The sequence below is a fragment of the Xenopus laevis genome, chromosome 5L, assembly GCF_017654675.1.
Source record: "Xenopus laevis strain J_2021 chromosome 5L, Xenopus_laevis_v10.1, whole genome shotgun sequence".
NCBI classification, from domain to species: domain Eukaryota; kingdom Metazoa; phylum Chordata; class Amphibia; order Anura; family Pipidae; genus Xenopus; species Xenopus laevis.
Genome location: NC_054379.1, coordinates 87,618,915 through 87,691,003, shown reverse-complemented (window position 1 = coordinate 87,691,003; position 72,089 = coordinate 87,618,915).

The following is a 72,089-nucleotide window of genomic DNA, read 5'->3' as shown; positions in this document are numbered from 1 at the left end:
TAAAAGCAAAGCAAGGCTTTAATTCCTTTGGTTATTTATCTGTAGTCAACCACAAATTTAGTAGTCAACCTAATGTAGGTTGAATTACTTTACAGTCATTATAAACAGCACCACATATTACAGTAATTTATTTTTGGAAAGCATTGGCCACAGTCACATGCATAATGTCTAGTATTTCATGATTCATAGTTTTACAAGACTACAAGACTTTCATTTCTAACTGAATGAATGAATGAATGAATGAATGAGAGGATACTTCCATTCATCATGACACAATTTAGCACAAATACATAAAGAGACATAAATGAAATATAAATACAAAGATAGGACTGGGGAAAAAGTCTGTATTTTGTTATCACACCATGCCTTTGCTTAATTAAGTAACCTCGGACCTCAACACGTATATTGGTGAGTTCTACTACATCTACTGGATTTTATTACCATGTGGTTTTATTCATTAAGGTGACAAATTTTACATTTGAAAGAAAGCATTATCACTGATCTTCCAACTATTAACTTAAAAAAGTCTCAATTTTATTTCCAACACCTTAATATCTTTTAAAGGCTCTATGCAAAATCTATAACAACTTTAATGCAGAAGGAAGCTCTTAGGTTAAAGGAAACAAAATGAAATCAATGCTAAAGATGTATCTCTTCTGTAACCTGAAACTAAGTGCACTAAAGCTGTTGTAGATAGCAACGCAACAATTCATTGTGTAAAGTGCTTTAAAAAGCACTTTTTGGAACCTAATACACACTGAAAGATAATAGCAATTTAATAATATTATCCTGGCTAATTGCTGCTATTAGATAACTTTCCTGAGAACAGCATATAGCTGTTTATGCTTTTCACTCCCTGTAGATTATTTCTGTAACTCATATTAAAATCGCTAGGTTTCTTTTTCAGTTTTAAAATAGAGAGGGATGAATAATTTAATGATGTAATGTCTTATCTGTCTCTTATTTTTTCTGTTATGTTCTTTTCTGAAAAGCTGCTTCCTTTTTTTTATCAGAGATGCATTTCAAATACTGAAAATGGTACAAAGTAGATCATTGGAGTAGGAATGGGTAGTATGTAAGCTGAGACTATTTAAGTACTTAAAGATTATATACAGTTGAGCAAAGTGGTTATATTCTGTTCAAAGTAGAAATAAATGATATTACTTATAAATGAATCAACCTTTTCAGAGCATTTTTGCAGGTCTGATTTACAAAATTTAAGTCTGGTCAGTTATTATTTCATAGAAGATATGTAGCAAAACATTAAGCGGCAAATTCACTAAGATCCGAAGTTGTGTCAGCGTCGCCGCACTTCGCCGCACTTCGCCAGGCGTAGTTTCGCCAGCACTATGCAAATTCACTAAAATGCGAAGTTGCACTCAGGGAGGAGAACAGAAGCTACCGTTACTTTGCCAGGCAAAGCGAAGTTACGCTAGCGATGCCTAATTTGCATACAGCGCGAAGTTCTAATATAATGTACGTATATGCTGCAGCAAATACATTAAATTACACAAGCTCAGGAAACCTTTAAAAAATAAAATAAAGGTGTTATATTGCCATGCACATGTGTCCACTGTATCGTTGAGTTGCCATATGTTAGGAAATGTAGGGGGTAAGGAAGGTACCCCCAAAAAAATTTACGCTATTTTTCATACTAAAAAAAGTAAGACGCCAGCGTATTTTGGGACTTAGAAAAAATTTCAACTATTTTTGGACAAACACCTATCTATTGTATTGAACTTCGCCTGGTCTGACCTGACGAAGTAAAGTCTGGCGCAAGAGGTAACGTTCAGTAAAACGCGCAAGTTAGTGAATTAGCGTAGTTACGTCCCGTTGCCATAGCGCAACTTCGCCTGGCGTAAGGGTGCAAATTATCGCTAGAGTAGGTCCACTTTGCTAGCAAATTTATGCCAGCACCCATTAGTAAATCGGCAAACTAATTAAACAACGTCACACTGGCGAATTTGCGCTACCATTAGCGGCTTCGGCTTTAGTAAATTTGCCCCTAAGAGTAACCTGAAAACAATTAATAGACAGATTACTAATGTTTTAGGAAAGTATTGGTCCAGGCCAAAAACAGGCAGCTTTTGCTTTTAATAATGGGGGTGTCACAGGGCCTGGGAGAACAGTGTGTGCTCTTACCTCCGCCGGGTGATGCGTTGTGATGCGCTGACATTATCAAAATAAAAAGATGCTTCCTAGTTTTTTTATCTGTTTGACTATGCTTTTGCCTGACCCCTTTTTTGTACCTTGTTCTAGATATGTGCTCTGTAGTGTCAGGTTCTCCCTGTTGGCTCCATAGCAGAAAGTTCCAGGTCCTAAAAGGGCGTAGTAAAAACCGGTCCTGGGAGGGCACTCTTGGAACCAAAGAGTGATAACCATCTCACAGTCTCAAGGGTTCCTATCCTACAGATTTAACAGTTGAGAAAGGAAGTAGGAAACAGCAATCCAGATAGCAGGCAATGTTGAATGTAAGTTCCACATGAAAGATGGTTGCCCTCTCCAGTCTTGGGGAATCTGTTCTCAGGCAAGTAGAATGCTCTAAGAGCAGGTGGGCTATGGGTAACATATATCTAGTGCCACAAAATATGTTACGCCTGAACTTCTCCCGGCCAGACTATATATCTGCATGCATCTAAAGGTTTCCAACAAAATTTGTCCATTTATTATGGGCATACTGAACTCTTTTTTGTCTGCATGGCTGAAGTGTATCCTGCTATGCTAAACCTGTGTATGAATAATTTTTTTTCCGCTGTGCAAGTCCTAATGGGACTGGATGGTTAAGTTCCTCTTTCACTTTAATGCTGATGCAACACTCGAATTTCTGTGTATCTATGGAAAGTCCTTCATAATCATAAAAATCGGTCATCGACATCCTCAAAAAATGCTGATAAAATCTGGAAATATAATATATTCTATTGATGAAATGTAAAATGAAAGGGATTTCATTTGAAACAGAGATACCATGGTCATCTGCACAATTTAAAGCTTAATACTTTAGTTTAGAATATCATTGACTGAATTATCTAATCCAAAATCAGAATATTGGTCTATATTAAAAGTAAATACATGTATTGGATCTATTGGATTTGTGGCGAGGCCTGCGCTAGGACTGTGCAGAATAGGGGCGCGGCCTAGGTGCAGCCAAGAGGAAATCCTGCCCTGATTATCCATGATGCTTGGGACCTGGGGTACTCTGGATAAGGGATGTTTCATACAGTAATTCGGATATCCATACCTTAAGTCTGCTAAAAAAAAAACTACTTTAAACTTTAAATAAACCAAAAGGATTGTTTTGCCACCAATATAGATTCATGCAGCTGAATCATCATCAAGTACAAAATACTTTTTTATTATTACAGAGGCAAATTAAATAATTTTTAATAATTAGAATGATTTGCTTGTAATGGACAGTCTTTCTGTTTTCTGGATAATGGGTTTCATGATAAAGGATCCTCTACTTGTACCTACTGTATCATTTTGGCTATTTGAGGTTATGTTATTGAAAGGGGGACATAAACATTTCAAAATAATGTTTCTCTCAAAATTTTGCTGGGCAACAACAGTGTTCTCATGTATAGTATCAACTCCCATGACAGGTCTGTTATTCCCATACTACTTTTGGATGCCTTTGCTGTGAACAGAAACAATATTTTCTGTTTTTCAATCATCTAAAACAAGACTCCTATTTGAGACTTAAAGGCTTAATGTGACATTGTAGCCAAAGGCTAAGTTGTGGAAACATTTTGTAATAAATAATGTTTAAATGTACCATATTGTAATATATTTACAATGCAAGATATGATGAAACCATTGACAAGGAGGTGGCAACTTAATTAGTAGCAGATATTACATTGAAGTGTGTAGGTGGAGAATGGGTCAAGTGATCAGATAAGCAAGCAGCTAACATTAATTTCACATAAGCTCCTCAACATTTCTTTACCTAAAATACTGTATATAAGTAATTTAACATGTCTTATAATTTATACAGAGAATATAAGTTTTGCTAAAATCTGTTGAAAACACATTACAGTTGCTTGATTTTGCTTATGAAAATGTACAATATTTAGTGACGGTTCTTGTCTATAAAATGAACTATTTATGTATTCTTTGCCTACCACTAAATGATGTTCACGAGTCAATTCTGCTATGAGTTCAAGCAGAAGAAATGAGCACTTTTGCAGAGTGCCTTCCCACCATGGCGCTATGTGAAGTCATTATAAAAGCTAATCCATTGAGGCTCAGAAATGCAATTTTCATTCTTCTTTTCACAAATTGCTTTGTTTCCATTTATATCAGTAATTAAATCAATGCATATAATAATTGCATCCCAATACTACTGCTAGTTGCCAGTCAGAAAGTATTTAAATGATTGCTGGTGATAGTCAGCTGCAAAACATTCATCTTTTTACCTGACAAATAGTCCTATAAAAATCACTCACTTTGAACCTTGTTTACAGATCTGTTTAACAATCTAGATTCTCTCATAATGGAAAGTAGAAATAAACTTAAAGTGAAACAAAGATGGACAATACAGCGCAGGCCCTATGCCAGAGGTTGAAAGAGATTTAACTGCAACTTAAAAAGTGAGACAGAAAGTAAAAGAGATTCAAAGGCAGCTTATTTTATAACAATTTTTAAAAGTGGCAAAACTGGGTATATCTCATCCCCCTACATTAAAGTGATGAAACTAATATAACAAACTTGTGTATTAAGGAAATGACAATTTCCTTTATTATTGAAGGAATTTTTAAATGAAATAATGTTTTTCTAATACCATTGCAAAGGTTCAGGTAATCATTAAATTCCAGCTCTGAGCCTTCATTTAGTGGTCCAAAAGCATAATACTGATTGATTTGCTTCCTCATGGAGTTTGATGTTATGAATATTAGGCATCAGGACCTTCTAAGAGGAACATGATGTACCAGAGAATTTAACTTTTGTACTTTTGTTGCGGTTAGTGTAGCTGTGTCCTAAAGAAATGCATTCAGGGAACTGAATTTAAAGATAAATAATAGCATATGCAGGGCCCATAGCATCTATGTCTTTCTTAACTGCCCTCTTCTGTCAGAGATAGAGTGACTGTTCCTCTATTTAACTTCTCATATTTGCTTAAAAGTTCTATGACATCGGACAGACTTCTTCTGTTTACCAGTAGCATTTTGCTGGTTACTGTATGGTAAATATGTCTCAATCTCAATCTTTGCATTTATGTTTTATGAGGAACTTTTTCTTTAAAACATTTCTGGATTTTTCTCACTGGCTTGTTATGTGTTTAAGGTCACTTAAATAATCATTTATCAATCAGTCGATTCCAGTGTTTGAGAACAAAAATAAACTAAATATATATGTCAGGGACCTATCGGCCCAAGCGGCAAAGTCCGGACCAATGACAAAGCTTTAGGACAAGGTTCACGTTTGCGGTAACCAAAGGGATCAAGAATAAACATATTCAGGATACAGCCAATAGTAGTTCAATAGGCTGGCAGCAAAGAATCAAAGTCCAGAGTTCAGGTAAATGCCAAAATCCAGACAAAAATAGAAACTTCAATGATTCTGCTAAAATATTTTGGCTTTTTCTTTTAATTATGGTGAGATCTCAGGAAATGTTTCGTGGACAAGCCCCTTCATCAAGTGCTTCTTACAAAGTGTGTGTAGGGAAGTATTTAAAGGGAAGGTCAACAAATAACCCCACCCTCTGTGATTAAGTGATGACATCATAACAATGATTGGCAGTTATTAGTGAATCTCTCTTAATAATGTCTGCATCCAAAAGGTACCTTAGTGCCAAATGAATCCGTGAGTCATACCAGTCCATAGTGTCAATTCACAGTGTTCCATTAATAATGTCCATATTGTCCGTGTATATGCAGGTATGTGACTGTGGAACAAAATATTTACAAGATAATTACTGTGTAATGTATAGCTGAAGTCTTTGTTCAATCCCATGTGTGCGAAGGTATCTCATTTTTCAATCCATTGGACTTCCTGCTGCAAAAGCAATCTGTCCCTATCCCCACCCCGTCTTGGGAATTTCACAACCTGTAATACTCAAAAATGTCAAAAGTCCAAGAATCAGGAATTTAAGGAATTTAGGAACACCCAGGAATGCAACAAAAAATCCTATAATTGGGCATTGAACCGGTGTCCACGGTGTCTTTTTATTTCAAATTTGGCAGCAAAATGCGTCATCATGACATCACATGTTAGCGCGCCGACGCCAGCGCGCCAGCACTGGAACCCACTCAGCGACCATGGGCGCCGCCATCTTGGTGGAGGGAGCGATGCAGCATGCTCCTGACAATATCCAAGTTTATGGTCAGCCTGAGCCTTGTCGTGTTCTGCTTCTTTATACACCTCTTTTTAATCTTTTTGTTCTTGCACTTCTGTCTGGGATCATCATAAATGACCCTTACAGTCTTTATATAATGGATCATAAAGTGAATACTTACTGTTTCAGATTCTCCACAGAATCCTGGAATGTATAATGCAAGGACAATCTTAAATTATATGAAATAATAACTGCCTGCTGTCAGTATAAAGGTGACCATAATTGATAATTGGTGAAACAGTTTTACCGCTTCCAACAATATTCATCTGGGCATATATGGCCAGTGGCTATGCTCTTAATGGAAAATTCCCATTGATTGGAAGAAAGGAAGGGAGGAGGAGAGGCATCTCTGTCCTCAAATAGTACATTCCAGGGTAGTTACGGAAATTTAACGTTTAAATTTTAATATGTTGTAGTATGAGACCCGGAGAAGCGAAATAGAAAGGATTCTGGATAAATCCACATCAACTGGTCAAGGTCAGCACAGGCATCAGGAAGTTTAAATGAAAGCCAGGCTGGACACAAAACAAGTGACATAGCGGCATCAAGCAGAGTGCCAAAGGAGATTTGACAACTGTAGTCAAATAGCTAAGCCAGTCATGGATAATAATCAGAAAGTATAGTCCCATAAGCCAGAATGATGTCTGAAGTGCGGAATGGAGGGTCACATAACCTTCACTAGATCTAGTTAGCCTTTTAGGGTCACCTTATTGATGCACAAATGTGCCATTGTGCCATGGTGTCAGTGCATAAGATATTGCGCATGCCTAAAGCAAGGATAGGTGCTGGCACTGGAGGGGAGGTAGGAACCTGACAATGAGCTTGGATGGCTTGTTGGCAAGTAGTTGTTCAGCCCCTTGGTATAGTAGATATTTGAAAGGAGGAGTAAAAAGTCCACTAGAATACAGATAATGCTGCTTAAATTGCAAGCACATATCACAGTAATAGTTTCTGTGACAACATGATAGGGCTCATTTACAACCGCAAGTACAATGTGCATTTCCCAAAACAATGTATCTGTTTTTTTACCCACAATGAAAAATTTTGTGCTTATAGAGACCAAAATCAAAGACCATTGATGCAAAAAGACTCATCACTTTTATGCCTCTTGCCCTCATCTTACCTGCAGCCTCACTTAATCCCACTTTATCAGCTTCTTTAGTGTGCACCTCAAGTTCAGCAGCACTGTTCCCTACACTAACTAGGTTCCCAGCATACAGTATACTCTCCTACCAGGCAAACATCCAGCTAATGAGGCAATAGAAGTGATAATTGCCAGTCCTTAAGTAGATAGTACATAAATTCTTAAGAAGTATACTACAGAACTTATCTGTTATCTGCTGTTTATCCTGTGCATTTTTTCCCTTTCAGTTATGAATGGCTGCCTCCATGGCTACACAGCAGCTTATGTATATAAACTATAGTGGAGTTCCTGAAGCAAACACACCAGTTTTAAAAGAGCAGTGCAGCAGTACATTATATTTTCATTATTTTAAACCACTTTCATTTTTCGGTGTTACTGTTCCTTTAATAATGAGTTTGCTATTACTCTTTTACCTTGCCAGTTCTATTGTAAGCCATCCTTTCCAGTTTCCCATAATGTTCTTGCTCTCCACGTAATGTTGGAAACAAACTGTTAATTTTAGATAGCGAGTATCATTATCATTGTATATAAGTATTTCTTCACATAGCAATAGCCCCTACATTTTTTGTAGAAAGGGATTGGTTCAACAAAAGCTAAAGAGAACTATGTGTGACATAAAATGAAACTAAATTACACATGGAAAATAATTCACCAATGAGAATTCAGCTAACAAAAAAGGTAATTCTAAATGCATGATAATTCACCAATGAATATGTTGATTACTAACACTATGTTAATCATATTGCTGTTATCTTACATACAGAGATTATTGCCTTTATTATATCATTATACCATTTTGGCTTTATCACAGTATATTAAACTGCAATCAAACATGTGGATAAATGGCAGAATTGTTCAGTATTGGGAAAATTGTAGGAACAATGTAGATAGAGACAGATTCAGGTGGGATTCTCACTGGAGGATTATTTTGCATTTGAATGCAGCCAATCACCCTGGAAATCTGGGGAAACATTTGTTCTGTGTTGAGTTACATCAACACTTACCGTATATACTCGCGTATAAGCCGAGTTTTTCAGCACCCAAAATGTGCTGAAAAACTCGACCTCGGCTTATACGCGGGTCATACGCCAATCCCTCACCGGATCCCTGTCATATAGACAGCCCTGCTGAGAATAAGGATTGCACTTCCCCAAGCAAACAGCGTATAAGAAATTCAAATCCCGTAATATCGGATCCCTCACCTCCCTCTCCCATAGCGCATCAGGACTCTGTGACTGACGATCGCCGCCCGGAGCAGGTCCAGGAGCTCCGGGCGGCGCATCCTTCCCTGCCGGCGTCGCTCCCAAAATGGCGGCGCCCATGGCCGCCACGTGGGTAGCGGCGCCGGCGCCTCTACCCACGTGGCGGCCATGGGCGCCGCCATTTTGGAAGGACGCCGGCAGGGAAGGACGCGCCGCCCGGAGCTCCTGGACCTGCTCCGGGCGGCGATCGTCAGTCACAGAGTCCTGATGCGCTATGGGAGAGGGAGGTGAGGGATCCGATATTACGGGATTTGAATTTCTTATACGCTGTTTGCTTGGGGAAGTGCAATCCTTATTCTCAGCAGGGCTGTCTATATGACTAGAGGAGCGTTCCTGTACAAAGTACAGATTGATTTTCAATCAGCCCCTAGGCTTATACACGAGTCAATACATTTTTCCAGTTTTCTTAGGTAAATTAGGTACCTCGGCTTATACACGGGTCGGCTTATACACGAGTATATACGGTAAGTGGTGAACAAAATGACATTGAAAGACATCCACCTAAACCAATTAAAGGTATGGGATCCGTTATCCAGAAAAGAAAGTTCAGAAATTATGGAAAGGCTGTTTCTAATAGACCCTATTTTATCCAAATAATCCAAATTTTTAAAAATGATTTCCATAACTGTGTAATAATAAAACAGTACCTTGTACTTGATCCAAACTAAGATATAAGTAATCCTTATTGGAAGTAAAACCGGCCTATTGGGTTTATTTGATAATTACATGATGTTCTAGTAGACTTACAGTATGAAGATCCAAATTACAGGAAGATCTGTTATCCGGAAAACCCCAGGTTCCGAGAATTCTAGATAACAGGTCCCATACCTGTACTTATTTTCCCTTTTTTTGTAATCCTCCTGAAATACTGATTGCTTTACATCTTGCTAAGTATGTCTAATATCCTACCTATTTATACGGTACCTGATGTTTTACATAATGTTTTACAGAGTTTTATGCTAAATAGTATTCATGAAGTTGCCAATATTAAAATAACTCTGTAACACACCGGTTCTGTGATAAGATTAAATAATTTTTTAATAAAAATGCAATTAGGTCTGTCCAGCATGGTGTGCATTTTATCTTGTGAATCAAGATAAACAATGAGTAGAAAGGCAGCCCTGCCATTTCCATACTAATTACACTACTTACAGAGGCCTAAGGCAAATGTATTACTCAGTTCTATATTTCAGACAAAGGCTCGGGGTGAGGTCAAGGGAACAGGCATCAGACAGAGAGTGGCCACATTAACACACTAAACATAAGCGTGTAATCAAACTCAATTTCTTTGCTTCTTTATATTTGCTTAAGGGAATTACCAAAGTTCATACAGTTTTGGCAGATCCCCCACAGCTTTGCTTTTTTTGCCATTCTGTGATGTCTCCCAGAGAGAAATCTATTATCCTGCAAATAATTATTGGCATTTTGTTCACTGTTCAACAATTCTATTCAGTGGCAATAAAAAAACACATTTCGGAATCATTTTGAATTCATCCAGGAAATAAAAATTGCTATAAATAAGCAATGCATTATGAAATCTCTTTATTCAGTCTCCTTGCTTAATGGAACAGTTGTAGGACATTGTGGTAATTAGCACAGCATTTTTATTTCACAGCATAATTGAAATGCTTATGTGGTCAGAACTTCTGCAGTATATAGTTATCAAAAATATATTGCAATTTACATGCAAAGATGACTAGTTTTCCATTCTTTGTTATTTTAAAAGAGCCCCCTGTGGTCCAGATAGTTTGGTATTATAATGGAGCCTATAAATACCACTAACGTTTTTCCATTACCTATTTATAATATGTATCAGACATATTTTTGTACAGTATATTTTTGTACAGTATAGGTAATTTACTGAATATATTGAAAGAGTATTTGTTGCTTGTAATAATTAGCAGGCTAAAACTATTACAAAGTAAAAATACTGAAATATGAATAGAACTTGTTTGCAAAACATTTACAATTACATGTTCAACTTTTAAAAAAATCCTTTCTATTTCGATCCAGAAGAATAAGAGAAAATAAAATGTGAGAGTGCTTCTTCTGCATTAATTGAAGGAACCTATTTTCTAGCTTCTTCAAAAACAATAAATTATAGATAATGACTGGTGGCCATGCCTCTTATATGAGCTCATTGTACAACTACATTGTGGAAAGTGCAAATTGCTGTAATATTTGTTAACAAATACTCAGGGCTGGATTTACATAGCGGGTGCCCCTAGGCCCACTGCTGCCCGTCCCCTCCCTTTTATTTGCACAAACTTTCATCAGTGCAACCTGCGCTATGGGGATAGCTATTCTATCTCCTGCAAATCCTCCATGCTGCCCCCTAAAATCCTGCCACCCTAGGCCCGGGCCTTGGTGGCCTTTCCACAAGTCCAGACCTATATGGCTATAGATTTATTACAGAACAGGGGTTTTTCATGACTTTTGTTGTGAATTCCAGTATTATTGTTCCAAGAATTTGCATACAGCATTTACTTGAGAAATTTAGTAAGAAGTGTGTGTCCTAGGAGTTACAAGATAAAAATTATATAGAATGCAGTTTCTTGCCATTTCAACCTCTTCAATAGTAGGACTAGAGCATACTCCACCTGTTAGGGTACCACAAGCCCCTGTGTGTTAATCATTTCATGCTGGATTCTCTTTATGATTATATATATATATATATATATATATATATATATATATATATATATATATATATATATATATATATATACTGTATTTTTATATGATGGATCCTCAACTGAACACTGTTTTAGCTTTTAAATATTGTACTTTTTTTTGTGTATGTCCTTGTTGAGATGCTTTTTCTATATATTTTTAACTGCACCACCCTGGTTTTCATGGTCTAGTCAATTTAAAGTGGACCTGATACCCAGACACAAAAAGTTGTATAACAAAAGTCCTTTTCAAATTAAACATGAAATCCAATTTCTGTTTTCATTAAAGCATTCATAGCTGTTGTAAGCTCATTTTAACATCTCAGCTGTCAATCAAATATTGTCTGCCCCTCCTCTTTGCCCTGGGCATAGGGGCGGGGCAGACAATTACTTTCCATTCAGCCCTTCCTAAAAATTGCTGGTCTCCCCACGTTCCCCCTCTCTCTTCACCATTTAATTGCGTAGCCAGGGCATGGTCCTCCATTCTGGTGCACAAACAAGATTCTGAGATGATACAAGGCTTACCTTAATAACAGTGTCCACAAAATGGCTCCTGTCTGCTTGCTATAATTATGAATTCTCAGACTGGAGGAAACAAGATTCAAATAATTTATATTGTGTAATATTTTTTGTGGGGATTTCCCACCTTTATTGGGCTGATTTGTTTATTTTTTAAATTTGCTGCAATAGGTGTAAATTGTGGTGCTTTCTTTTCTTCATGATCAGTTTTTTGATGGTGCTGTGCATTACCTAAGTTCTGTGGCTAATTATTGGCATTTTGTTTACTGTTCAACAATTCTATTCAGTGGCAATAAAAAAAAACACATAACAAACACAGGAAATATGATGATATATTTTTCGTCACTGCCATACCTTTTGTGGATGAACAATGATTTATTTTGGGCATTGCTCAGTGATGCACTTGAGGCATTTTGGCATGATGCCTCAAACTATACCCCAGTGCCTATTATCCAAATCCATTGCCAGTATTTTCTTTTTTATGAAGGGAGCACAGGTGTGCAATTTTTCCACAATCAGCACATGTACATTTCCACCTGCCCTGAACCAATGATGATACGCTTGATGTATAATATTGTAAAATATACAAATTTTAAACCTTTGTGCGGTAGGGAGTGCAGAGAAGGGGGCAGATCTTGTTTAATATGAACAGGATTTACGTGAGTGTTTAGCAATTAATGAAGCCCTTTTTTTAAGCATAAACTTGGGGTCAAGGAAGGGGCTTGTTTTTTGTCACTTGAGTGCAGGCCCAAAATGTGTAGTGATCAATATAATAATGCCCGATCATAGGTGGGGCTCTAGAAACAATAAAAAGGTCGCTGAACCATCAAGACTGTGTGACCAGCACACACAAATGCAAGCAAACTTAAATGCAAGTTTAAATGTGCATTTGTTTGGTGTACTGCTTATCTGACCACATTTATATATAACTATAACTTTATATATGCTCAAACAAGACATTATTGAATTAGAGAATGTACAGAGAAGGGCAACTACACTGGTAAAAGGTATGAAAAATCTTAGCTATGAGGAAAGACTGGCCAAGTTGGGGTTGTTCACGCTGGAGAAGAAGGGCTTAAGGGGCGAAATGATAACTATGTATATATATGTATAGAAGGGGATCATATAATAATCTCTCTAATGCTTTATTTACCAGAAGGTCTTTTCAGCTGATAAGAAGAAAAGAGGTTCTGCCTAAGTTTCTTTTTTATTAAAGAAAGTAAATATCCCATTTAAGGTGGCGATTATGATGACTATGTATAAATATTTAAGGGGGATCATACAATAACCTCTGTAATGTTTTATTTACCAGTAGGTCTTTCCAGCTGACAAGTGGGCACCCTTTCCAATTAAAAGAATAAAGGTTCCGCCTAATTATTCAAAAGTGTTTTTTTACAGTGAGAGCTGTGAAGATGTGGAATTCTCTCCCTGAATCAGTTGTACAGGCGGATACATTAAATAGCTTTAAGATGTCTGTGATGTCTTTTAAGAAAGTGAGGGAATACAGGGTTATGGGAGATAGTTTATAGTACAAATTAATCCAGGAACTAGTCCGATTGCCATTTTGGAGTCATGAAGGAATTTTGTGAGGCAAATTGGAGAGGCTTCAGATGGTTTTTTTTGGCAGGTTAAAAAAAGTGAAAAAAGGTTGAACTTGGTGGATGTGTGTCTTTTTTCAACCTAACTTACTATGTTACTATTTATAGTAACATCCCTCACAACTAGGGATGCACCGAATCCAGGATTCGGTTCGGGATTCGGCCTTTTTCAGCAGCATTCGGATTTGGCCGAATCCTTCTGCCTGGCCGAACCAAATCCGAATCCTAATTTGTATATGCATTAAATACAGGGCTACAAATTGCCCACCTATTGCTAATTCATTGGGCATAATAAATGATGCACAAGGAAGGAGTATGCCAGTAGGCAACCATGATTTGTCCATATTGCACCCCTTCTGTATGCTGCAGGTGGTGCTGCCAATGCTTCATAGACTGATGTGGATAAAGTGTGTTGTGCAAAGTGTCTTCTTTTTAATTGGGCACTGCTGTACCTATTGATGCAAACCGTTAGGGAACGCTGGCACTAACCCCTGGTAAAGAAGCCACAACGCAGTCGCACTTAAAGATTGGGCACAGACGTCACTCACATGGCAAGTTACACCAAATTATTTCTATCATCCAACGAGTAAAAAGTTTTGCTCCTGTGAGCAGCCAAAAAAAGGCTCTTTGTGCTTGTTTATTTTTCTTTGCTCTTGAGTCTTGATCACCTATTGTGAATGAGACGATGAGAGATGGGTTTAACGTTCCTTTTTTGAGGTATATGGGTGAACTCGCTTTGTGTTTAAAAGACAAGCTGCACCAGCGTATATTCCGGGACCCACTAGTCCCTAGTGTGAAAGAGTTATAGGGTGTCTGCAGACGGACGTCTCACACAGTGCTGTACTCCCTTCTTGCACCCAGCACGCTTGGATGCAGCACGCTGTCGGCATGCTGGGAGTGCTGGGTGCAAGAAGGGAGTACAGCCCAGTCTAAGACGTCCGTCTGCAGACACCCTATAAGCACGAACACATAATAACAAATGTGGATATTTCTAAGTTGTAAAAACTGGTCTCGGTAGAAGAAGAAGAAGCACATTCTTTTTATTATAGGCAAAAAATGTTCCTTTTTTGCTTGCAGTAATAATTTTGTTATCTTAGGTATCAGTAGACAAATTAAACACTGTGTCATCCAAATAGCATACGTGGGATATCAACCATTATGTGTTTTTGTCACATATTATCTACTCCAAAGTTTAACTATTCACCAACCTCTAATTAATTTGCATGGGTTCTATGCCAGAGTGAATTTCAATCACCATGTACTGTATCTATGGCAAAAGACGGCCTTAGTCAGTAACTGATTAATAGAATTGAGCTTGTAATACTAAACTCCAAAGCTTGGTATATACAAGCATGTTTATATTTTTTCAAATAAAAATAACAATGTACAATTAATGCATAAAACCTGATCTGGATTCAAGATAAGTTTACAGCACATTTATTTACATATATTTTGAAAACTATAGCATACTTTGGCTTTGAAAAAGCACTATAAAATGATTCACATAAATTTTCAAGAGGAATGAAATCACAGAAGCTTTACTGAATAGAAAGCCCAGTCAAGTGTTTTCTTTTCTTTACAATCTCTCTGCCATAATGGATTTGTTTTCTAAAGTTGAACACAAAACTAATAGGCCACGAGCAGCAGGTGGATGCTGACTGATCACATTTTAACATCAGTTTTATTACCTGTCGCATTGATGTTTCTAACATATTTTTAGGATTTGGCTGAAAGAGTTCTAAGAAATTCAATGAGGACATTTTTATGTCGCGTCTGGCTTTTTCATTGGTTTGTAAGTTCATAACATAAAAACTCCTCTCGGTTAAACTTACCTAGACTGTCTAAGGCTCTTGGGAAATACCTAAAAGACAGGTAAGATAAAAGGTAAAATGTTATTGTTGCCAGGTGGTTAAATATACATTGCAAAAGGAAATAATGGGTTGAAAATACAAAAAAATAAAATCCCAAAGGAAAATGCTATTTAATGGTAAATCAACCATAAAGACAGAAAAAAAATCCTCTCTTCTTTTGCACTTTGTAAAGAGTTAAAAGGTTAAAAGGTTAACAGGCTAAACAAATTGAAGACTGTTAGTAATTCTCCTACAGTCTTCTATGCCAGTCAATGGTTGTCTCTGTGCCATCATTTGTATTTATAGGTCTGTTTTCAACTTCCAGACAATATTTACTGTCGTATCTATTCTGTGAATACTTTTGTTCTATTAAAGTTAAAATCTGATTTACTGTACTTGATCACGCAATTAGCATAAGGCTCTTTGACATTCCAGCCTGTAATAATCTAAAGTCCATTTGTAAATGTAGATGTTTTCAAAATCCTGCACTTCATCAGTGCTTTTGCAATACAATTATAATGAAGAATCATTCTGGAGATTTCCCTGCAATATAATGCAGAAGGCAAATGAGTCTAAGGGGCAAATTCACTAAAGAACGAAGCGCCTAACGCTGGTGTTAATTCATTCATTTTTGTTAATTCGCCGATTCACTAGCGGATGCTGGCGTAAATTCACTAGTGTTACTTCGCACCCTTACGCCTGGCGAATTTGCACAACGGACGTAACTACGCAAATTCACTGATGCGCGCATTTTTTTAAATGCTACCTTTTACGCCAGACTTCCTTCGCCACCTCAGACCAGGCGAAGTGCAATAGAGTAGATAGGGATTGCTTCAAAAAAAGTTAAAAAATTTTCTAAGTCCCAAAAAACGCTGGCATTTTTTCTTTTTTTATGGGTGATAGGCTGAAAAAGATCAAAATTTTGGGGCTACCCTCCATCCCCCCTACATTTCCTAACTCATGGCACCTTAACTATACAGTGGGCACATGTGTAGGGCAAAATAAAAATTTTATTTGCTGTTTTGAAGGTTTCCCAGGCTTGTGTAGTGACGCTACATATACCTCCATTGTAACTTGAATTTTGCGCCATATGCAAATTAAGCATCGCTAGCGTAACTTCGCTTTGCCTGGCGAATTAACGCTAGAGCAACTTCGCAACCTTACTCTTCCCCTGAGCGCAACTTCAGATTTTAGTGAATTTGCGTAGCGCTGGTGAAAATACGCCTGCCGAAGTGCGGCGAAGCGGACGCTGGCGCAACTACGAATCTTAGTGAATTTGCCCCTAAAAGAGAAGAACATGTCTGTTAAAGTTGAAATAATGATATAGCTGATTGCCAAGGGAAACGGATGTGTAAATAACAAAATAGAGCTTACAAATATTTGAGCTGATTTTAAAGAAAGGAAAAAAGATATATGTGGGATGTACATTGAAAACGACCCTGAGAACAAATTGCAAAAAAATCAATTTCTACTCAGAAGTTCATTTGAAGGAAGCTGTGATGAGTTACGTGTATCTATCTTTCAAAGAACTAGCAACAATTCTAAACTGGCATTAGGCTCCACGTGCTGCAAGTACATATTTCTTCACGCTGTGTATGGAATGGACATGTTGGCAGTCAAACACCTCGAGTGAACTTGAGTAAGGCTGTCCATGATATGATAGCCAAGACAGTGGGAGTCAAGGAGAGACTGCGAATAACCATCTGGCTTGTGTTCAGAGAAAGAAATAATCCCCATGGCATTATTTAACCAAACAAAACTGTGTATGCTCATATTATATTTTCTCCTTTCAAGTTGAAAGTCACCGTTTGCTGAGATTAACTGATTAATCTTTTTGAGAGTCATTTTGCAGAAATCGTAACAAGAAAATTAAAATTTACTAAAAATAAAAACATAAAATTTTTACTTGTCCACCTCTAATTTCATCATCATTATTTATTTATATAGTGCCAGCAAGTTAGACAGCACTTAATAATAATTCATAGCAACTAGGGAGTCTGTAACTTTATCAAACATACCATTAAAATTAGGTTTCCTGGACTCAAGTTTAAAGGGATTATTTCATAATTTTAATGGTGTGGTTTTTATCACTAAATTACTTTGTGTACATTGCAACTAATTCACTTTAAGATATACAATTTTATTCAGTGGTAATATTGGTGTGTAGGCAGCCATCTCAGTTAATTGTGCTTGACCCTAGTCAAGCACAAAGAGCCAGTACTTCACAATGGAACTACTTTCAGATAAGTTATTGTTTCTACTACTTAATGTAATTGAAGAAGTCATAGGGGCAAATTCCCTAAGCAGTGAAAATTCACCAGCGATGGCTTCACAGCCATCACAATACTTCGGCAGGCGTGAATTCGATAGGACAACGCATATTTGTTGCATCCAGGGCGCCGACCGCTGCCGAATTTTCGCTAGTGTTACTTCGGCAATCAAAGCAAACATGCGCTAGTTTTGCTTAATTTGCATATGGTGGGAAATGATAAAGTTACATGGACGTATATATGTTGCAGCAAATACATTACATTACACAAGTCCAGGGACCCTTAATAAAATTAATAAAATAAAGTTGTTATAATGCCCTACACATGAGCCCAATGTATAGTTTATGTTAGAAAATGTAGGGAGAAACCTCGTTACCCAAACAAAAAAAAAATTTACGGACCTTTGCAGGCTATCACTCAGAAAAAAGGAAAAGACGCCAGCGTTTTTTGGAACTTAGAAAAATTTTGCACTAAAAATTGAGGAACTCCTATGCACTCCATTGCACTTCACCTGGTCTGAGCTGGCAAGTTACGTCCGTTTGCCTGAGCAAAAATTTGACTGTTGTTAGAGTGCGAATCAATGCTAACGTCTATCGCCTTTGCCATATTCAGTACCGTTAGTCACTTAACCCTTTTGGGAATCTGCCGCAAAGCTGGGCTTGGGTGTTTTACTACTGAGTGCTCTTCTTATATCTACCACTAGACGCAGCATGGAAGCATTTTAACAATGCAGGTGTCAGAGAGCTGTTGCCTTGCTACCTGCTTGGGGGGAAGGGAGGGGTGATATCACGCCAACTTGCAGTTCCGCAGTAAAGAATGACTGACGTTGGCTGAGAGCACCTGGGAAACTAAGAACATGTCTTGCCCCACATCAAATTTCAAAATCAAATTTTAAAAAAATTGTTATAGAATTTGGTGGAGGAGGACTGTTAACTAATGCATTTTGTATGTATAATGTGGCAAAGAGTGGGCTTTTTCTAATTTTATAGCTGTCATTTGTATATTTTGAATTATTTTCATGTTTAATATTTGTATATAATAATGTAATAAGTACATTTAAGAAGATTGAATTTGTAGACATGGCTTTTTGTATGGGGAATATCTTTGCATTTACATTATAGGCAGCACTGAAATGTGACTAAAATTGTGTTGCTTTTCTAATATTTTGCTGTTTTTATTAGTTTTCTGAAGTTTTGTTTTGTTTACATTAAGGTTTTTATTTTGAGAAGACCTTTCAATAACTGTTGAACAGTTTTTTCATTAGATTTCACATGAATTTTTTGTTTTGATCCAATCCATCACAACATGGATTTTGACCCAGTATGGGAACACAGAATGCTTTTGATCTCTAACCCCATCATCCAAAAACATACTGTGAATGATCTTAATTCTGACTGTTGAACTGACTGGAGAAGCCATGGTTACCATTTCAGCCTTTTCAGCAGTATTTCTTAAAATAAATAAAACTATCTTTGAATGGGTCAACTGATCTTTTAAAGTTAATTTTCATGTCAAATGTGTGAGCACAATGTCATTTAGACTTAATAAAATGCTAAGACATCTACTCTCATAATTGACCGTGCAACAATATCAGAGAAGGGCAAACTATTTAACAAAACGTATTCACACGCAATAAGAAGAATTTTTGAAAACCGTGCATATTTATGGACATAGGATCTTTTTGTAATGTTATAGCTATTGGTGCCAAAGTGGGTACACTGTGTATATGTTTAACACTTACCTGGGAATAAATGGTGAAATCCAATAAAAATCTTTATGAAAACAAAAATGTTTACATTTAAAAAGGGTTGTCTTTTTTATTAGGCATTTTATTATATTGCAAATGGTGTGTTCACCTTGGACATTTTTTTCAGACAAGCTTGATGGCATAAAAAAATTAATTTTTCACTATGAGGTTTCATTATATACACAATACATAGACATAAAATATAACATTAAAAAAAACACTGGCAAATCTACAGATGCTATATTAAATGCAAATTGTTGCACAGAGTAAACATTCTCTTAGGGGTTTTCCATGATCAAATTGTATTTCCTGCTCTCACTATTCTGTTAATGGATCTGAGATCCTAAAATGATATGGGACCCAATATACTAACCTGCTTGGTGCCAGGTGGGCAAACCTTCAAGAAAATTGCTGATTCAAATGGTTTCCTTAGGGCCCCTAGAGCAGTGGTCCTCAATCAGTAGCTCGTGAGCAACATGTTGCTCACAAACCCCCTGGATGTTGCTCCCATTGGCCTCAAGCAGGTGCTTGTTTTTGAATTCCTGGTTTGGAGGCAAGTTTTGGTTGTCAAAACTTGGTTGTCTGCCAGTCCACATAGGGGCTACCAAATAGCCAATTACGGCCCTTATTTGTCACCCCAGAGACTTTGTGCTTGTGTTGATCCCCAACTCTTTCTACATCTGAATGTTGCTCACAGGAAAAAAAGATTGGGGATCCCTGCCCTAGAGCATGAGGGTGATTGTTCCTGCTTTCCCCTGTGGTTAATCCTTCATGTTCTCAACCATTTGGGATTGCAGGAACAAATGCAGCCCTTGCCAAAAGGGCATACTCATCAAGGTGCATGTAAGTACCAGATGTAGGTGGAATGTAACAATGCATTCCACCCGTGTTTGTCCGTGTGGTCCCCAGAGGCAGAACGCATGAAGGATTAACCGCAGGGGTGCACAGAAACAAACGCCCATTTGTAAAATCCCTAAAAGACTACAAATCAATGGCATATTGATTTATAATTTGAGTTACATTTATTTGCTACTCCATTAAAAAATATCAATGATCACTTTTTAGCAGGAAAACAAATTCGGAAGTCTTACTATTGTTGCATATATACAAAAATCCAAAATGCATAAATACAAAAGTGCTACTTTATTTGTCAGTTGTACTAGAATATTTCTGCAAAGGCATCACAAGCTGCAAAGGAGAAATTGGAAAACAGAAAAATAAATCTCCTTCTCTGTTGAAATCGGTAGTAGAAAGGCTGTATGCTTTGCAATTGCTGTTTATTGTTTTATGTGGAATAATATAACTGCAGCTAAAACAGCTTCATATTTATACAGTATATTAGAAATCACAAGATAAATCTAGATGGAAACAATTCTCAGGTTCCATTGGGAAAAAGCATGAAAATGAACGTGTTAGGTATTATCTGAAAATAACAGCTAATGCATTTGAATGATCCATGATCCCTGACATAAAGAGTCATCCCTCACCTCATGGTTGACTGCTAATCACCTTGTGAGAACAAGAGTCTGAAGCAGATTACACACACAAAAAATATCAATATGTTCACACAGCAAAAACAAACAGTACAACTCAGTCTGAGACCTTTTGCTTAATTATTAGATTCATTTTCTAGCAAATCACTTGCACAAAAGTACAATTGGGCTCTCTTGCAGGTGGTGCAATTCAAAATATTGCAGGCATGTAAACCAGTTAATGTAGTGTTACAAGAATTTGACTACCTTTAATTTGATATAGACTATAAGCAAGGCACCCCTCAAGGATATATTTTATTCCTGGTATTTTTATAGCACTCTTAGAGATTATACATCAGTCCCTGCCCCAGTGGAGCTCTATCCCTATCCCATTCACACACAGTAGGGTCAATTTTGTCAGAAGCCATTTAATCTGTTGGGATTTTTAAGGAGTGTGGGACACCTTGCAAATAGTAGAGTCTTGCACGGATTTTTGCAGACCCTCACCCGTACCTGATTTCCTCCATCCCAATCCACACCCTGTTTTGTTTTTCTACCAAGTTAAACCTGACCCATCCCCAAAATAAGCACAGTCCAAAATGGAAGTGACGTCACACCACAGCTTGTTTTACCATCTGAGATAAGCAGATTTTACATTTTGTTCCACATAAAGTTTCCCAAAGTGGTCTCTGTATTGAGAAGGGCTCTTGTTCATGAGGGACTCCTCCATGCAAATGGCTCAGCAGCAGTGATGGGCGAATTTGTCCCGTTTCGTTTTGCCCCGAATTTCGCGCGAAATTTGCAGAACTGGTGACAAATTCTCAAAATGGTGGAATAAAAAAGATGCTTACCACAGTTGTTAAAGGACTCCTCCACGCAAATGGCTCAGCAGCCGGCGCCCATTAAAGTCAATGGACTTCCGTCTATCATTGCTGGCATCTAAATTGGCACCGGTGTTGGAACAAATGCCGGCGTCGAAAAAACTTTGCCGGCAGCGAAAGTGAAGATGGAATCATTTACAATCTCAGTCTGGCATTTATAGGACTGTAAATTTGAAATCCATGGTGGGCCAATTATTTGAAGGCTTGCTAAGGGATCACATTCAAAATGTTATCCTAGTGAATGTCATTATGAGCACCAGTCATCATTGCTTTATGAAGGACAGGTCATGTCAGACAAATGTGATTGCTTTTTATGATAAGGTAAGTTAATTTTATCCAGGATGTGGCATCCTTGCAGCAGGATCTTGACAAACTGGCAGTTTGGGCAGCTAAGTGGCAGATGAGATTCACTCTTGATAAATGCAAAGTCATGGGATGTACAAATATGCAATACACTTATACCCTAAATGGGACTGCACTAGGCAATTCCATAAAATGGACCTTGGAGTCCTTGTAGATAATAAACTTGTCTGTAGAAAGAAATGCCAGTCAGTGGCATCAAGGGCAAATGTGATCTTGAGCTGTATTGAAAGGGGCATAGAGTCACGGGAGGAGGAGGCTTTTCTTTCACAGTACAGAGCACTGCTAAGGCCCCATCTAGTTTTTGTCTCCGGTGCTCAGACAGGACATTATTCAATTAGAGAGGGTCCAGAGAAGGCCAACTAAGCTGGTAAAAGGTATGGAAAACGATAGCTATGAGGAAAGACAGGCCAAGTTGGGGTTGTTCACACTGGAGAACGGGAGAAGGGGAACTAACGTCTAAAACAGAATAATGTTAGAAATGCACCAGAAGCCTAATTAAACAAATGATTTATGTTTTCAAAGTTGGCCGCAGGGGTAGATCATCTTGTAACTATGTTAAACATCTTAGCAAGACCAAGACCATGCACATGCTCGTTGTGGTCTGGGCTGCTGTTGGGAGTCTAAGTTTAGGGATCATCATAATTTATCAAAACAGCGCAAATCAGATAATTTCTGCCAAAGAAGCCGATACAGCTAGACTGATTAATAATCAGTATATGCAGACTACACTGGGTCTGCAGATACAATTCTCTACATGGTCGCCGGCTGCTCTATTGGGAAACAAACAAAGCTGCTCCAATTCTGGGAAGTAAGGTGGGGGGCCTCCCGCATGCCATTTGAAAGTATGATCCTTTCCCTGCAGAGCAGATAGGGGCCATCTAAAGTTTCTACAGCAGTCAGACCAGGTAAAATTAAAATTTCACTGCCTACAGTCAGATTTTTTATAGAAACGGTACACATTTAAATTATATTGGATATACATTTCTTTTTTATTTTTTTATTAAAGAAATAAAATTTGGATTTTATTTTTTTGCCTTTATTTCCTTTTTTACGTGGCGATATGATAACTATGTATAAATATTTAAGGGGATCATACAATAACCTCTCTAATGTTTTATTTACCAGTAGGCACCCATTCTGAAGAATATTCAGAAGGGTTTTTTTTACAGTGAGAGCTGTGAAGATGTGGAATTCTTTCCCCCAATCAGTCGTATTGGCTTATACATTAGATAGCTTTAAGAAGGTATTGGATGGCTTTTTTTTAGTGAGGGCATACAGGGTTATGGAAGATGGCTCATATTACAAGTTGATCCAGGGACTGGTCCAATTGCCATCTTGGAGTCAGGAAAGTATTTTTCCCCCTCTGAGGCAAATTGGAGAGGCTTCAAACATGATTTTTTTGTCTCTGGGTCAACTAGCAGTTAGGCAAGTTATAAACAGACTTAAGGTTGAACTTGATGGACATGTGTCTTTTTTCAACCTAACTTACTATATATGATAAGTGCTACTTATCACATGTTTGCAATTCAATTCCATGCTCTAAACACTTATTGCATTAACTGATACACTCTTCTTAATTATTACTAATATATACATTGGGTATTGTTGTACCATAAGCACTAAATGGGTGTGTAATTGGCCAGGTAGAAAAAGATGGTTGGTGCCCCCCTCTTACATTTTACAGCGTTAACAACATTTTTCACAAAAAATGAGAGTCAAAACCAGAAACTGTGATAGCGCAGTGCTGTGAAATTGAAGGTTTTGACCATTCAAGAAATTCCATATCGCAATGAATTGAATTGAATTAGATACTGCATTATTTTTCACAGGTAAACTATTTTTTTCATTATTGCATATTTAGCGCATTGAATTGATTCGTTTTATAGCCCAGATGAATGAATCTAAATTGTTGATCTCTCTACCTCAGCGTTAATGTATTTTTTATACTTTTGTATGGCCTCTAAAAGTTCTTTAGACCATTTTTCTCCTGGTTTATTTAAAGGGTGATACTGTATATGCCTTATTTGAGAAATGCCCTTTCTCTTCCATATATATGAATTATGATTCCAATCCATTTTATTTAAATCCCTTTAAGTAATATGGGGAGGAAAAATGAGAGATGTTATAATTTAGTCTATTTTGTTTAGAGAGAATTTATTACAGAGAAGTTATTATGGTATCTTGGTAGATAGGGTTTTATTTGATATCAATTGCATTTTGAGATCTAAGTTATTAAATTTCTCTTTTTTAGATAGCGATTCTATTCTGTATCTTGTGATCGAGGCTAAGTTAAATTTCCTGAAATCTGGTACATTAAGTCCACCTAAATGTTTTGAATTTCTGAATTTTCCTAAAGAGATCTTAAGTCGGTTATTATGCCAAATGAAATTATTTTAAATTTGGTCTAATTTTTTTTTATATCTACATGCTTAAATATGAGCGGAAAATTCCTAAGTCTATATTTATTAAAGTTCAAATTAGTTTTCTTTTAACTGTGCCTTGTTCACATACATTTTTAGTAAAGCTTTATGACCCATATCCTGAGTCAGCCACTTACTAGATTGAGCTGAACCAACAGTGCAGCTATGCGGTAGATCTGGGAACTCTGACTCCTGTTTTGTATACATTGAAGAAAAGAACTGATTTAGCACATTTGCCTTTTCTGTATCTGTTTCAACCATACTACCATACTACATACTGTACCGTTATCTAAAGGAGACACACTCTCAACCCACATCTTTTTACTATTAATATAATTAAAAAACTTTTTGGGGTTAATCTTAGCCTTTGCTGCAATGCACTCCTCATTTCCAATCTTTGCCTTCCGTATTGCCATCTTCAAACCATAAAGATGCTCCAAACTGGAGTGAAAAGTTCTTAAAAGTGTATTTTTCTGCAAGAAAACTACTTACAATGCAAATTTATGGGACTTTATGCAACTCACAAAATTAATTTTACTCATCTATTCGTTATTGTGCTAGAAAATGATAAATAATAAAAATCATTCATAAATATGAGCAAAAAAGTATGTGAGTATTCAGTGTTTTGCAAATACTTTGTAAAGTAATACCTAAATACTTCCTTCAATTATATTTTCAAATAAAGCTAAAACAATTGAAAACAAATATTGAGAGGTTAAATTCATATATTCATTGTACCAAAAGTTTATTGTGCTAAAAATATTTTTTTGGAGAAGATTCCCTTTAAATAACTTTTTAGAAATGTTGAACATGCATTACATTTTCAGTTTTGTTTTCTAAATTTGTGACTAAAAAGCTTTCATAGCGGAGGATTTTCATCTGCTGCAACAATAGACTTTTAATTTTGCACCTGTTTCAATGACTTACGTGGCAAATTTGGCATTCCTAGCAAGAGACGTGCCAGGTTTCATTCTGATTGTTTGTATGGCACATAGCATATGGAGAGAAAAAAATATTTAAACATACTTACTGTCATTTTTATCTGCATTTTGTCATCTAGATACAACTCTGATGTTTGAATTTATACCTAAATATTTGGAAATATTATCTGAATAATTTTCTGCAGAAAATGGAAGCCAAATGCAAATGTTGATGCATAAACTGTATTTATGTCACATAAAGAAGAAGCTGATTCATGCATAGAAGAAACCAAATGTCACGGTAAACATAAAGAAATATAGCATAAAGAATATGCACAAACATTGGATATACTGAATAGCTTTTAACTGGTAATTTAACTTCATATTAACTTTTAATATGATTTAGACATTAATATTCTGATATTTGCAGTTTGCCCAATTTTTTGTTGTTTTTAATTATTTTGAACTTTGTTCAGCAGTTTTCCACTTTTTCATTTCAGCAGCTACAGTATCTGGTTGCTAAAGTCCAATTTTCTTAAAGGGGTTTTTCACCATTAAGTTACTTTTTAGTATGTTATTGAATGGCTAATTCTAAGCAACTTTTGAATTGCCCTTAATTTTTTATAGTTTTTCTTTTTACCCCATCTGAAAAACAAATGTTCTCTAAGCCTTCATACGTATTGTTATTGCTACTTTTTCTTCCTCATGTTTCTATTCAGGCCCTCTCCTATTCATATTTCAAACTCTTATTCAAATCAATGCATGGTTGCTAGGGTAATCTGGACCCTAGCAAACAGATTGCTGAAAAAACAAACTGGAGAGTTGCTAAATAACTCAAAGTCCACAATGAAAACCAATTACAAATTGTCTCGAAATATCATTCTCTACATCATACTAAAAGTAATTTTAAATGTGAAGAACCCCTTTAAGCAGCCAAGCAGTGGTTTTAATGAGATACTGAAATATGAATATTAGAGGGCCTGGATAGAAAGACATTTAATAAGAAGCAACAATAAAAAATATTGTTCCATGCCCCCATTTAAAACCAAGAAAACGGCAGAATAGAAGGTAAATAATTCTAAAACAAAAAATGAAATAGAAAAAGAAAATGAAGACCAATCGAAAAATGTTGCTAAGTACCTAACTACCCCTTAAGTGTCACATAATATGTTCCATATAAAATTAACTCTTATTAGACTTCAGAAAAAGGAAGGACAGAAAAAAAACATTTACAGTAGATTCCAGTTTTCTGGAACTGTATGGATTTTACAAAAAAAGCTCCATATAACATTAAGTCAAACCCCAATTTTAAATTCCAACATTTTACATCGATTTTTGTTGTCTCATAAATGTACTGTATATTAGGTACTTTATAATGGGGGCTTTTCCTGGATTTCACACCATGTTCTTTGTACACATTACCCTAAACGTTTGGCTTGGTCTTTCTAAAAATGTTTGTCCTCTGTAAATGTTCATTTTAGTGAAATTAAGCTGTTTAAAATCCTAAACACATGCTGCAGTTCTGCAGTTCCTATGGTTGTGCTTCTGTCTTGCAAATGCTGTCTAATAATGTAAAATAGAGGCTGCACTGTTAAATCTGACTCTTGTGCTTATATTCTTTGAATTCTTGAAACTTATGTTGCTGTAACACATTTCCCTGATTTTATGTTTTCCTGGATTTTACACCATTTTTTCTCCACCCCATCAAAACAATTCGACAAAGGAAAAAATGTAATTTTATTCATCACTTCTATACATATATATAAATTACATTTTGTAACATTCTTTTGTGTCTGCAGCACAATATTGGATATCTGACAAATAGATAAAGGTATAAAATAAAGACAGATAACTTTAGAAGTGCCTCACTCCATGCTTCACATATGTGAGAATACCTGGGGACAGATTTATCAAAGGGTGAAGTTAGCGATCTTCACAGTCCGCAGAGTGAAATACCGCCTCTGTCCCTTCATTTCTATGGGATTTTCAAAGGCGTATTTATCAAAGGGTGATATTGAAAGTTCACCATTTGATAAATACGTCTTTAAAAAAATCCCATAGAAATGAAGGGAGAGAGGCGGTATTTCACTCTGTGGACTGTGGAGATCTCTAACTTCACTCTTTGATAAATCTACCCCCTGGTCTAGTGGTGCGGCAGGGACACAACTGCTTCCTCTCTGGTCGCACGCCAATTCACATTTGACATGGACTTGGGTCATTTTCTAGTTTGCGTCGGATGTTATTGTGCTTGGCACAACATTCTAATATTTAATTTGTTGCCTGTCCTCACCTCTGTCCATTTATTGACCATTCTGTCAGATCCTGTTTCTGTACTGCGCTACTGTTAGTTTTGACCCCAGCCTGTGACCTTGATTACGTTCCAGACTCCTGATTTTGTACTACACTGCCTGATTGGTATCGACCCGGCCTGTATCTTGACCACAATCCTTGTTCTCCGTTCTTCCTGCACACGTTTGGTTCCCTTGTCTGCCCAGAACTCTCTCCTTGGTCCTCTCATTATAAGACCTGGCAGCATCCAAGTAGCGGAGGGCTCCTCCTGAAGTGAAAGGCGGCTGTTATAGGCGGTAGTGTGAGCCGAGGCCGGGACCTTGGGGTTTGTTCTGGGTTTGGGATACCTAACGTTACAATGTTACGTAAGACACTGGATGATCCAAAAACATACCTACTAAGGGAATAATATAATTAAACATGCTGCAGTTCTAGTAAACCATAGCAACCTTAGTTGTTTACATTATACCCATTATGTCAAACTAACATAGTATAAGTATAATGATACCAATAGCAAGATGTTTTATCATGTCCTTGTGGTTCAGCTCAGATGAGATATATTCACTAAACAATTATAAACATAATAAGAAGAATTTTTAAGAATATTACAGAAAAGCTTTAATTGAAGCCCAGTTTTTTTGCACTACTGATTCCTGTTAAAAACACATGCAATTGTTCAGCTTGTTCAGCTGAAGAAATTACAAGGATATACCCAGAGGAATGACAAAGAAACATGAGGAATCTGTTCTAATGGTACAAATTAAACTTATTTTTCATACCGTGATAACTAAATTAAACGCCATGGATGGAAAACAGAAATATGGTGTTAGGTTAATTAGGGGTTGTGTATCTGAGGAGGGGATATTTGTGGAACTTGTGTTAAACCAATTATGCAAATTCATCTCCACGGATTGTTCTAGTTTGTAGCAAAGAACAGTAGAAATCGTTTTTATGAAAAGATCTAATCTTCAGAATGCTGTGTTTTTTTAACAATGGAAGTGGAACGGAGAATTAACCCTGGGAGTATTTAGGATTCTTATAGTTGAAGATGACACAACTCGAATGGTTTCTAATTTCTGAAAAAAACGAATATATAAAACTTGAATCAGTGAGTTCAGGGCGAAAAACACAAAAACTCAAATTCATCGAGTTTTCCGCTGAAAAAAATTGAATTGATCGAATTAATTGGGTTTTAGAGCAAAACCCACCAAAAAAACTGCGAACATCTTCAAATGGCTTAAAGATCCATTGCAATTGCCTTCTACATGACCTCGACTGGTTTTAGTTTGAGTATTTTCAGATTCTAGCTATTTTCAGATTCGTGGTATGACAAATCTCAAAAATGCAGTTATTTTTCATAAAAAAAGCAGAAAAATTAGTTTTTTTAAATGGCAAACTGAAGTTCTGACGAAATACCTTCGAAAACTCAAATTTTTCTGATAAAAAACAACTTGACCTTTGATAAATAACCCCTTATTATTCTACTCTGTTTAGGAAGGGTTTATTTTCAATAAATTTTTATTGTATTGTTAAATAAATAATATTGGTTATTAATATGAATGGCAGCTATTATAGTGCTTCTTCTCTTACGATAAATTGAAATAACAATCTTAAAAAAAAAGTAGGATCTTTTCTTAGCTGAACCAAGCATTGTTTATAAAGTCCATATGATGAAAGTGCAACAATCCTTTATATCCTTTCTGGTTCTCAGTGAGCTTGCTCTTGATGATTATTGCAGTTAATCCTGATTGGTTGCTTCAATATTTTTCATACTTGGTGTGCCCCTCGCCATTGTCTGTATGACATATGCCCATTAGCAGATGTCTTCTAGTTGCATTTCTAAAGCTAAACCAATTACCTAATACTTTTCCTGTTATAAGCACACCTTTGGTGTTCATTTCCGCTGAAGGTCAAGGCATCCACACATAAGCCTATTCCCTAGAAACTCTCTAGTCCTCCCTATATCCCTTTGACTGAATGAACAGCTCATTTGCCATTTGACCACAAAAGTGGATGAACTGAGCTCAACCAAAGTGGGGAGGACATGGGGAGAGGCTCCTGGCACTCCAGGGGGCAAATTCACTAAAGGGCGAAGTGACTAACGCTGGTGCAAATTTGCCAGCGTGACATCATTTCGTAACTTCGCCAATTCACTAACGGGCGCTGGCGTAAATTCGCTAGCGAAGTAGACCTACTCTAGCGCTACTACACACCCTTACGCCAGGCGAAGTTGCGCTATGGTGAATGGGACGTAAGTACGCTAATTCACTAACTTGTGCATTTTACTGAATGTTACCTCTTGTGCCAGACTTGCCTTCGTCACCTCAGACCAGGCGAAGAGCAATAGAGTAGATAGGGCTTGTTTCAAAAAAAGTTTACATTTTTTCTAAGTCCCAAAAAACGCTGGCGTCTTTTCCTTTTTTCAGGGTGATAGGCTGCAAAAGAGCGTAAAATATTTTTGGGATAACCGGCTTCCCCCCTACATTTCCTAACATATGACACCTAAACTATACAGTGGGCACATGTGTAGGGCAAAATAACAACTCTATTTTATTTTATGAAGGTTTCCCAGGCTTGTGTAGTGTAATGTATTTGCTGCTAAATATACGTCCATTCAACTTTAACTTGGCGCCGTGTGCAAATTAGGCATCGCTAGCGTAACTTCGCATTGCTTGACGAATTAACGCTAGCGCAAATTCGCTACCGTTCGCCTCCCTGAGCGCAACTTCGGATTTTAGTGAATTAGCGGCTCCGTGGCGAAACTTCGCCTGGTGAAATGCGACAAAGTGCGGCGAAGTGTGGCGAAGTGCGGCGAAGGCGTCACTAGCGCATTTTTGCTGCTTAGTGAATTTACCCGATAGTTTGAATAATTATTCCAATTTGATAATAGAATGAATTGCCAAACAAAATATCCAGTTTAAATAAATTATTATGGAAAGATGGTGTTTCACCAACCACACCTTAAATGGCCGATTCATCATACTGTGTAAAAAAAATGTATTCGGATAAGGGATCCCATACCGGTACTTCAAAATCTGAAATTTAAACTTGATGATGCTGCAACCAATCCACCAGGACCCTGTATGAAATATATATGATGAAACACTCACAACAGCATTCTCAACAGTAATCTAACAGTCTGGCACATTATTTCATACAAAAGTGCCTTTTGTTTTGTATTCCCTGTGCTCTTACATTCAAATATACACACAGAATTTGACAGTTGGTTCCCAAATAATAGTATTCACATTCTAATCTTTTAAGCGCTCACCCAATTAGTATGCTGGTTCGTGTGCTCATGGCCCGTATTACCGGCGTTCCGTAGTGAAAGTGCAGACAAGGGCCACAATGCAACCAACAGCACCCCCCACATGAAACAAGCATTCAGTGCGTCCTATAAATGTAGGTCACTCACCGCTTTTAAAATGGGTGCAGCACCCAGAACCCAAAGCAAGGGAAGACACCAATCGATCCACAAAAGTATGACGTGCACTCCACAAACTCCTAGGCAGCTTCATACTTTTGTGCTCTTACATACCTAAATAGTTAAGATGAAATGACATTTGTTGCTACTTGTTTCTTCAGCAAATACATCTGAAAAAAAGGTTAGAAAGACTAATTCCACATGTGCATTGTGAGTCTGTAAAAAAAACCTTCAAACGTAGTGTTTATAGATATATTCCCTTTTTTTGCCTTATTTTTTGAATACTTTCAGAGCATATAAAGTAATATAGTTTATAGGATGATAACAGGGTCTTACAAATTAAATAATTTCAAACAAGTTTACCTTCAAATCTACTGTTAGGGGCTTATTTACTAAAACTTAAGCTAATTTTTTCTAAATCGGAGCGACAAAACAGCTAGACAAAATCAATTCGTATCACAATTTTCCCTAAAGAATTGGAGCTTCAAAACGCCACAACAAAATTCATAATGTACAATAGACGCTTCAAAAACTCAATTTTATCTAATTTTTGCTGCAAAAACTCAATTCTTTCAGATTTCCGGACAAACCCCCTGATTTTTTCTGATTATCCAGCATTGATCACAATGTCAAGAAACAACTTCAGGGACATCTGCCATTGACTTCTACATGACTTTAACAGGTTTGAGATGGCGTATTTACGTATTTTTTAGCAGATTTGGGGTATGATAGGTCTCTAAAAATTTGAGTTTTCTTTTAACCCTTAAAAGTACAAAAAACTTCGAAATTCGACCATAGAATTGAAAAACTTCAAATTTGAATATCAAATTCAAAGTTTTCTCACCGAATCTGGCAATCATACGATCGAATAAAAAATCATTCGAGCGAACGATTTTAGCATACGATCGAAGGATTTATATTCGATGTGTAAAGACTTTAAAAAAGTTTGTAGAAGGTCCCCATAGGCTAACATAGCAATTCGGCAGGTTTAATTTGGCAAAGTATTGAAGTCTGAATTTTTTTTTACAGAGACAGTACTTCAATTATCGTATATTGAAAAGATTTTTATTTTGAATCGAAGTTGAAGTAAAATCAAAGTCATTGTATCCCATTCGATGGTGAAGTATCCAAAAAGTTAATTTTAATTTTTTTTACTTTGAAAATTCCCTCAAATTCACTTCAACGCTTGATAAATCTGCCCCTTAATGTTATGAATAAATGAATAAACTATTTTTTTTACCTTTCATTCGTTTATCGAAATAATTTTAGAAATCCTGTTTGGCAAACTCAGTGAAAACATGTATTCCATTAAGAAAGGCATGCATAAGTACACAGTGATAAAATCAGTTTCATCTCACAAAGCAAGTGAATAGTTCTAAATTTTGAAAAAATGCCAGCATATCTGTCAAATGTTTTTTTCGATGTTTTTTCCACATGGACGTCTGTGTAATAGGTGAGGAATCGGCAAAAAGCTGATTCTTTTTCATAGAAAGGATTTCCACTTATTTACCCATCAAAACAGATTAGGGAAAAGCCATTTCAGTATTGCTTCCAGACCGCATGGGGAATGGCAAAGGCCCAGAAAATTATGGAATGTGCACACCTGCCCAGCGCTCCATTCTAACGAGAACCAGACTGGCTCTGATGAGACTTTATTTTACATATAAATGTTCTTATTTGCTGTGCTGATAAAGCGTTAAAATTCTTCTCCAGTGAGGTTATAACAGTGGTGAGAAGTAAAAACACAAATCTGGTAAGAAAGCCTAAGAAATAGCCGAAGTATAGCAGATTTTATAACGTAACATGCTTTACATGTATATACAATACAAATGAAATAAAAAAATATTTGTGCTATATTTATACTGTTGCAAAAAGAAGAAATCCTACTAAGTGTTGCATGTGCAATGAAGTTCCACTTTGATCTGCTAAATAGAAAAATGAAAAATGAAAATGTTTAAAGAATAAACCTTATTTCTTCTGCTTTTCAATTTTTAATTCATTGCAGAAGTTTCAGTGTAATTCTATGCGTAACAAAATGTCTTCTGTGTCCTCTGGCCATAGTATGCTATTATCTGCATCTTAATTGCTCATCGTGTATATTTGCATCACTTTTGCCCATAGTTATAATACAGGTATGGGACCTCTTATCCAGAATGCTCAGGAGCTGGCACTTTCCAGTAATTTGGAGCTCCATACTTTGTCTGCTAAACAAAAATTGAAATAATAATTCAACTCAATAAGATTGTTTTGCATCCAATAAGAATTTATTATATTTTAGTTGGGATCAAGTACAAGGTTCTGTTCATTACTTCAAGAAAAAAGGAAATCATTTATAAAAATTTGAATTATTATTATAATGGAGTCTAAGGGAGACTTTGTTTCCCTGTCTAATTTCATGTCATAAACATACTGGGTATATCCCTGCCTCGCTGCTCCCATCAGAAAGACCCTCCCCAAAACTTTAAAAGCCCAACCCCACCCCCAATATGGTTGTAAAGATATGTAAAGTGAATGCGCGCTCTGGACTTCCAGGCATCTAACGCCATTGCGCTATGGCGCAAGTTTTAAAAATCTAAAGGGCTCCTTGCCCTATGTGCATTTCCCAATGTAAATGTCCTTCCTGGTTCCCGGGTGCTTTTGGTAGTGATTCCTAGTATTGATATTCTGTGTTTGACCCTTGCTTATCCCTGACTACGCCTTCCTGCCCCTGAACTGACTCCTGCCTGTTCTGACCACTGTTCTGATTCTGACTTGGTACTGCGTTGATCAGGGCCGGCCTTAGGCCAATTGGACCAATTGGGCCCAATTGGGCCCCGCACCTCTGGGGGGCCCCGCACCACAGGGCAGCACAGATAATATTTCCCTCAGCACATGATGCTGCCTGGCCTGCCCCCAACTTTGAGAGTCCAGCCCATCCCCAAATCCATAGGTCTAGCCTGCCCCCAACTCTCATAGGCCCAGCTTTCCTCCAACCTTGATAGGCCCTGCCTGCCCCCAATCCAACCAAGCCTGCTCCCAAGCTGAATCGGCCCAGCCCCAAACTAATTGGCCCAGTCCACTCTCCTATTTCCTCCCTCTCTCTCTTACCCTGTGTGCCCCTATTATGTTACCTTGTCTGCCCCTTTCCTTTCTATTTTGTGCCTGTATGCCCTTATTTTCCTAAATACTTGGTGTGTCAGTAGCCAGCAACACTTTGTCTAGGGGCCCCGCCAACATGGTCCCAATTGGGCCCCACATGTGATAGGACCAGCCCTGGCGTTGATTCTTCCTAGTGTATGATCTTAGCATGTGACCCCGAACTTGCTCCTGCTACCCATTTCAGTACTGCATTGCCCCTGTGGTACGACCCAGACTCTTCCTGATTATGCTAACTGCTCCCCTGTCCTGTCCATACATACTTGGTTCCCGTGCTCCATCGGTACTTTTTACCTTATTCTCCCGCTTTAAGACCTGGTGGCATCTGAGTAGCAGAGGGCTCCACCCAAAGCCAAAGGTGGCAGAAGAGCAGGCTATAGACCAGAACATTAGAGTTAGTTCTGGGTTAGGGATACTGAACGTTACAACTGTGTCTTTTTGTCCGTCTGCTTCACTTGATGTCATTGGAAGCAAGCTTTTTAGCCTTGGGAAAGCATTAGGCCTGCCAAAAAGGCATCCTAGGCACTGGGGATTTGGTCTTTGGGGATCTTTAATTCCGCTATGCACATTAGCTCATTTGTTCGAGTCCTCATTGCTTCATCGGCTGCATCACGTAGGGCACAGCAGTATCACCTATTTGTTCTTGAGCCATGTGCCCTCTTGGCCCACTTATAGCATGTGCAGAGGCAAGTGCTGTTGCCCCCATCCATGTGCCTTCCTGGCATGCTCACAAGGTATCCAGCAGCTGTAGTGTATGTGGCAGTGAGATAATAATAATATTTAGTTTCAGAGGTTTCAGCTGGCCCAGGGCATTGGGGTAATGGGGATTCATGACTGGTTTTGGCAGTCCCCAGTTCCCAGGGGGCATAGGGTGAATAGACATCTCTTTTATAAAGGAATATTTAGTTAAGGGCCTAAACCTTCTTTTCTCCTATGCTAGGGAATACCTTACTTTTCTTTTTTGGAGGATTCATTTTGGAGGATTTATTTTTTGGAGGTTCACAGCCACTGCCTCCATCAGTCTTTCCCAGGGTTGAGGTAAGTCAAAATAAAGCCCCTTTTTTCTTTAATCTGCTAGTTTAGAGATAATGCTCAAGCTTGGTGTATGCACTTGATTTTCATGGTATCTTAAGTATTAATATGGTTTGGTTTTCCAAGACAGTTCATTTTCTTTCTGTATATTCTGTGAGTAGCACAGCTTCAAGGTTGTCTTTTCTGTGAGAAGTGCAATGCTGGTCTGTGCAGACACCAGCGGTAGGTAATTGGGCAATTACTCTGAATGAATATTCTGGTGCAAGTAATGAGTAGGTAGGTTCCCTCTCACTCCCTTCTGTAGCAGCCAGAGTGAAGCTCTTTAGTATCAGGTAAAGTTCCCTGTATTAAACTGATCTCCTGGGCAGGTTTTTCGCTTAAAACTGATTTTTTTTCAAAATGTTTCTCATGAATTGTCTGCCTTGGTTTAGAAACAAGGGAACTGGTTTATGGCATTATGTTAACATAACTCTGTCAATCGACTGTGTACATTGGGATATTGACTAGCTGGGTATTCATAGCCATATAGAAGGTATAGCATACAGTTCTATAGCAGAGTGTTCCTAGGCTTATTTAATGTAACAACCAAACTGAATGTATATGTTAAACATCTCAGTGGTTCTGGGGCTGACTAATATAATAACCAAACTGAATGTATATGGTAAATATCTCAGTGGTTCTGGGGCTGACTAATATAATAACCAAACTGAATGTATATGTTAAACATCTCAGTAGTTCTGGGGCTGACTAATATAATAACCAAACTGAATGTATATGGTTCTGGGGCTGGCTAATGTAACATCCAAACTGAATGCATATTTGATAACATCTCAGTAGTTCAGGTGTTGGTGTTGAAGATTTAACTCTATATCCAATCCCAACTATTACATTATGGGTCATTTTGGATTATACAATTTTAGGGTCCATGTGGTGGTCTAGTGGTGGTGCATTTTGGATGACTGTTGTATCCCCGGCAGGGATGCCCACATGTCTCATTCCTCTGGCATCTTCTTAGTTCTGCGCCACATCTTCCGGATTCGCACATCTTTGGCCATTTTCGCCTCTATCTGGTGCGCTGGTCTGACATCATCGCGCTGGCACCAATTCAAATATTTAAAAGTGCAGGCACTTTTTGTCCATTGTCCAACGTAAAGGTCAAATTCTTTGGTTCCTGGGTGTTATTTTCTGTATTCCAGATCTGTTATTGACCCTGCCTGTTCCTGATATTGTCTAAGCCTGCTGCCTGTCCAGACTTAAGCCTGTGTATCGACTTCTTTCTTGGATCCTGCTTTGTACTTCGTATTTGGTGTGTTTGACTTGGCCTGAGACCTCGACTACACTTATGTTTCTGAATCTGTACTGCCTGCTCCCGTTTAGTATTGACCCAGCCGGTCCCTCACCACATTTCTTGTTCTCCGTTCCTGTACTATGTGTGGTTCCCTTGTCTTCCCAGAACACTTGCCCTGGTCCTCTCACAATAAGACCTTGCAGCACCCAAGTAGTGGAGGGCTCCTCCAAAAGCCAAAGGTGGTTGTTATAGGCAGAGGACTGAGCCACAACTGAGACCTTGGGGATTGTTCTGGGTTTGAGATACTTATCGTAAACAGTATGTAAGTGTGTGTAACACAATTCACCGATATAGTGGCCCTGTCTTATGTTTGTTGTAAGCAAGTTTCAGCTTCTCAATAGCTGCAATGATCCAGGACTTCAAACTTGTCACAGGGGTTCACCATTTTAGGAAAGTGTCTGCGACACTCACATGCTCAGTGGGCTTTGAGCAGCTGTTGAGAAGCTAAGCTTAGGGTCATCACAAATTATCAAGCAAAAATGAGGTTGGCCTATAATAGAAGCTGCTGCTGCAAGACTGATTATTCAATTCTGATGCTAGTTCCACTGGTTTCTGTGCTGCCATGTAAAAATTATCAAATGCACACATTTATTACACATGCTGGTTAGTAGTGGGAGTGTGATGTTTTTTATCCATTTTACGACCCTCTTCTCTTTTATTAGAAGTAATTTGTTCTGTCCCTTCAGGTGAGAGTGGTGTCTCACTCTGGGGCAAATTCACTAAGGCGCGAAGCGCCGAACGCTAGCGTTAATTCGCTAGTGTTTGGCATTTTCGCTACTGCGCAAATTCACTAACGAACGCTGGCGTAGTTTCGCTAGTGTTACTTCGCAACCTTACGCCAGGCGAATCTTCGCTAGCGACGAAACTACGCAAATTCACTAACTTGCGCAGTGTAGTGAACGCTACCTTTTACGCTAGACTTCCTTCGCCACCTCAGACCTGGTGAAGCGCAATAGAGTAGATAGGGATTGTTTAAAAAAAAGTCAAAATTTTTTCTAAGTCCCAAAAAACTCTGGCGTGTTTTCTACATGATGGCTGATAGGCTGAAAAAGATCGAAAATTTTTTGGGGCTCCCCCCTACATTTCCTGACTCATGGCAACTTACCTAGACAGTGGGCACATGTGTAGGGCAAAATAAAATTTTTATTTGCAGATTTGAAGGTTTTCTAGGCATTTGTAGTGCAGATACGTGTTCCTCCATTGAAATTTGAATTTCGCGCCGTATGCAAATTAGCCTTCGCTAGCGCAACTTCGCTTTATATAGCGAAACAACGCTATCGCAACTCCGCAACCTTACGCTACCCCTGTGCGCAACTTCGGATTTTAGTGAATTTGCCCCTCTGGGTCATTACTTGTTGTGAGATTGCTTCTAATAAGGCATATTTTATTTTCTTATTTTTTTATGATTATATAGAATTCTGGTTACATTCTGTAATCCAGTTTTCTATGTTCTGAACTGTTACCCTCCCATCTGGGATTGTTAGCTTGCTACGTCCCTTTACATTTATGACATGGAGTTGAAAAGGGAAAATTGTATCATACTTACTGGGATTCTCCTTTCCTGGACAACTCAATGTCATAGTTCCCCATCCCTTTTTCTGTATTTTCTAGAAGCTTGTGATGAGACACCATATTGGGGTTTGGGTTGGCCTTTTAAAGCTTTGGGGAGGGTCCTTCTGATAGGAGCAGTGAGGTATGGCTAAACCCAGTACATTTATGATATGGAGTTGTCCAGGAAAGGAAAATCACGGTAAATATGATACAAATTTCCCTTTCTGTAATTTTGAGCTTTCCGGATAACAGGTTTATAAATTAGAGATTCTATGCCTGTATATAAGCTCTTGCATCCCAGCAATGTTCACTGTATTTCCAGAAATTACAATAATTAAATTGATAGATTTTCAGTTCTTGCATGTATCAATTGGGGAGATAAATTCAGAAGTACTGGTTGACACTTACAGCCTGTATGTATGCTATCATGATACTTTATAAAATGATATTGCCACATGCAGATCCAGATTCAGTATCTGTCAGAACTGAATAGCTAACACAGAACAGTAGCTACTCAAATTTCAAAATTTATAAATGTTTTAGAAGTTTTAAGAAAAGGTGAAATAGCAGTGCTACCTGCAAAAGTGTCTGCAAATAGTAGATGACAAGATTACTTCAGTCTTTTTTATATATTTTCTGAACATTTCTACACCACATTTTTCTTCCTCTCTTCGTCTCTGTCTCTCTGTTTTTGGTCAATTAAAGGCTACATGAAAATTGCATTTATGGCCTAGCCATTGGCCTGAAACCTTAATCTATTGTCAATGTTCTTTTACAGTTCTTAATCTCGTTTAAGTACCAGAGGTTGGCACAGTATATTTTTTTTTATCTTTGAAACTGAAATCTATACTTGTGAAGAGAAAGAAAATCCTGCCTGCAGTACACCGGAGGCTCTTTGCATTTCATATTCTGGATAAGCACTGTATATAAATCTTCTTTTCAGCTCCATGACTTGTGTTTCAGAATTATGTTATATGGAACAGCTCATAGAAATGCATGGGAACTGAGTCAAGAAACAGCTCACAAAGGTTGAGTGGAATGGTAAATAATATATTTTTCTACCTTTTTCTGAGGTCATTCCTTAAAATAGTAATTCTTATACTTATTTACCCTTTGTTTAAGTGATGAGTAGGATTCTTCTTTATAGACAAGTTTTATAAATGAGCACAGCAGTGTTGTTTAAATTCCTAATTTTATTTTTATCACAATGAATGTGTTTCTTTTGAATCATGAATCAATTATAATTTCCAAAGAATATCACAAATCATTAAAAGTTCTGCAAATTGACATTAACCAAGATCAATTCAACTTTTTATAGCAATGATAAAGTATTTCTTAAGCTAATTCATAGCTTTATGTTAACTGTTGTTAGACTGCATGATAGCATACATTTTATAAGCCTCATTTAAAAAGTGCTGTATACAAAACGCTAGCTTCAATTTATATAATAAGCAAGCATAAGTGCTATGTATAAAGGTGCTTGCAGCAGCAGTGTTTCCTTTAAAAGTGATCTGAAGGGGCACAATAAGATGTATTGTCCAGAGGAAACTCTTTTATTATCAATAGCATTCCTGTAGCAGGTTGCATTAATGAATTGAGCCAATGCTGTTATAAAAGTTGCAGGCCAGAAAAATTGCAATTTCAATACATATGTAGCAGACAGATGGTCATTTACATCCATGTTAATGCATCCCATGCAAGGTAGGGTGGATGCAATTTAGAATTCATGCTCAATTAGGCAGTAACTTTAGCTAGAATAATCTGAGAGGCCTATTTATCAATGAACCGAAATAAAAAAAAAAAATATGAACGATTTGCTAAAAAATACAAATTCATTGAAAACCTCTAAAAAAATTTTTAGGACAATTATTAGTGAAAAAAAGCAGAAAAATCTGCATTGATTAAAAATGGTCCAATAGGGTCAGCACAGCTCCCATTGAGTTCTATAGGACCTTAACAATTTTTACCTGTTACATTTGTGTATAAGAGTTTTTTGTGGTTTTTACACTTAATAAATCTTGAATTTTTAGAATTTTAAAGAATTATAAAAAAAACACAAATTTTTTGAGATTCAAAAAAACTAAATTTGAACGTTACAGAAAGGCCGTCTCCCATAGACTCCATTATAATCAAATAATACAAATTTTTAAAAATGATTTCCTTTTTTGCTGTAATAATAAAACAGTACTTTGTACTTGATCCAAACTAAGATATAAGTAATCCTTATTAGAAGCAAAATCAACCTATTGGGTTTAATTTAATGTTTACATGATTTTCTAGTAGACTTAAGGTATGAAGATCTAAATTATGGAAAGACCCGTTATCCGGAAAGCCCCAGGTCCCGAGTATCTGGATTATAGCTCCCATACCTGTATAAGCATTCAAAATGACTGCATCACATATTAAAAAGTAGATGGATTAGGGCTTAGGATGTTGTTGATTAGCAGGTTTTAATTGCTTCAAAATTATAATTTATAATGATGTAGAAACCCATGTTTCCAAATACTTAATACCCTATATTGCAAAGATTGAATCACATCTTACCTGTAAGTTAGTCAAAAGTCACAAATGGCCCATAACATGACAAACATGGCCATTTTGGTGTAATTTCCCCTGTCGTATTGCTATGGCAAGTAATGTAATTTATCTTTTCTGCATTTTTTGGGGAATTGCAATAAAATGTGCTTAATTTGTAACAGGTATTTAAACCAATAGCAACCAATCATCAAGTAGCATTTACAGAGAACCTGTTTGAAAGCAAATCTCAGATTGCTTGGTTACTAGATCTAGAATATGTGTTACCTAAGGCTTTAATTAACAGCTTTGATACTCACATATGTTCTCCCAACATCCTGTAATTAATACCAAAAAAACATTAAACAGGTGGTTCAACTTTTAGTATGTTAAAGAATGGCTAATACTGAGCAACCTTTCATTTGGTCTTCATTTTTCCAAGTTTTTGAATTATTTGCCTTCTTCTTCTGTTTGGATAATTTGGATCAGATTGCAGAAACTGCAACTTGGAAAGCTGCTATATAAAAAGCTAAATTACTCAAAAACCAAAATTATTTCAGGATATCACTACTTACATCATACTAAAAGTTAATGTAAATGCGAACAACCCCTTTAAACACATTGCTTTACAATTACTTAATTTTGTAAAATAATGTGTCACGTTCTCCCTCTTTGCGACTCTAAGGGCCAAGGAGTATATTTTCCACCAATGGAGAGTGTTCAAGCTGCCACTATCAGCTCCCGTCCTTGTCAATAAGGCTCATATATAGACAGCATTACTCACTTGTTTGGATCTTGGATATGTTCTTGAAATTATATCTACTTTGCAGATATCAGAATACTGTGTTATATGGGAGGCCACAGTTTTCAGAACTGGCCTCAATAGTGGCTGTGGATATAAAAGATGCTCTAAATATCAACTGGATCTCTAAACTAACATCTATCAACTCACACATTGCAGAGAAAAAAAAGATTTCAGACATATAATTTTGTTAGCTGCAAGACTTCCACTGGCCCTGTACCAGCAGGGTCTTTTAAACAAAGAACCAAAATGTTATATTAGGATTATAGTTTTATATCTAGCATTGATTTGTTATTATGTATTCTTTATTTGATAGGATACATGTTTAATAGTGATTAAGCAGTGGCTAAAACTAGATGGCAGATGCATTAGGATGCTTCAATCATCATTGTACAAAAGTAAAAAACAATTATAATCGTTATAATGTGTAATTCTGACTAGTGTCTCTTTAAATAAAGCGCTATGGAGTTTAGTGCCCCTTTATTGCCATGGACGTTCCAAAGATAGGGCAAATTTGGGCACTTGCCCCTCCCTGGACTTGTACTTCATAATAAAGAATATTCTCTTGCCATATGTATATATATATTGTTTTGTTCTTTTTTTTATATAAATACATTTCTTAAAATTACTACTAAGAACCTGTATAAAGTAAGTTTATAAAAGGCTCACATCTTATGGTCAGCTAATAATAGACCATCCCAATGCCTATTCTACTGCTCAGAGCAGCAGTCTGAATTTAGCTCCGCCCCTTCCCTCTGTGAGACGATTCCTGCTTAACTGTGAGGAATGAGAGAATCAGAGTAGAGAATTTCTTCCCGATGAAGCAGCTTCTTTCCTAGGGCAGATGAGTGTGAATATGTTGCCGGTTTGTATGTGAGTGTATGTCAATGCCAGTGTACTGTTAGCATTGATGTCTGTTTGTAAGGGCAACTGTGTTTAAGAAGGTCTAAACAACTCAGTATGTGAGTAATAGAGACTATAAAAAAACCTGTTTATTGCTGTGTAACTAAATTCATTATTGAATCTTATAGGTACAGGTCAGCTGTGGGTTTTTTATACAACCATTCTCTTTTTCAGTGCATTTGCCACAAAGCACATTAACCCCTACAGTTCCTTGCCCTGCTGCTCCATTGAATCCCCCACCTATCCATGGCCTCACTCTATTCACTGTACTCTTACTGATTTATTTAGTCTGGCTTTTTTGGGCCAAAACAATTTTTCAGGTAAAATAAAAACCTTGAATTTTTTCGAGATTTATTAAAACCCGTTGCTGCAGAAAGCTCAGATCTAAAAATCCTGCATCTCAGATCTGTTGAGGTCATATATAAGTCAGTGGCAGAGGTCTCTATCCCAGTTGGATATTCTCGTGGTCTGCGTTGGGACAAGCCTGAAAATTCGACCATTTTGGGCTTTTCAGGCAAAAACTCGAAAAATTAGAGAGATTCAGGAGTAAAGACCAAAAAATAGAGCAATTTGGGTTTTTGCTCGACTTTATCAAGTTTTTCCGCAATCCGATTAATTGGGGTTATTTTATTAATAAATAAGTCAAATCGAGCATAGTTTGGTCAGGGTTTTTTAAAACAATATATTAGATAAATTCGGATTTTATTAAACACCCTTAGTGTTTTACCCTTTTTCTTTTCTTCTTTCTACTGAGTTACCCCCACACTCCCTCTTTGTCTGCCTCACTCTATATATTTGCATAGATAGAAATAGACGTTTTGTTGTGCACAATCTCTTCCTGCTTTTATTACTTTACTTTATGTACAATAGAACCCCCATTTTACGTTTTATCAGTGGATCAAAAAAAGTTGTGTAAAATCAGGAAAATGTATTATGCATTATATATTGGTGGGACCACAACAAACAATATAAAATATGGAAAAACTTAAAATTAGGGTATACAAAATGGAGACTTCACTGTATGTATCCAGCTGTAACTAGCACTATAGAGGGAATAACATTCTACAAAGCAATGGCTAGTAATTGTGTTAATAAAGTAGAAAAGGCCAAGTGATGTCCTGGCAAACAAGGAGTTTGTATCATTAACAAAATGGCAACGCTATACACTATACAGTTACTACTTTATATATTTACTTGGGTACAAGTAATTTGTGTAATATGTTTTCGTCCTTAAACCCCCCCTGGAAAATTTTCTGTGGACACACATGTTTATTGCTAATACTACTTTTATGAAAAGACCTAAAATATTGCATTACTGTTCTTCTGCAATATGAAAAATATGCAACAGTTATTTAAGCAGACTTTAACTGTAAGTCCAGTAGGGTCCTTGGTGTTTCCTATGATAAGAGGGTGTTGTGAAAATAGATTTAACTACTGCTTTTATGAAAGATAAGAAATGAAGGAAGGAAATATATTGATGAAAAAATATCAAAATTATGACATTATTTGACAATTATTTATTGGATATGTGAAATTTTAGCAGTAAACAAAACCTTAAGCAAATGCATCATTCAGGCTAAACAATATATGATAATTCGAAGAAAAGTCTACAAGCCAATGGACAGTTATATGTAAAAAATATAAAGAGTGCATTTTTATATTATTTTTTGCCCTTTAACTCACTGTTAACTGCAAGTTATCCACAAAGTCAAAAAAAAGACTTTAAAAAATCCTCTGCTGAACCCGATTATTGTCACACTTAACAGTTTAAGAAGATTACCTCCTACTCAAACATTGGCAGTTGGCTTTAATTCCTTTTTAGAAGATAATGTTTTCCATGTTCTAGTTAATATTTTTCATACAGAGGGAAGAATCTATCACATTAATACTAAAATAAAAATACATAAGTGTTAAAGTCTCTTCTATTATGATGAAATATGAATCACGGATATTTTATTTATACATACTACAACGGCAGGCCTGTAAAAAACCTTGAGTTAAAAGTAGGTCATGAAGACCAAATCGCTAACTCCAGTCCCAACCCATTAGCAATAGTAAAGAGGGGGATGGGAGTTCCTTTTAGTTTATATATCTGACTAAGGTTTTGGGGATACCCAATTGTGTGTATTAATTTCATGTATGACCTTTGTCTGAAAAGTCATGTGTTTCATTGTTTCTGTGACATGCTATATTTTTTGTCTTTTTAACATATAGGAGGGGTTTTTAACAAACAGAAAATAGTGAGTACTCCACAGAATGCCCCAATTTCTCATTCTCTTATATATTCTCCTATATTTTTTGGAATTAGAATGTATGACAACATATTGATTAATACTATTTTCTCAATCAATTTCCTCAATCATATAATCCAGTTTAAACATCATAGAGCTAATAATATGAACAATATATGTGGTTTTTATTCAGAGATTTATTTATAGAAACTTTGTATTGTATTCAGTATATAGAAACTTAGCTAACTATAGATCAATTATGTATTTCCTTGATGAACTTGACAAAAATATAAATCATGTTTTGAAAGTCACATGTCATCTATTAATGGTTCTAAAAAAACAGCGTTTAAACTGACTATATTGCTTAAATGATGTCTGTGTACTATAATGTTCAAATTTCCATTCATTAAAATAAAGAAACTATCAAATATTTGCTATTCTTCAAAATTAAATATTTTAATGAAACTGCATATAGAAGAGAAGTTTAATAAATTTACAGAATATTTCAATACATTATATTCATCCATATTATGCTATGATGAATTTTTATTGATGAGCAAATTTTTTTGGCAGTCATAGCTTTGCAGTGAAATTCCGCTTCAAAAATTTGCCACAAAAAATTTGTTGTGTCAAAAAACACCCATAGACTTTAATGCATTTGGACAAAAAGTCACAGAGACAAGAAAAATCGTCCATTGATTTTAATGTATTTTTGATTTCGCTAATTTTTCAGCAGTTTTGCACTATTTGCTCATCATTTTTGTGCATAAAAAACCCATTTAAGATTCTTTTGGTAAAACCAATGTATTTGTAACAAGATGTCATCTTTGGGCATACAACAATTATGTATTTCCTTTTGAAACAAATTTTGAAATGTTTTTCATTCTACTAATTGTAAAGTTCCCCTTAAAGTACAAATGGATGTAGGTGCTCTATTTATTAAAAAAAATTGCCAGTATTACTCCAGAATTTACCCCAAAAGTAGTCACTTCAATGGACCTGGAATATCCGAATGAGCAGAAGCTAGAGCTTGTACTCTTGAAAAAAAAAATTATACTGTACATAAGAAATTATATATGTTATGCAGCTTTACTAGTGCTGGAAGGTAAATGTTTTACTAAGCTTCCTTTAGTCCCCATGAGGGTTTTAGCCAGCTAGGTTTGAACCTACTGTATGGTACAGTTGGAAGGGGGGGAGTATGTCCCTTGGCAGGTCTGTATTTGCCCAAAATGGGGATGTATTCTCTAGTTTATAAAAGGTGCCAAAGTCAAAAGCTCAGTCTCTTATGGTCCCCAATTGATGAAGGGGGTGGTGTGTACTGAAGGGCCTTGAACGGACATAGGCTCCAGTAGGTGAAGTGCCAGAAAAGATTTGTGATATCTTATTCTACAAGTGAGAGGCAGGATCAGGGTAGTTAGTCGAGCTAGTTAGTCGAGCAGTTAGAGGCTCCAACAAGGAATCCAGGAAGGGTTAGTACCCTGCGGTGTATATGCTACCAGTATGGGGACTCAAGTGGTTTAGGCACAGTAACAGAGATATTCCTTGTGTAATACACCTCTGGGAGTTTCCCTAGCACTGGGGGTTGTTTTACCAAGGCAGTAATTACTACTTATGTGTTTTGTGAATGCTACAGCTGATATTTGAGTGAATAACAACTGATGTGAGAAAGTACTTGAAGCATTTACTGATTTATGATCTAGTTTTCTTGTGATTTCAGCATTGCTTTATACAAAGCTTTATTAATAGGCACCCTGTGGATGTGGGAGTGCGAACATGTGGGAAAAACAACGAGGAACAAGTCAAGTCATTTTTAAATGAACTTCCCCAGAAACAATGGTGGTCTGGGATCTTGTCAGCTTATCTTAAATGTTTCTGTTTGTTGAAGGCAGTACACTTAATATAAGACTGCAGAGATTTCACTGCAGGATACATTCTCCATCAAAAGACTGCTCCTGTGCATTCTCCATCAAAAGACTGTCTGAAATAAAGAATCCAGCAATAACTCCTCCTATAGACTCCCTTTGTCACTCTGAGCAAGCTTTAAAGTAATTTAGATAACTTAGAAAAGGTTTGCTGTCTGTAAAAAATAAACTTTCATAAAAGACCACATTGACATAATTGTATTGGTATAAGATGCAATTATCTGGTTTTTTTTTGTGGCATCTGCAAAATGATATTCTAGTATGGATGAAAAAATATTTTAAATAGAATCACCTAAAATAAGAATTACAGATATTTCAGATTATACTAGAATAGAAAAAATGAGTAGGAGCAAAGGAAAGGTAGTTACACGTGTTGAAACTAATATAATATAAATGTCAAAAAAAGCATTGCACTTTCATGTCACTCCCTGCTCTCAGCAAGAGGTAAATAGGATGTGAAGGAAGGGATCAGAAATGTCTTAGATTCTTTAAAAGAGGATTACTTTTGCTAGCAATATGTGATGAAATATGTACCTATTTACCCCACACATTTCCTTCAAGCCATTGTACGATATTCAAAAGAGCCCGTAGAAAAGTTATACAAATGAATATATATCCTTTGCAAATGTTAAAAGTTATATGCTGCTACTTTCTAACATCATTTAACAACCCAGGCCATTATTAAGAAAATGGATATAAAATAGAAACCATGGAGATATCTATATGATTTACTGTCAGCAGATGCTGCATCCTTTGCCATAAGTCACTAGGAATAGTATAGCTGTTTCAGATCTCTTTGTACGTCAATGGAATATTTGCTCTCTGGAAACCATATAGCAGCCACAGGGCATTGGTTTCGCTTTTGTAGTTTTGAGAAAAGGAACTCAAAAGGAAAGAAAGCTGGATCTATAGATGCCAATGTTTTCCAAATAATATCCTAGTGTTAGCAGTTGCTTTGGATATCACTTTTCAAGCTGGATCCATTGTGAAACTGCGTGAGAAGGCAACAAGTTTCACAAAACGTCATTAGTATGCATTCATTAGATGATGAGAGACAATACGCTATAGAGCAAGGCATTTTAGCTTTATATTTAGCATTTCAGAATGTTGTCGAACTACATAAACTAGCTAAATTCTCTAAAGGCATTACTGTGATCATATGGAAACTGCAAAAATACAGACACCGAACCATGTTGTCAACAATGCAAATGTTTTACACTGGGCAGGAAATATTTTTAAGATTGTTAGAAAGTTGTAAAGGTTATCTTAATTTTTTTCAATACTTTGATTATTTCTCTGTTTCTTTTTTTAAGAATACCCAAGGAATATTTTGCACATTCCTTTAGAGGCCATTAGTTCAATTCAAAGGGATTTTGTTCTTTGATCCTTTCCTAACTCAAAAGGCGAAAGGAAATATCTTAACTGGAATCTTAGTAATAGGAATAGCAAACACATGAAGAGATAATTTAATGTACTTTATTCCTTGTTTTCTCATATATATTTCTGTTTTATTACAATTTAGGATGGTCAAACAAGTCTTACTTTTAAGCAGCATAATTTGTTTCAGCTTTCTTTACCCCATATTATTGCTGTCAGTAAACTTTTTATGAGGTTGAATTGGCTGGATTGCTCACATTGTGCTGTAGTATATGACAAAGGAAGGAAATTCAGATTATGCTTCATTTTATTGTAAAAGTTTGTAAGAGGTGAATATATATTTTGAATGTTATAGTAAATGGAAGGTTTCAATTTTGCAGCAGGTGGCACCAAGCCCTGTGGTTGGTTCTTTAGGTGATTTCCCTGGAACATTTTAGAGTGGGAATGGTTCCAGGCCCAGCAAACCTATATAGGAGAATTAGGAGAGATGACATTTCTATTTGGCTTTGGAACCATTAATGGCACAACATTAAAAGCCATGCTGCAAAGCTAGGGAATAGTGAGATTTTCTTAGCAGATGTGAAAGGCAGCTAGGTTTGCTAAGCAAGAGCAATTTACACTCAAACAAGAAGTTAGTGTGTGGAGGAAGACCCCTGGTGACTGTGTACCAGTTACAGAAAATAGTGTCAAGGTGTTGGGTACTGCAAGTAAGGCAGTGGCAAAGGTTTGAGCACTGTACACAGCAGAGGTGAAGGGGGAACAGTAGGTTTGCCACCTGTCTGTATTTGAACTTTAAAAAAATGGCCTGCCCTGTTTTCCAAATCAGGAAAATGGGGTATGGTGGTAATAGGTAAATCTCCAATCGCCACATCATCTGTCACCAATAAGTCAGCGACCTGCCACCGGCACGTTATCAATCCACCATGTTACATCACAGCCTAACACCCCTGACCGGAGTTAGTAGAGGGGAACAGTAGCAACCCAGGGAACAGTAGTGGGTGGGTAGCCCCCTCAACAGTTTATGACTGTAAACTACACCTGCTACCAGAGACTATGTACTCTTGAGTGTCCTAAGTGTGAGACAAGGAGAAGTGTTCATTGTGTTACCAGTATGGGATCTGTTATCCGGAAACCCATTATACAGAAAGCTCTAAATTATGGAAAGGCCATCTCCCATAGACTCCATTGTATCATAATAATCCACATTTTTAAATATTTCTTTTTTCTCTGTAATAATAAAACAGTACCTTGTACTTGTTCCAAACTAAGATATAATTAACTTATTGGAAGCAAAACTAGCCTATTGGGTTTATTTAATGTTTACATTATTTTCAAGTAGGCTTAAGGTATGAAGATCCAAATTACAGAAAGATTCATTATTCGGAAAACCCGAGGCCCCTCGCATTCTGGATAACAGGTTCTGTACCAGTACTTGGAAAAAAGACTGAACCATTATCACTCCAGTGGGAGTCTGCTACAGTAAAAGTCTTTGGGGCAAATTTACTAAAAGGTGAAGTGGCTAACGCTAGCGAAAATTCGCCAGCATGACGTCATTTTGTTACTTCTATGATTTACTAACGGGCGCTGGTGTAAATTCGCTAGGGAAGTGGACCTACTCTAGCAATACTTCGCACCCTTACACCAGGCGAAGTTGCACTATGGCAAAGGGACGTAACTACGCTAATTCACTAACTTGCGCATTTTACTGAACGCTACCTCTTGCACCAGATTTACCTTCGCCACCCCAGACCAGGCGAAGTGCAATAGTGTAGATAGGGATTGCTTCAAACAAAGTTGAATTTTTTTTCTGGCGTCTTTTACTTTTTTATGGGTAATAGGCTGAAAAAGATCACTGGGATCAAGTGCAAGTTACTGTTTTATTATTACAGAGAAAAAGGAAATCATTTTTAAAAATTTTGATTAATTGGATAAAATGGAGTCTATGGAAAATGGCCTTACCATAATTTGGAGCTTTCTTTATAATGGGTTTCCAGATAACAGATCCGATACCTCTATAATACATCTTGTGGCAGTAAAGACAAAAGGGTGGCGACCAGGAAAAATCATCCAGGGTGGAACCAAATATAAAATAAAAATTCGTCTTTATTAGTCCAGATTAAAACAGCGTATACAAGCGGGCAGGGAGAGTGGCTTAACGCGTTTCGTGACCAATACGTCACTTCATCAGAACTTTCACCTGAAACAAAGCAAATGGCTGTGGACAGCCCTGCTTGGAGTTTTTATGATTTCCTTAAAGGGGTGGTTCAATGGGCATCAAAATCATCTTGACACACGACAATTTTGACATGAGCAACAATTTTAATACATGCGACTCTATTGTCCAGTATTAAAGTCAATGGTCATCCGAATAATTTTGACGATTTGACAATTTTTATGTGCACAACAATTTTGATGTGCAACAATTTTTTTGTTGCGGCAAATTTTCCATGCCAATTTTCGCCAAAGTTTTGCAAAATGCAGAAATGCACCGCAAATTCATGCAGTCGAATAAATTCGGCCATCACTAATTATTACTCATCTTTCTATCCAGGCCCTCTCCTATTCACATTTTTTTCTCTTATTCAAATCAATGTAATTTGTACTCTAGCAACCAGATTGCTGAAAGTGCAAACTGGAGAGCTGCAGAATAAAAAAACGAAATAAAAAAACCACAAATAAAAAAAATTAAAACCAGCTGGAAGTTGTCTCCATCACACTGAAAGTTAACTCAAAGGTGAACAACCCCTTTAATACCAGAGGGGATGGAATGTTTTTGAACAGGCAACATAGATAGAGCTACAGTAATCTCCAGGGTTATAGTTTATATTTATTTGTGTATGTATATATACAGTATATATATGTGTGTGTGTGTATGTATCTACAGTATCTATCATCTATCTGTGTGTGTGTGTGTATATATATATATATATATATATATATATATATATATAATATATATATATATATATATACATGCATAATTTTTTAATTTATATTTGTGCATGTATTAACAGATCGGGCTGCATAGCCATCAACTTTTTCTGCAGATCTTGAAAAAGGGATGGAGAGTTGACTGTTGGTATGTAACAAATTTTAAAACAACATTTAAAATGTTCTTTTTTAAAAATTAAATAAGCAATTATACAATTAGATAATAAGGTTATTACACAACAAGTTTAAACAACACAACATATCAATTGTGTACACAATTAAGTCTTCTTTATGAAAACTTGCATTCTAGGCCTTGCTAAATGGGACTTGTCACTCTAAGAAATAATTTTGCATTCTTTTGTATTGTGTTTGTCAAGCACAATACATTCTACATCTACATTCAATCTTGCAATTTGCAATCACAGCAAGCAGACAGGCACCATTTTGTGAACACTGTTATTAAGACATCATCACCCTCAAATATTGTTTATGCACCAAAATGAGGGGCCTGATGTCCTTACACTGGCTACACAATTATAGAAGAGGGAGGGGCCTGCCTCTGCGCCTAAGGGATAGAGGTGTGGGCCAGGGTCGTACTGGGCTGGCGGGACACCAGGTCTTGTGGGCCATGCCATCCCAGACCCGTTCCAGGTAGCCTGCCTCTACGCAAACTCCACCTCCGCCTGACATGCTGGCAGGTGATGCAGAGGGGCCAAGCATCAGCTTGTGATTTATGGCTGGGAAGGGGGCCAGGGCCTTGATCCGCCAGCCCTCCTGGGCCCCTTTGGCTTAGACCCATTCAACTCTGCCTGCGCTCCTGATAGGGTTGTCACCTGTTCGGTTTTGACCCGAACAGCCCGGTATTTTGAAGGGCTGCACGGGTCAAAACTTCCTGCTTGGTTTTCCAAATAAGGAAAACGGGGCAGGATTGCCTTGACTGACATGGCGAAAGACAATTTTTTTTTATTTCTGGGTGACAGATCCCCTTTAAGAAAAAGTAACACAGAGTCAAATTCATATTGATTCTGATAAAGAACTACTTATAGAACTGCAGGCCCAATAGCTGTTAGCAAATTCAAAAGAAAACACATGGGAACAGTAACTGTAAAATAAAATGAGCCTCCTGGAGTATTTACAGTGCATTTAAACACTTATATTATGGTATACCCTTCTTCTTTACTGTTTGCTATTAACTGAGTGACATAGCAAATGTATTCTGCTTACAGCAGCAGTAAAATATGTTATCAAAAGCATAATGTGCGCTAGTTTTTCCCACAGTTAAGCTTATTTAGGAAACAAGTGGAGTTGTATGCATAATTCAAAGTCTGGAGTTACGTTTGGTGATATTATGTAATTTACGGCATTAATGGAAACAAAAGTCACTAAAATAAGAAAAAAAATTTTATTTTGCATTTTGCAGCATAATTTTGTTCATTAGACAGTTTGGGACAATGTGAATCTTAACCGTACATTGCATATTTTTTGCATTAAATAACTGTAAATTTAATATAATGTTTCAAAATGTGCAATCTTTTCTCTTTTTGTGATTGATTTGCAATGTGATTGCAAAACATATCTGAACTATGAGGGAAATGTTTTGCATATTTTTTTCAACTGCCAAAGTAATTGTTAAATTGTAAAATGTATTTTTTAAATGTATTAAACAAGGGAGTTCATTATTTAAAGGGGATGCAGCATGAAAAGCCATCACATGGTGATTTGCAAAAGTGGCCCCAAATCTACTCATTCCTTGAATGGACTAGACTAGAGAAGACATGCCCAGCCTAATATATATTAGACTACTCAAACGTATATGTATATACTGAACTATATTTTTTCATTTTTACTTTTCCAATTCATTCAGCACAAAGTAAATTGAAGGGAGCATCAACCATCTGCTGCATTCAGTTGTCCCGACCAGTCTGTGGGGTGAACAAACCTAATTCAGGTAATGCCTGAGTCTAATTAGTGTGATCTCCAGGTGCATGCATGCCTTTAAATTAAAACAATACTTAAGATTCCCTTGGCTTCCAGAGCTGTCAACTTTTTTATAGATTTTTGCCTGAAAATTGCTGTAAATCAGTAGCAATCGTCAGAATTCAGTGGAATGCAACAGAGTGATGGGAGACCAAGGGACAGAGCTGAAAATCTGGTAACTCCCGAAAAAATCTGGGGATTTGACAGTTTTGGGCTTTCGTTATAAAATTGACACCTTATAAATACATAATAATAATAATAGAAACATCAACAATAATAATATGAATATGGATACACATTCCCTATTTTTTATACCTTAAGTTTCATATTATCTCATAAATCCCATATAACTATTTTAAATTAAGTAGAATGGGATTAGTAAACTTTATCGTAGAATAAAGCCAATTATAAATTTATGTTAGGAACTACAGAACTGGATACCACACTTGAGATTCTGAAGCAAACAGATTTGCATCATGTTGGATAGTCACTATGGATAGTAGGGAACAAATTTATCAAAATGTGAAATAAGAGCTCACCACAGAAAAACTCACACATTTTCTATTCAATCCCATGGGATGTTTAGAAGTGTATTTATCAATGGGTGAAAATTAGAGTTCACCATTTGATAAACACACTGGGAAGCCCATTTATTTAGGGTGAATTTCAATGGTTTTAAAGCTGTTTGAAAAAAACAAACAATTAAACGAATTTTCTCTAAAACCACAAATGCAATGAAAGTTATTAAAGGAATTGTTCAGTGTAAACATAAAAACTGGGTAAATAGATAGGCTGTGCAAAATAAAACATGTTTATAATTTAGTTAGTTAGGTAAAAATGTAATGTATAAAGGCTGTAGTGACTGGATGTGTAACATAACAGCCAGAACACTACTTCCTGCTTTGCAGCTCTCTTGGTTTTCACTGATTGGTAACCAGGCATTAACCAATCAGAGACTTGAGGGGGGGCCACATGGGTCATATCTTTTGCTTTTGAATCTGAGCTGAATGCTGAGGATCAATTGCAAACTCACTGAACAGTTATATCCCATGTGCCCCCCCCTTCAGAGTTGAAGGATGTAGTGTTCTGTTTTGTTCTGTTAGACATCCAGTCACTCCAGTCTTTATACATTACATTTTTGGCTAACTAACTATATTAGAAACATTTTTTTTATTTTGCACAGCCTATTTACACAGTTTTTATTTTAAAACTGAACTGTTCCTTTAAAAGAATCGAATATAAAAAATACAAATCGAAAAATTGCTCAATGATCTAAATAAAAATGTGGAAACTTCTAAAAAATCGGGCAATTACTAGTGAAAAAAACCCCCCAAAAACCTCTTAAAGTCTGAATGGCTGAAAAAAGGTCCAGTAGGATCAGCACAGCTCCCATTGACTTCTATGGGACCTTGAATGCTTTTACTTGGCGCACTCTTGTATCTAGTTTTTACAATAAATTAATCTAGAATTCTGAGAGTTTTAGAGAAATAAAAAAAATCCATGAAATTGGGAAAGAATGGAAAGTGGGTGATTTTTTTTCTGTGGTGAGCTCTTATTTCACACACTGATTCAACTGTTCCTAAATAACATTATTTTATTATATAGAAATAACTTTAAATTTCTCTTCAGTTCATCAGTGAATTATCCATTATTTTTCATTATATATATTTTTTCATATTGTCTTCTATTTCGTCTTGTCTAGACTACGGATTACCCTCAGACTTAACTATCACTCTTTTACTTTTTTACTTTTCTTCCTATTGTGTCTGATTTTTAAGATGCAAACATCTTACTGACTTCTATGGGTTACCGGACTTAGGGCGAATTCTGAAACTTTAATTACATTACCTCCTAAAAAGAAATTACTGCAATTTAAGGAATCCCAGTGACAACATTGTTCAGCTTATATTTATAACTGTAGCACAGATGAAATTCCACACTGTGGACTTCAGATCATTTTATTAGGAATATGTCTAAGATGTAAATTATATCTTTTGAAATCGTAAATGAAACATTATTCTCTGCTTATTGCTATGATTTTTTTTTTTGTGTTTACTTTTCTGGCACTAAGCACATTTATTTCCAGTAGCTTTAAATAAAGTCTATGCTGTGGTCATACCGAGAAGCATTATATAGATTTTTCCAAACACTGATAATTTTAAACATTTTAGTGATTTTCAAGTGCTTATGCATTTTCAAAAAAACAGTAGGATATTAATGTTCTTTGTTTTTAGTAGTATCCCACTGTGACAATATTCTAATAATTATTCACTGCATATACACCCTTTCTAAGCTTTAGAGTGATTATCTCTTTACTTTGGCCAGCATTTTTCTTTTTTTTACATTTGGGAGTCTTCAGAAATTGTACACAGTAAACCAAAATGTTATGGTAGAAAGAATTTAAACCCCCACATGCAATAAAATACACAACATTTGCACAGGTGTAGTAACTTATAGCAACCAGAAACATGTTTTATGTTAAACAGTTGAACCAACATGTTGACTTTGTATTTTCTCACTTTCTAAATAGACATCCAGTTCTTTCTTGAAATTATCTAATTTATCTGACGACCTTTCTTCCTTTGTAAAGGGAAAGAATGACCCTCTCCTCCCGAAAGTCTATATACCTTTTAATACAGGACAATACTTTACTGGCCCTTCCTGCTGTTGATTGGCGATGCCTGCTACAGCTAAGTTAATTATCCTCAAGTACCCCCTGGTCTTTCTCCATCAACGATATCTCTAAATGAATGCCATTAAGGCTAGAATTAGCTTGTATATTTTTGTATAGCAAACTTTAATTGTTCTGTTTATCGATGGGCGAATAAATCCACCAGGCATGGATTCTCTGTGAATTTCCACATTTTAAAAAATTGCATCAAAAAATCGCCAGTGAAAAATCAACCACAACAAAAAAATTGTCGCTCGTCAAAATTATTCGGACGCCCATAGACTTTAATGCATTTGTACAAAATAGTTGCGCGTATAAAAATTGTCGCTCATCAAAATTATTTTGACGCCCATTGACTTCAATGCGTTTTGCCTAGATCTGTTGCAACCCACTGTACTTAGTGATAGTTCCCTTAGATCTGGGCCAGGACTTTTACAGGACACTACTCATTGTTATGAGCAGAACTCCACAGATAGTTGAACTCTACCAGACTGGGTTGGTTAGGTAGTTGGAGAGCACCTAAAATGGCTGTTAACTGTTCACTGGAAAACTGTAGGGGGGTAAGGGGGACACAACAGCTTCCTGGACTACAGGGAGAAGTAAAAGACAAAATAAACAAGATGCAGCAACAATGCAAGCTAAGATAAATAACAAGGTTGTGTGTAACATAACATTAATAGAACTAAATCTAAAATACCACCAGCTGACAAGTCTAACAGTTTGTTCCTATCCCCCTGCAAGTATGCCACATCCTGCACAACTTTGTGTCATCAGCAACACAGATAGAGTACATTACTTACAATGATTTCCCCCAAGTCATTAATGAATGCATTACATAAAGGTGGACCCATTGGGGTATATTTATCAAAGAGTGAAGTTAGAGATTGCCAAAGTCTGCTAGCGTGAAATACCGCCTCTCTCCATTCATTTCTATGGGATTTTTAAAGGCGTATTTATCAAATGGTGAACTTTCACTTTAACCCTTTGATAAATATGCCTTTAAAAATCCCAAAGAAATGAATGGAGAGAGGCGGAATTTCACTCTAGAGGACTGTGGTGATCTCTAACTTCACTCTTTCATAGATATACCCCATATAGAACCTAAGTGCACCCCCTACTCTAAGCAGAGAATGTTTCATTGACAACCAGCTCTTTTAACCATGTGATCTTTAAGCCAGTTTTCTATTCACATACAAACAGCATTGCTAAGACCAGCTTAAAAAAGCAAACATCTATGTGGCACTGTATTCAAATAGTTTATCCTTGGTTTGTGTGTGAATATAGTACCTCATACAATTAGCCAGAAGGTGGACTTAAATTGCTTAAAACAACAGTTATTTTCTATTCCAATCTATTTATTTTATTCTGTTCTATTTATTTCATTCCATTCTATTTATTTCATTCTATTATTTTATTTATTTCATTCCATTCCTCCCTATTTTTTTCCATTAGGGCCATTTGCTATGAGAGTAGCTACTGATACATACCACTAGAAAAGTCTATTTTTCATGAAAAGTCTTTTTTTATTACAAATAGTTTTCGACTGTTTTATGCAATTTATATTTTACAGGGTATAGTTTCCCTTTAGCATACATGGCCTTAGGTCAAAAGGTAAGAATGGCACTTCAGATTTGTTAGAAGAAGATGTTGATCCTAAATTCTGCATCATTTAGTCCACGAGTGCCGATACATTACTAATGCGAGGACTACTTTTTAATGATGATGTCCCATTATGATCTACATCCATAAAACATTGTTAGCATTCTGTTCCATGGAAAATATCAATAAAATATTAATTTATGAGAATATGAATATTGCTATATTTAACAAATATCTATTTCATATGTAACCTTAAGGTAATAAATATCTGAATGAAAAGCATGAAACAGGAGGGTGATTTAGACAAGCTGTTTGCTGACAGTGTCTTGAGATCTACTGATCACCAGCTAAAGGTCTACTGGTACATCCCAATCTACATTTTTGTAGATTGTGTAGTTTAAAAAAACTGCAACCATGGATGGATTATTTTCAAACCTGATTTTACACAAACAGCCAGTCTGACTGCAAACAAATAAAAGTCTTCTCGTTGGATGAGGCCAAACATGCCACCATGTAGGTAGAGGGGTTAATCTAGTGTCCTACTAGATATAATATACAGTAAATACAAGCAGTGATTATCTAACACTATATTTATATAATGCCTTGAAAAAGTGGATTCACTAGGAAATCTGACCTTGCTTTTCAGTATTATCTGCCATCTAAGAATATCTGTTAACACTACAACAAGGCTGAGATAAGTGTAAAATCAGCTGAAACTTTCACACAATAATAAACAAAAATGCTGATTGATCTAAGCTAATGTTTGTGCTACAGTCCTCAGGGTGAACAACTTTTAATATTGATTTACAATACTACTTGCATATTACTCTTTGTTGTTTGTCTTAAGGCCAAGTTATAACTCCTGGATCAAATGAAGATTAACAGCAAGTCCTTACCAACTTTGCTTATTTTTAGAATACTACATTTTGCATTGATGAAACTGATATTTAACTTTTATTTGCTGGTTGCTATCAAAAAATATTTCCACCAGATGTTACTTTACTTTTACGTAAAATCAGTATACATTGTTTGCTGAATAACAAAAACAACATGGAAACATTTATTTACCTTAAATATTTTCTGGAAGAGCTGGACCTATATGGGCTCAGTCTCACCCCAAAAAAACTCTTTTATATTTAGAAATTAACATAAGTTTATGACTATATTAACCCTTTTCTTATTTTGATTTAGAGGGTCATTTATTAAAGGTAGAATTAGAGATGATATTAGAGATTTTTTTAATCATGGTTTGAAAGCAGAATTAAACAAATTTTATCCAAAACCACAAATGCCATGACAGTTATTAAAAGATCCAAATATAAAAAGTATGAATGGAAAACATGCTGAACACTTAGCTAAATAGTACTTAAACCTCTAAAAAGTCTAGTTTTGTGGATAATTAAAAAAAAATCCAAAAACCTCTAAAAGTCAGAATGTTTAAAATGGGACCTCAACTGTTTTTATTTGGAGACGTTTTATATTATATTTTTTTGTTTTTTACACTTCATAAATCTCAAATTTCTAGAGTTTTAAAGAAATAAAAAACACATTTTTAGAGAAAAAAAAGGAAATCTGAATTTTAGTAAATCAGCCCATAGACGGATGATGTATGCCCTGCCAACATATTTTGCTGTAAAGCACCTGAAACAGCCACTGCAGCTTCCAACTAAGTTAAATGGGACATGCATGACAGTGAGGATTTTGGTCTTATAAGCACCAGTTATCTGTTTTGGATAATCACTAGTCAACCAGAAGAAATGTTGCACCAGAGAATGCACCAGACGTGCCCTAGCCCTTAAAGCAAGCGTTAGTAAAAATGACCACTGATCCTTCCTATTTTTATGCAACAAATAGCTTGAATACTATTACTGGAAGAGGGTTATATAAAATACATTTACATAGCCTTATTGTCCCCAATTTGGGGCATTTTTATATGCTAAAAATACTGCATAAAAATGATACATTGAAATTTCTGATGCCGTTGGCAATCATGTTGATATGCTAACAATAATAATTCTACTCTCAAAATTACCCAAACTAGTGTTTTTATAGTGAGATGAAAGTATGCATTTTATATTAAGACACCACATTTTGAGCAGTACATATTTAGCAAAACACCCAATCATTTGCCTCAAGTTTCAAACTAAGCCTCAAATTTATTTCACTTTTTTATTAAATCAAGCACAACCAAACTCCCATCCACTATTATATCATATTTATCAATAAAATAACTCGAAAAAATTGAGGGGGGAAAAGACTCCATAAAATGGAGCGAAAGCTCAAATCATATAGATTTTTCTGATTTGATGCACAATTATCGCTCAAAAACCCCAAATTTTTGGGCTAAATCCAGATCAAATCATGATATCTTCAAATTGTAAAAGGGACATCTGCTATTGACTTCTACATGACCTCAAAAGGTTTCAGATGGCTTATTTTTGGATTCAGACTTTTAGCAGCTTCGAGGTATAATAAACTTTCCTCTAAAAATTTAAGTTTTTGCCCAGAAAACTTTGACAAGAAAAAATTGAGGTTTAATAAATAAACTTTTTTATGTGCCAAACGTTCAATATCAAGTCAAGACCTATATATCCATACTCATTTTGAAGCAGAGGACCCAATGTCTACTGTCTGGGCTGAATAACATGCCCATATGCACTAAAAAACAACTATAGAAAATAAAGACAATATAAAAAATTCATTAAAAGCAAGGACTTAATTTCAATTCTACAAGGTACATTGGTAATTTCTTATACATTTGTCTTAACTTGCATAAATACATTTATGCAAGTTACAAAACCAGTACAAAATCATCACTAAATTATTTTGAATAATTACAGTTTAGATTTGGCAAGATGAATCTCCAAAACAATTCATTTCTAGAGTATATTTATTTAATCCATTTCAACAAGAATCATGTATATTTTAGCACAACATCATTTTACATAATAGTTGAGCTCTGCTGAATGCAAATATGCTGAATAAATCTCCTTGATATGGTGCTTCCATCAGGAGTAACATAACTGTTTGTGGTTTTTAGGTTTTAACTTTTAACTGATTTAACACATTTCATTGCCCTATTTCTATGTTATCATATATTCTTAGATGGCAGATGATACTTTCACCACATACAACACAAGGTCAACTTTCCTACTAAATCACTTTTCCAGGGCATTTTATGATTCTAGTGTTAGCAAATTACTGTTAAAAGAATTAAACATTATTTCTTTAATAAACCCTGCATACCTTATATCAAAGTCATCAAAAGCCACAAACCACTATCAAGTACAGTTATAGGACCTATTATACAGATGTCCAGGACCTGGGGTTTTCCGCATAACAGATATTTCCTTAATTTGGATATTCCTACCTTAAGTCTACTAGAAAATCATTTAAACTTTAAATAAACAGGCTGGTTTTGCTTCTATGGGGCTTTTCTTGGCTGGTCAAAGGTGCTGTTTTAAGGGTCGAGTTGTAACTTTTTTCTTTTTTTTTGTATCAGAACTCTTCACCAGAATTGTTGTGGATATGGCCAGTTCACACTACAAAATTTAATCTATCTCAATAGAAAATTAAGAAAACCATGACTAGCATTGCATTTTGTTGTATAATATGTCAGATATCACTTCAGCCTGAAAGTTCTCAGACTTTGTCTCTCCTCATCATGCACTGGGAAGTAGAATAGTGCCTGAGACTGCACATCCCTTTAATTTACCAGCCTGGCTGATGAACCCATAACAAATAGATCTGATCAGTGCATTTTGGGCATCCACAGCTGTGCCCCTATCACTTAAATATGATCATTCAGCCTCCAGACCAAAAAATCATGTTATAGTTTATAATCACATTTGCTGCAGTTCGATTTTTAATTGTCTGCTAATTCCATGTATAAAAAAAAATATAATTTTTATAATGTTTTTAAAAGCATCTCTAAGAAAACTACAGCCTTACTTTATAACATATCCAAAAAAAGAATCACAATTTGCAGTTCTATTGCAATTCCCTATACTCTCATTAGAAAGCACTGTTGTACCAAATCTTTCAAGTATCACACAGTCAAAGAATTTATACTAAGAAAAATATTTAGTCCAAATTGCACACCCATATTTGCACACCCCATGAAAAATTCCACACCCATATTTATTAATGAAAATATACAAAACATCTAAGAGCTAATTTAGGTCAGAAGAATGTTTAGCTCAAAAGTCCACTTTTAAATACATTTTATATTAATTAAATTACACTATAAGGAAAATTAATTTGTGTGTGCCGATAAATCTTCTGCAGCATAGTGCAATATAGTTATACAAAGTGTTTCCTTTATTAACTGGCATGTGTATTTAAATTGAGTAAAACATGTTTCTCTCTGCCCTCTGGGAGAAAATGCACTAACAATCTTCATAAATCGTAAGTCTTGTCAATATTTACCATTCTATCAATATTTTCCTTTAATCACATGATTTGTGTATTGCCTTTGTTGTCATCCCCCACAGAATCCTTATTTTACTCAGGTTCCGCTGATTTTTCTGAAGATTCTGATACACGGCTTATTCCATAGACGTTTTTCTGTTTAAGAAAACAATTGAGGATGAATATGATGTTTTATTCAACTGTTTGGGAAATATAGCTGTAAAACAGTTCAAGCCAAGCAAATCCATGTAAATTCACCCACATATTAAAAAAAGTATACCTTTGACAAAAATAAGAAGATTACATTTAAAATTGATTCTTTTTTTTAAAGTAATGACTTCAATAAACAGCATTTACTATTTTCTCTGCTACATTGTATTAAGTATTGGCAGTTTTGGTTTACAATACCATTACATCCTAGCCAGTTAATTTCTTACATCCTCCACCTACTATTTATTACAACATGCCTGTCATGGTCGGCACCCAACACCAGAAAATATGCCAAGCACCCTGGTCTCGGCTTGTGCTTCACCTGTAGTGTGACCGCCTTTGGCTGCTTTTTTCTGAGTGGTAGTAGCTGTAGAAAAAGAGTCATGCACCACAGACCAAATTTTTGCAAACTGTTTGACAGAAGAGTTAACAGAGGGTACATGGGACATAGAACCAGAAAAAGAAAATGCTTTGGGATGTAAACCATTAACAATAAAGAATGGATATTCACCAGTGGAAGAATGAGTTGCATTATTGTAAGCAAATTCTGCCCAGGGTAATAGCTCAGCCCATGATTGTCGGACACATAACACCTTAAAAATTCCTCAAGGGATTGATTAACCCTTTCGGTTTGACCATTAGTTTGAGGGTGATATGCAGTAGAAAATGATAATTCAATACCAACCAAAGAGCAGAATGCTAGCCAAAACTTTGAAACAAATTGTACCCCTCTGTCAGAAACAATATTGACCGGAAAACCATACAACTTAAAAATATTAGAAATGAATAATATGGCTAAGGTTTTGGCAGAAGGGAGGTGTGGGAGGGAAATGAAGTGGCTCATTTTGCTAAACCTATCCACCACCACCCAAATAACAGTTTTTCCCTGAGAGGAAGGAAGATCGACAATAAAATTCATCGAAAGATGGGACCATGGTCTGTCAGAAATTGGGAGTGGCCTTAACAACCCCTGTGACAAATTTTTAGAGGATTTTGACCTCTGACAAATAGGACAAGAAATAACAAATTTTCGGACGTCCTGCTTAAAGGAAGGCCACCAAACATTTAGAGACAAAAGGCACACAGTTTTAGCGACGCCATTTTGGAATTATGGGCTTCACCCAAAACCTGTTCCCTCAAATCTTCTGGAACAAATAATCTACCCAAGGGAGTTTCTACAGGAGCAGTTGACTGAACAGAGGATAAGAGTGTGGCAAGGTCAGATCCCAGAGCAGCCACAATTAACTCACCAGGAATAATGGGAATGCACTCACTAATTTCAAATGGATTGGACTCAAAACTTCTAGAGAGTGCATCCACCTTTGTATTTTTAGTACCAGGCCTAAAAGTAAGAGAATATTTTAATCGGTTGAAAAACAAAAAACAAATTTTTTAGAGAAAAAAGCACAGGGATGTACTTTGTTGGTTGTTGAATTCCTTTGAGAAAGGACTGCCCCAGCCCCAACTTCAGAGGCATTGACCTCCACAATGAATGGAAGCGAGGTGTCAGGATGATGAAGAATGGGGGCAAACACAAATTCTTTTTTAAGGGTTTCAAAGGCTTGGATCGCATCGGGAGGCCACATACTTGGATCTGCACCTTTCTTAGTTAAATCTGTGATAGGGGCTACAATCAGAGAGAAGTTTTTTAAGTACAATGCCCTACTCATATTCAGTTATAATAGCTCTCTGTCTCCATCAGTATTTTTTCATCCTCATTTAAACATCTACCTACTGCCCTGGTCTCAACTCTTCTTCTATATCCCATCATATATTACCTGTACAACCATATTAAGACTACCTTTTCAAATCTTGGTAACTGTAAAGCTGGCCATAAGAGGGCAATAAATGCTACCAACTTGACCCTTCAGGACTAAATCAAAAGCTTATTTTATTGACCATTGTATGGGGCCCACCAATTGCCCTGCCTGACCGAAATCTTGCAGCTTCAGCAATAAACGGTTTTTAAGGTGTATGACTACCTGAACATTATCCATCCTAGATACTAATCAAATATCGGAGAACTTCACAGCTAACTCAGCTATACTGTGCACTGCTTAAAGTGTAAACCTTTTGTTACAAGGAGCTGCAAAATCTAACCTAATGCATCAACTCTGTTAAAATAAAAGTAGAGTATTAATGAAATCACCTAGTGGAAAATATGATCTAGTATGCTAGAGGTAAAGCATATACAGTGTATTATACTGTAGAACTACTTGCCTATAGTATTAAGGGTTACAGAACAGTCAATTATTACACATACTGTATACAGTTAGGTCCATACATTTTTGGACAGACAACGTTTTTTTCTAATTTTGGTTCTGTACATTACCACAAGGAATTTTAAATTAAACAACGCAGATGCTGTTGAACTACAGTCTTTCAGCTTTAATTCAGTTGGTTGAACAAAAAGATTGCATAAAAATGTGAGGAACTAAAGCCTTTTTTTAACACATTCACTTCATTTCAGGGGCTCAAAAGAAATGGCTCAAAAGTAATTGGACAAATAAAAAAACTGAAAATAAAATGTTAATTTCTAATACTTCGTTGAACCCCCTTTGCTGGCAATGACAGCCTGAAGTCTTGAACTCATGGACATCACCAGATTCTGGGTTTCCTATTTTTTAATGCTCTGTCAGGCCTTTACTGCAGCGGCTTTCAGTTGCTGTTTGTTTGTGGGCCTTTCTGTCCGGAGTTTAGTCTTCAACAAGTGAAATGCAGCTCAATTGGGTTCAGATCAGGTGACTGACTTGATCATTCAAGAATATTCCACTTCTTTGCTTTAATAAACTACTGGGTTGCTTAAGCTATCTGTACAAAGAATGTTTTTCCAGAACTGTTCTGGCATTTTTAAATGTTTTTTATTTTTTTTTAGCAAAGTCCAATCTACCCTTTTTATTCTTGATGCTTATGAGTGGCTTGCTCCTTGCAGTGCACCCTCTGTATTCGCTTTCATGCAGTCTTCTCTTTATGGTAGACTTGGATATCGATACACCTACCTCCTGGAGAGTGGTGTTCACTTGTTTGGCTGTTGTAAAGTGGTTTCTCTTCACCACTGCTTTCTTTCTTTCTCCGAATTTACCAAACTGTAGATTTTGCCACGCCTATTATTGTAGCAATTTCTCGGATGGGTTTTTTCTGTTTTTGCAGCTTAAGGATGGCTTGTTTCACCTGCATGGAGAGCTCCTTTGACTGCATGTTGTCTGTTCATAGCAAAATCTTCCACATACAAGAACCCCCCCCCCCTTCAAATCAACTCCAGGGCTTTAATCTGCTTCAATGATAGACATAACAAAGTTAATTGTCCAATTACTTTTGAACCCCTGGTCCAATTACTTATGAGCCCCTGAAATTTAGTGATTGTTTAAAAAAAGGCTTTAGTTCCCCACAGTTTAATTCAATCTCTTTGTTCAACCCACTGAATTAAAGCTGCAAGTCTGCAGTTCAACTGCATCTGAGTTGTTTCATTTAAATTCATTGTGGTAATTTACAGAACCAAAATTAGAAAAAATATTTATGGACCTAACTCTAGCATGGGCTCTTAGGAATACCTTAATTAATCAATACTGCAATAGTTTATTCCCAGAGCTACACAAGTATATAACGTAGCTAGCATTAGAATGTTATGGGCCTGGGTTGCCATGTTATAGATGACAATATATTTTTACAGTTTTGATAATAGAGTTTGAAGTTTTCAAAATATATAAAAAATGATTTCCTATCGATTTGAACCTCATAATCCTTAGTAACAATTACAGTGACCTATCATATCACACAAGGAAATTAGTAGCTGTTACCTGCACATACCATAGCAAATCTTTCAAAGTTTGCTGTGTCGGTATAATAAATTACTTGCCCCATAGAAAACAATGACATATATTCATAGAAAATACAATTAAGTACTTAAGTATAATGACAAGAGCCATTGAGAAGCCTGAAAAGCAAACAGAAGAAGACTTTCCAGGAACTGAAGTCAACATTGTAGCATATTATTTATATTATTATTTGACTGATATTAGCCTTTTCTGTTACATAAATGTTTTATTTTAGGTATTATTTTGTCTCTTGTAATTGTTTTTTTTACTCAGGGCTGACAAAGATTCTGCTCACTGTTCCCATTCTGACTGGCTCACACATCATTGCCTGTGTTAAAGGATATTAAGGTGAGTGAGATCATAAATCAAAAACAGAAGAAAAAGTGTTGTCATATATCTGTCATAAAGGAACCAGACTACCTCAAAAATCCCTCCAAACCAACATTCTGTAACATAATAAATCCATGATCAATTCGGAAATAATCACATTCCTTTAGTACTTGCCATTTATTTCTTTTATTTTGTCGTTTCATTTCTCTTATAGTATTATATGTTATGACCAAACACAAACAAATGGCATGTTATTAAACAGAATGAGAATTTAAGTCACTAACAGTGAATGCACCAACTATAGTACATGAGGTCATGGAAGTCAGTTTGCTTTTATATGAATGTTGAATTCATATAGAATGTTCTGAAGATTTTAGCGCTGTTAAACAAAAAAAAAAGTCTTTAGTCAAAAAGACCAACATAATAAATAGATTATGCAGAATATTTTAATTTGAAGTAGTTCACCATAACACATTAAGAAGCGGTATTCTAAGACAATTAGTTTTTTTCGTTTATTATTTGTTGTTTTTTAATTATTTAGATGGAAGATATATAGCGGAGGCCTGGATAGATACAAAAATAAGAATAACTGTTTTTGGTTGCCAGAATCAGTGACCCTTAAAGAAACAAATAGCATTTTTAGTTGCAGGCCAGGAAATTGAAAAATCACAAATAATTCAAAAGTTACTTAGAATGGGTCGTCTATAACATACAAACGGTGAACCCCTTAATCTAATATGCTTTATAGGGGCATTCTACTTGAATATAGGTTTTTGCATAAGGAAAGAAAATTGAATAAATATACAACTGCAATTGAAAGTAGTATATGTTTGGCTGTTTATGTTATCTGCACTACAGGCTCTTGTAGCATAAGGCAGCAGACTAGCAGGCAAAGTAGCTTAGAACTGCATTTTTTTTTTATTATACAAAGAGCAGTTTTTTAATGGTAACCCCCATTTAAATTTGGCCTTAGATAACTAGCCACAAGCAGAATTGTAATCTAATCAGAATATTCACAAATATACTAATTCATAAATTCATGCTTATCAACTGTATTATATCAAAATTATATAGGGGCTCTGTAGGAATGCTTGAGCCTTTGGACACCTCAACTTCCTGTTGATTGTTTTTACCCCAACAAAAAAAAAAAGCTTGTCAGGTTTTAGGTACCAAGACTGTGGTATAAAAACTGTGTAAAAAGATAGGCTGCGCAAAATAAAAAATGTTTCTAATATAGTTAGCCAAAAATGAAATGTATAAAGGCTGGAGTGACTGGATGTGTAACATAATAGCCAAAACACTACTTCCTGCTTTTCAACTCTATAACGCTGAGCTAGACTTGACGGGGGGCCACATGGTACAAATCTGTTTAGTGAGTTTGTAATTGATCCTCAGCATTCATCTCAGATTCAAAAGCAACAGATATGACCCATGTGCCCCCCCTCAAGTCACTAATTGGTTACTGCCTGGTAACCAGTCAATTTAAACCAAGAGAGCTGAAAAGCAGGAAGTAGACATTTTTGCCTAACTAACTATATTAAAAATATTTTTTTTATTTTGCACCATCTATTTATACAGTTTTTATTTTTAAACTGAACAATTCATTTAAGCATACAAGCCCTTTATTGTATTCAATATGTATTTTAAAATAAAAAAATATTAATTTTCTAGACCTTGACGATTCAGACATTTCTAAACCACATACAGTATTTATTGCAGGTTTTACAATGCTTTGTTAGTGTTAAAGATTGTTTCTGTATAAGATAACTTATGATAACTCAATTGTGCTTAAGGTCTGTATGAGTAACAGGCCTTTCAAACTATGGATAAAAACTCCATAACATTCAATCTTTAGCAGAGAGGAACATAAATAGTAGATTTTAGCTTGACATTATGGTCATTATGGCCCTCAAGAGTTGCTCTATAAATGTCAGGAGTTTCTGGCAGAGACTAACAGGCTTTTATTTCACATTGTATGGTGAGATCTTCTTAAAGATACTATACTAACACACTGGCTTTTTATGATTCTTTTAATGTGTAATGAAGGCAACATAAAATATACTTTATTCATGCTAACAGTTATATCAATAGTACTTAAATGAATATAACATTACTAAAAACACTGTCATTTATATCAAGTGTTTTCCAATGTACAGTATCCATTGTTTATTGAACTATTTTTATTTCCATATACATTTTAGGATGCTATTTCCCTAACTAAGAAGGGCAGCAAAAACTTCGATAGTTTACCTTCCCCTTCTTAATACAATGCTGATTTCAGCAAACCTGGGTGTTCTATGTACACAATTTGAACAAGTATTCTAACAATGACACATGCACACTGGAAACTATGGGTCTTCTGGGGATGCTATTTACAGGGTTGTTAATTGTCCAGAAAACTGTGCTTTCCATAGGCTGGTACTCCATATGTTTGTACAAACATGCAATTCCTACAAGAAAAAACAAAGTGATGTGCCTCCAGTAACTTTTACAAATGACAATTTGCATGTTATAAGATTTACATGTTTTCTGAGATATTTATGTGGAGCTTTATGAAGACTAAAATATTTGAAAATATTTCTTAGATGTATATTATAACATAATGATTTATGTGAATAAACTATCACAATCCAAACATCTTTATGCCTTTATATATAGGAAAAGGGTATGTTATCAGATGGGAGGTGCACAATGTTGGCTCTGCTACAATCACAAGCTTCCGTATTATAGACACAAAAATAGAAACAAAGGCACATTCCACTCAATGCTTCTGCAAAAAAGCCATGGTCTCTTTAATTTAAGGTGAGATCCCAGCAAATGTTTCTGGGCCAAGCCCCTTCATCAAGTGCTCACAATCACAATCCTTTTTCTTAATTTGTAGTAGGTATATTTTTGAACAATAAAATATTTGATGATAATAGAATATAAATCCACTAAAAATTAAATGTGGTTTTGTGGAGGTTTTTGTTGATTTATATGCACTGCACTTTTGTTGCTTAGAAATGCACTGCATTTTTTTTTACACATGAAATAAAAGTCCTCATGTTATTTCAATACATTCTAATGAGCTATGCAATGGTTTTGCAAGTCATTAAATGGCCTGGACAAAATGGATTTGTTTATTCAAAATGTTAGAACTACTTATTTGCATGTACAGTAAATTGGAATGTAATTGGTTACATTCCAATTTACTGTACATGCAAATAAGTAGTTCTAATATTTTGAATAAACAAATCCATTTCAGTAATGAGACCCACTGGGATGAAACATTTGACTGTTCTATGAATTTAGATAATTATACCATTTTTAGGAGGGTCAGAGTGAAGTTGTGTGTCCATGCATAAAGCCAAAATGTAAATTACCAAGGATGGCAGTGGGGTGTGTGTGGAGGCCATATGAGTAGAGATGTCAGGTGAACCTAAAATGAATATGTAAATGATCATTAGACCTACAGGTGGTTTTAAGCTGTGTCAAAGTGCCATATGTGACTTTTGCCTAGTAGAGAGAAAGGAAAGCCCTGGAGCTATAAACGCAAGGGCTGCATGATAAGGGATCTGAATGACCAGCAGCCAAATTACACTGGTTTATATTTAAAGATTGGCAGAATCAGATGTAGCTGTGATTGGGTGAGAAGGAATGAGTTAAGGCAGGGAAAAGCCAGGGGGTGGGAGGAGAAAGGCAGGGATGTGATGTCAGGGGAAGAAGCAGTTCACTTCCTTATCTTCTGAGCAGGTAGAAACACGAGGCAGAGCTCTCTCTTGGGACCCCATGGCCTGAATGGGGCAACAGGGTCTTGATGGGGCCTAAGTAGAGCAACTATCCCCACCCCTTTTTCTATTCCAGGGCACTGATTGGCTGGTGGGTCCCGGGCGAAGGAGCAGAGGCAGGAACAGCGGTAATACTTACGCACCGGGACGTGGAGGAAGAAGGACGCAGCATCCCACCTCCCTGTAATATGTGTTTTAGTCGCAGTTGCGGAGGGTACCTTTGCAAAGACCCCCAGGGGAAGTTAAAAGGAGTTATTTCATAGTGAGTGGAAGTAGCCTGGTAGGCCTGGGTCTTCATGGTATGGTAGGCAGCCCATATTAGGGTTAGGAGAATGGAACAGGAACCTATCTTGGCAGTTTGGGTACAGCCACCCCACCCCCATCCCCCTCTCCCCCGGGTGGGGGAATAATATGTTAAAGGTTAAAAGTTTGTTATACAAACGGTTGTTAAAAGGTTAAAATGTTATACATGTTAATTATTTTATTACTGTGTTTAAATAAACAACTGTGGCCATCTCTTTCCAAACCAGTGGTGTGTATGAATTATTTGGGGTAGGAGATTTGTGGTGTGGGGGGAGGCAGAGGGAGAGGTGCGGAATCGACGCTGCACCCGTCAGTAATATAATGTTATCAGCTGCAGTATATTCACATTAACTCCTCAGTAAACTATTTGGCCAGCTCCTTGTTAGTTTATTGCTGTTTATTTGCTGTTTATCAACAGTTAATCTCACTGTAGTCACTGAGACAGCATGGAAGTCAGCCTGGCCCAACAAGCACCCGCTGTATTATATAGTGAATAAAGTACCCCCTTTTGTAAAATATAAGGATATTATAAGTTACCGAGGAGTTTCATGACCATATAAAAACACGAGGCCGAAGGTAACTTCTAAGGTAACTTCTAATATCCTCATATTTTGCAACTGGGGGTACTTTATTTATTATAATACACAAATTTCAGTGAGTCATGTGACAGAAATGACATCAGAACTCACCGTTTATAACTGATGACATCAGAACTCACCGTTTATAAGGATATAATTTACAAGATATTCATGGCTTTTGTGTATTATATAGAAATCCAGCCAGTGACACTGAGCTGCTGCTACTGCAACTCATTAGATTATACAGAGAGCTGTAGTTGGACTATACAGAGAGGGCGGTGGGCAGTATTTCTATAGATATTGTTACTTGATTCAGCAGCCTGTCTTCAGAGTCTCACCTCTAATTTTACTGGGCTTTATTGAGTTACATATGCTATATATATATATATATATATATATATATATATATATATATATATATATATATATATATATATATATATATATATATACACATATAATAGTTTGAGTGATGCAACTATACAGGAAGCAGACCAAACAGTTGTGGGGGGGGGAGGGGACCATGGAACTGGGGCTCCTGGACTATGTAGTCCATTTTTATAGTCACCTAGCTGTAGGAAAATGTGGTTACCAGGTACACATGCAAATGGGCAAGGAGGGAGGGCAGGTAGTATGTAGCGCATGATCTCTCCAAAGATTTTTTGAGGGTTGCCAGATTTTATCACAGGGCCAGATGACTGATACTTTTTTTTACACCACCCTGTAAACAATATGGGATCTATGTATGCCTATTGGTCAGCAGATCTCTTAAATAACAGATGTGTTTAATTTATTCTGCACCTGAGACATGATAAAAACTGGGCACCAATTTTCAAACTATGCACTTGATGCAATTGGTCACTTGGTTGCTTGTATGTCTTAAGAAAGGTTAATTTTTTAACTTTATTTCAGGTCCCATGAGTGCTTCTTTGTTATGTTCCGTATCTTATACCAGTGAGTAACACCTGCGCTACTGCTTTGTGTTTTTTGGAATGCACTGCTACACTGATTTTTTTCTTGTTTACATATAGGTTTAAAACAAAGAACATAAACAGTTTTTCTTTCTAAGTTAAACGCTGGTGCTGAATCACACTCGCTGCTGGACTACAAATCCCAGCATACTTTTATTGATATCAATTTATTTCAAAATCAATTTCATATCAATATTTCTTGATAAAACTCTTTCCTAGCTCTCCAGGGTCAGGAACACCATATAAATTACAGTGGGAAAGCTTTTAAGGAGGGTTTTGATCCCATATTAAGTGTAATAAATAATAATAGCCGTTATAAAAACAATTATGTAAAATCAATTTTTACTGCAATTTTACTGCACACAATACTATAAAATGTGTATTATTTTATATATATATATGCAGTCAGTTGCTAGTTCAGAAAGAAAATGTAAGACATTATTGTTTATTGTACATTAGCTATATTATATACTCAAGCTGATGTCTAGGTTACATAAAGCCACGATTATTCATTTAATCTGCACTCTCTTGAATAATTGCTTGCTAATAC